General features: G+C 37.5%; 4 protein-coding genes and 1 long non-coding RNA gene across 6 annotated transcripts; 3 read left to right on the top strand and 2 right to left on the bottom strand.

Moving 5' to 3' along the window:
* Positions 1-7,419: 7,419 nt before the first annotated feature.
* Positions 7,420-8,709, bottom strand: LOC142544372 (uncharacterized). Its single transcript, XM_075651427.1, has one exon. The coding sequence runs from the start codon at positions 8,707-8,709 to the stop codon at positions 7,420-7,422; it is 1,290 nt and encodes a 429-aa protein (XP_075507542.1).
* Positions 8,710-33,534: 24,825 nt separating this feature from the next.
* On the top strand, positions 33,535-35,582 carry LOC142544371 (uncharacterized). Its single transcript, XM_075651426.1, has 2 exons — positions 33,535-34,627; positions 34,747-35,582. The coding sequence occupies exons 1-2, from the start codon at positions 33,535-33,537 to the stop codon at positions 35,580-35,582; spliced, it is 1,929 nt and encodes a 642-aa protein (XP_075507541.1).
* A 7,901-nt stretch (positions 35,583-43,483) lies between these two features.
* On the bottom strand, positions 43,484-44,158 carry LOC142544370 (uncharacterized). Its single transcript, XM_075651424.1, has one exon. The coding sequence runs from the start codon at positions 44,156-44,158 to the stop codon at positions 43,484-43,486; it is 675 nt and encodes a 224-aa protein (XP_075507539.1).
* Positions 44,159-47,810: 3,652 nt separating this feature from the next.
* Positions 47,811-53,434, top strand: LOC142547487 (biotin synthase, mitochondrial). Of its 2 annotated transcripts, none has more exons than XM_075655809.1 (6): positions 47,811-48,074; positions 49,241-49,420; positions 50,431-50,540; positions 51,465-51,670; positions 52,244-52,383; positions 52,996-53,434. In XM_075655809.1, the coding sequence occupies exons 1-6, from the start codon at positions 47,883-47,885 to the stop codon at positions 53,302-53,304; spliced, it is 1,137 nt and encodes a 378-aa protein (XP_075511924.1). In that variant the 5' UTR covers positions 47,811-47,882; the 3' UTR covers positions 53,305-53,434. The 2 variants fall into 2 exon arrangements, with proteins under 2 accessions (XP_075511924.1, XP_075511925.1); XM_075655810.1 differs by having other exon boundaries at positions 47,812-48,074; positions 50,431-50,537.
* Positions 53,435-55,679: 2,245 nt separating this feature from the next.
* Positions 55,680-59,608, top strand: LOC142544976 (uncharacterized). Its single transcript, XR_012820172.1, has 3 exons — positions 55,680-55,897; positions 57,955-58,047; positions 59,528-59,608. It is a non-coding gene; the product is annotated as an uncharacterized LOC142544976 (long non-coding RNA).
* The last annotated feature ends 12,481 nt before the right edge of the window (positions 59,609-72,089 follow it).

The raw sequence follows: 72,089 nt of genomic DNA, 5'->3' as shown, positions 1-72,089 counted from the left end.
ACAAAAATGTACAGAGGGTTAATAGGTTCTTTGCTATACTTGATTGCCAGTCGACCGGACATTATGATTGCGGTTTGTTTATGTGCACGATTTCAAGCTAAACCTATGCAATCTCATTTTATAGCCGCTAAACGCATTCTTAAATATCTTAAAGGAACTGCTAATGTGGGTCTTTGGTATCCCAAAGATTCAAGTCTTAATCTTGTATGGTACTCAGATGCGGATTATGCGGGGTGCAAAGTTGACAGAAAGAGTACAAGCGGTTCATGTCAGTTTTTAGGAGAACGGTTGATATCATGGCTTAGTAAGAAACAAACATCAATTGCTACTTCAACCGCTGAAGCAGAATACCTTGTGGCTGGAAGTTTTTGTGCTCAGATGCTTTGGATACAACAACAATTAAAAGATTACGTCATCCAAGCTACCGAATCACCTATTTTTTGCGATAACACCAACGCAATAGCAATCACATACAACCCAGTTATGCACTCTCGGACAAATCATATTGATATCAGACATCACTTCATCTGAGAACACGTCATGAAGAAAGAAATACGGCTTGAATATGTTCATACAGATCAACAAACGACCGATATTTTCACAAAATCATTACCAGAGGCTAAGTTCTCTCATTTTCGCAATATGCTTGGATTAATTGATTTTTCTTGACATATTTAGTTCTTGTGTGTGTTTAGTTTGTATTGCAGGAAATAAAAAGAGACAGTAGGTAATATAAAATAAAAATATTTCATTAAAACAACTTGCATCTTACATCCCTTATTTCATCCTCTACCGCCATCGACCATTTGCGCAACCAAGAGGTCAGCACGCCGATGGAGGTACGTAAAAAGTCATTTGAGGAAGCAATCTTCCTCAGAGTCCTTTGCTCTTCTAAGAGCATGAGGAGGTAAACGCTATCATCAGAGAAGGCGTATGATGCTTCAGCAACATAATGGAGTCGCTGATATTTCTTCAGGAGTGACATCTCCTTATCAGTAAGGCCCAGTCCTCCATCAATGGAGGACCGAAGCTCTTCAATCTTTGACCTGACTGCCAGCATCTTCTCAAAAACATTGTCTTCATAAGCATCCTTGCGAGAAGCTATCACTGACTCCATAAACTCTTTCACTAGATCTGGCTCATTTGAACTGCCTACTTTTGCCATGTTGATATTTGCTGTGTGTAAAACTAACCTCTCTACCTGTTTTTATAGATAAAGTGATTGAAGGGTCTCTCTCTCTCATGTTGACAGACACTAGAATTTAAAGAGGCTTTCTGACTAAGCCATCGACGGTTCATTCTCCAGGATTAGTCCTCAATCCACATGCTTAGGGTGAAAAATTGTTAAGTCATTAATTACATAGACTTCTCAACCGTTTTTTTCTAACTACATTATTCATGCGGTTCATCTTACTTGGGCACGAGACTTCCACGTCATCTCGTAAAATTTACGCAAAACCTTTTTACTGCCTCTGATTGACGTGACAGCTTTCACTTTTTGAAAATTCAAATAAATTCTTTTACCGCCGCCCAAGTTGTTCAAAATTTACAAAACACTCTCCACTTATAGTCCTCCACGTGGATTGACTAGTGATAATCTGAACCGCAAATACATACTCTTCATTTGCAACCGTGCTGAGCTTACCTTGCTATTGCAAACTGTATCGCGTATTCATCTAACCTACAGGTACTAAGTTCGAACACTCGTGATAAATCAAGAAAATGGCTGCCTCAATTGCTTAGAATACAGTCGCTGTTAACTTCGCGTCCATATTTGCCATGCCCAACAAAGCAATGAAAGCCATGTTTCGCACAATTGAACAATCTGGGCTTCGCTCTTTTCTGGCCTGCCGCTTCAACTACTCAGACACACTACTGAAGGAATTCTTCGAATCTGCGCACATGAAGAACGGCGAAATTATTTGTGTCGTCCAAAACAAAAAACTTCTGTTTACACAGAAGATATTTGCTGAATTGTTCAGCCTACCAATGGAAGGAGTGACTGATTTCTCTACACTACCTAATGGTAATATTGGTATCTGGCGTACTGCCTTCTCAGACACCGACTTTCCAATCTCCCATCCAACTTGTCAAAAACGAGATTTAAAGATTGAATTCAGACTGCTGGCAGATATTGTTGCCAAAGGATTGCTTGCAAAAGCTGGTGCTTATGATAAAATCACTTTGGAGAAATTTCTGGTTATGGCCACTATCTCATCCAAATTGCAGCTTAACTGGTCTGATGTTCTCTTTAGAATATTGGTGGCCATGATCAACAAAGAAAACCAATCACAAGGGTTTGCGGTTCCAATCTGCCACATGCTGATCGACGCCGGGTTTCAACCGGTTGATATGATAGATGTTGGCAATACTAAGCTCTTCAACTGGATATCGGTTGAAAAATTTATCCAAAAAAATCGACCGGCTGAGGAGATAATCTTCATAAAGACTGAAACCGGGAAAGAGTTTGTCAAACAAAAGAAATCATCCACAAACGTTTCAACCGCCAAGGAAACAAAGAGGAAGCTAGTTCTGAAAACAAGCTCAGATGATGAATCCAAAGATGATGTTCCTGTTGCCCAAGTCTTTAAAAAGAAGAGAACTGCACAACCAGTAAAGATCAAATTGGTCAAGCATCTTTCTGCTCCTCTCGTCCCTGCTCCAATCCCTGCAATCTTTGCCACTAAGTTGAAAGGGATTGAAATTACAGAGACATAAATTGAGTCCTATTATTCTGGAGTTCCCATCATTCTATCATCAGATAAAGGCAAACAGGTGATGATTGAAAACCCACCTCGAAACAACGCAGTTCATACGGCCATCGTACTCGCAAGCGAACGTGTGAATGAGGCTGTTCAGAAAAAGATCAAGATGTTTGATAAATGGGTTCAGTATCGGACGGCTGTAACTTTTGATTCACTACTTGAAACCAGAAAAATAAAAGCAGCTGCTAAGCTGGAGCGGTCCATTTTGGAATGGGCAGAAACGGCTGATATTCAAACCGCTCTTCAACGACAAGACTTTCTGGAACTTCAAATGAAGGAAAGCACTCTCCGAATCATCATACAGTTGAAGAGAAATAATTTTGATCCTTTTTGTCCTACTTCCAAGGATGATTCGGCAGTTATCTATCAACTCGAGATGGACGCATTGTCGCTGGCTATGAGAGTCGCTCAAATGCGATAGGATCTCATTCTTCCAGCTGCTACTGAACAGGGCAAGTTCGATTCTCTGATGGATATTAATGAAAATTTGAGTTCAGAACAGTTCCACACCATCTCTACTAAAAAGGACTCCTCATCTATCTCTCCCGATACAAGCACTAAACCTCCTTCACTAGTATTCACTGTACCGACTCAATCGGGTGATGCAGAAACACAGAGTCATCAGATTGCCACCGATATTCCATCCGAGTCTCCATCAATCTCTGCAATGGATAAGTCTACCCAACCGCTTACACGTGATCCCTCAGCTGATCAAAAGGTTTCTGTTGATGAGGTAGAAAAATTTTTATCCGACTTTGATAAAGTTGTCACCTTTTGGGATGATCCAATGATCTCTTCACCAGTTTCTCCCAACAAAGATGATCCAAAATCTCCCTCAGAACAACTATTGTCATCGCCCAAGAAAGCACATATAACTCAGATGAATGATCCTTTGGTGCATGAAAATTCTCCTCCATCAAGTTATTCGCCAACAAAGCATGAGGCACCAACTGAAACCGGTTCTAAAAGCTCTGCCTCAGCTGAGGATATTGATCAGATCATTGAGAATATTACAGCTGAACTACATGAGCCAGAACCGTTACAAATTATTGAGAAGCTGCCCTCTTCTCAATTGATCTCTCTCGAGCATAGCTTACTATCTGGAGAAGACAAACTTGAAGAACAGATATCACAAGAAGACGCTCTAGAAGAAAGCTATCAGCAGCGAATTCTAGCAAGATTGATCACTATGGATCAATCAATTCTGGCGCTAAATCACAGACAATCTGATCTACAAAAGGCTTTTCAATCAGTAAAGTCGGCTGTTCGCGCTGATATTTCCTCCATAGAAACAAGTTTCTCTATCAAGCAATCCAAACACAACTCTAAACATATCAACATGTGCCTTGGTCTTTCGGAGCAAATGACTCGACTGCAAACAAATATTGAACAACACCTCGATGCCCAAGGTGCTCAGCTTGCGGAAATTATGACTTTCCTCGTACACGGTGATGTCAAAAAGAAGGAAAGAGATCGGCAAAAGGCAATTCAAGAAGCAGAACTATCTGTACTGAAGGAATTACATGAGTCAAGAGAAAAGGAAGGCAAAGCTAAAGATGTGGGACAAAGCTCTGGTTCAAAGAAGGGAAATTAGTCATCTCGAACAGTTGTGAAATATTTTGAACATTCTAATTTCATTCACTTAATGAAATACAATTCTTTCGCTCAGATTAAATCTTATGCTGAATAAATCTTCCAGCTAGGTTTTGTCATCACCAAAAAGGGGGAAATTGTTGAAGAAAATATTATTCCCAAGAGTTTTGGCGTATGACAAAAACAAGACAACACTGCGGTTCATATATGTGACATATATCAGTTCAACCGTCCATCTCAAATAATGATGTATCTTTCTAACCGGCCAAAGCTAAAAAGAGTCTCAACCGCTTAACAGAACCGGATCACTTAAAGGACCATTTATTACTCAAAGACATTCTCTGACCGGTTTAATACATTCGAAGTATTACTCCATTTTGAAGTCAACGTATACACACCTGCTCCAAGATTGATCCGCATTTATGATCTTTTCCCAAAGAAGAGAGACCAAGTATAGACTGCATGTTCTGATGCTAAATACAGTTACTATAAAAGGAACTCCTCAGGAAAAGCCCTTCAGAACAGTGCTGAGCAAAAGGAAGATTAAATGCGTTCATTAAAGAACATTTAATGCTCATAAAGACGACATCTACTCATCTGTTCAGAGATTCAGGTTAACGTTGCTATGTCCTTCCCGACCGTTAAGAAAATCGTATATATTAACGGAAGAGTGTGCCAAGCAGTTGCAGTTCTTTTCAGCTCACAATTGAATCATAACAGCTTGCTTGAATACTTGAAAAGATCTCCGAGCGCTCCTAAAAGTTTACATACTTCTTCGCTCAAATCAGCACGCTTTCAACAAAAAATCATTTGATCATTTTAGGATCATTTTCGTGCTACTCACACCAAACCGTTTATTCTCATCAGTAACCTGTTGGTTATTAGATCAAGTCTTGTTATCTGGTGAACTGAGTGTTCTTAATATCCAGAAGTGTAAAGTGATCACTAAGAGTTCCAATACAGGCAGTGTGATAAGTCCTGATTGGAGTGGGCTGTTGCAAATACGTTGTAAAGCCAAAATCTTTTAGTGGAATCCTTCCTGGAAAAGGAAGAATGGGTGACGTAGGAGTATTCAATCTCCGAACATCCATAAAAATCTTGTGTTATTTACCTATCGCAAGCTCTTACATTTTTAACCGTAATTTGTTAAGTCTGCTAAAAGTGTTTGAACCGTCATTGGAAATTGTGAACCGTTTTCCGCACTCATCAGTGGTTCAACTTTCCAACCGTTTTAGAAAGAATTTTCAACCGCCTAAAAACGTTTGAAAAACTAATTTTAAATAAGAAAATTTGAAAGAGTTCATTCACTCCCCCTCTAAATTCTTTCTTGATCCCAACAGATTTCGCTAAATACATGGACAATAAAGTAGAAATTGACAAACTTCTTTTATTGGCCTAAAAAATCAAGATATTTTAAGTAGATTAGTTCACAAAGATGAACAATAGAAATTCTTTCAATAGGAGTAGAATTAAATCATTTCCGGAAGAAATATATTATGTTTTGATTAAGTTGAAATATAAATCAATAATTTATGCAGATAGAACAATGAAAATAATAAGTTTGTAAATACATGCTAAGGTCAAGTTTATTGTTGTAATACTAAGAATTTTAAAAACCTAAGGCGTTGGCTATTTACGGAGACTATTGGTTAGATTTCTGCCTCCATCATTCGCGTTTTCCATGTATGAATCGTCAGGTTTAAATACATATGCAGCAAATATTCAAATATTCCAGATCAGTAAAGATGCAAATGTGCCATATAAAAGTTCATATTTTGAGATCGGAACTCTGCTAGATCTTGAAACATTTTAGTTTAATCTACCAACTAAAATGTAAATTTGTATATAAATATTATAATAAAACAATATTTAAGAAATATTAAGATAATGATTTAATGACTATATGGAAAATATGTGAGAGATTAGATCATAAGACCGTGAATCTCGTAATAAATACATTATCACCTGCAATATCAAAACAAAAAAAAAAAAAACGAATTTGATATGATTACTAATATAAAGCAACATAATAAATCATAGACCATAAACTTATTCATTGTTAAAAACAAAACAGATGAAGATGGGGGCGGGCAGATCAGATCTATTGAATTGAGTATGCAATTTCTATAAATAATTTGTTTGCAACCAGTATCCTTTATTTTTGAGAAAAAATAACAAAGTCAAAAAAAAATTAAACTTAAACCAACAAACAGAAAATCATAAATAATATGTTTATCCATGAGACACTAACCAAGTAATTATTAAAAATGATTCAATAAATATAGAAATTGTAATATCCATGCCAAAAACGGTTATTTGGGAGACGTGATAAGATAGATTATGAGAAATGTATAGACATGGCTAGAGATAAAAGCATGGATAGAGATAAATTGAATTTATTAGCATCCCCCAAATTCTAACATTGAAGCATATATCATGTATATAACGATTATGGTAAATATGTGTACATAATTTATTTTTAAAAAATATACAATAAAGAGAGTTGACTTACTTGCACCTTATAATTCTCTATTAGGTAGCAATACCTATTTGAAAACCACGTTTCTTGTGAATACACCATATCGACGCTCTAAATTTCCGTCTTTTACCAAAATTTTTGTAGAATTTTTTGAGACTCCTCTCGAAAGTGCCACATATAGCTGACCGTGGCTGAACACATGGTTACACAAAAATATGCCAATATTTGGGATTGTTTGACCTTGTGCTTTGTTTATTGTCAAAGCAAAACTAAGCCTTATGGGAAACTGTCGACGTGTCAACTCAAATGGTAATCCAGAATTATCTTCACTTTTCAAGGGCATTCTATGTAGAAAGAATCTGGTACCCTTATGAGGACCCGTTATGATCTCAGCATCTATAAAATTTCTACCAAGACTGCGACATATTAATCTTGTTCCATTGCATATACCAAGTTCAGGCGCAACATTTCTCAAGAGCATGACGGGACTTCCTACTTTCAATATGATTTTATGCGGAGGCAAACCACTTGGACTAAGGGAATTCAAAAATTCTTCTTGAAAAAGGTTGTGATTGTCATCTTCTACACTATCCCAAGAGGTATACTCTTTTTTTTTTCTCGAGGAAAGTTGAGAATGAGCATTTGAATAATATTGTCCACGTCAAAATTTTTTGGTGTGATGATTGCTCTTTCAACCATATAGTTTTCATCATTAACATGATTTATCATATTAGGAAAAACAGAATCAATCAACATCTGAATTGATTGTTCACCTTCCCATGGTATGATAATTGAATCTGGTAATTTTATGAAATCACGATTTACAGTATGCTGCAATCCATCACCTATGCGCAAGAGAAATTGCGAGAACTCAATATCTTGAGCAGATCTCATATTTTGTTGAAGGTGTATTATCTTTACGCAATTCCAGAACGTTGACCTTGAAATACTTGCAGCAATTTGTTCTGCCTTTGACCCTCGTTTAACAACCGTTAACACTTGTCGAAAATCGCCACCAAAAACCATTGTCTTCCCTCCAAATGCTATTTGATTTTCCATAATATCTTGGAAACTCTTACTGACAGATTCAAAAGCATAGCGATTTGCAATTGGAGCCTCGTCGCATACTATAACTAATGCACGCCTTATTATATCTGCAAGTTCTGTCTGTTTTTTTATTTTGCAAAGTGTTGATGCGGTTGGTCTAAGTGGAATTTGAAAATGTGAATGTGCAGTTTTTCCAACTGCCAACAATGTCGCGGCTATTCCAGATGTTGCTACTGCAATTATTATTTTACCCATTTTTCTTAAATGTGCCAACATTGAGTGGTATAAAAAAGTCTTACCAGTGCCTCCAGGACCATCAATGAAGAAAAGTTTTGATTGGTTGTACATAATACTTTCTATGATTGTGTCAAACGTAATCCTCTGTTGAGTATTCAAACATTCAATAGATCTCAAATCATCATTAGAAATATGATAAGAAAGCTCATCCTCAATTATTCTTAGAAATGGTGCGTCTTCTAAAAACTTAGCACTTATAGATGGCAAATCAAAATCATCAAGTTTCATTTTGTACTGATGCAACAACCTTCGTATCTCAAGCAATAACTTATTGATGATTAAGTTACTTGATGAAATTTCTCTACCATAATCTTCACACATGCTAGGATGGAACTCATCCCAGAGTTCTCGAACTATTGTTGGTTGAAAGAACACCAGTATGGATACAAATAACATTCTCAATGAAGATGGCTTTCTAACAGAGCGTGCTTCTTGCAGACATTGTTTTACGTAATCATCCTGTTGGAGAAGTCCTCTCATTTGAGCAGACTCCTTAAATGTTGAATATGTTACCCCATTCACAGTCATCGAATTTTCAAAAGATGTCGGGCCCTGACATGATTTAAAAGGATACGAAGATAAAACCTCTCACCTTCAGATGGCGACACAACGTATACTCTTCCAACCACTTTATTGTTGCTTCTTCGACGAATACATTTTTTTCCAGATTTTATCCATGTGTAATATTGTGGAAATTCTCGATATAAATATTTTCCAGTCAAGTCAGGATCACAATTTATTTTGAAAAATTCTTTAAGCATAGTCTTTGTGTTGTCATCATCTCATCTGCAAGTAGATCACTTACGCGTTGTTGGGGGTCAAAATAAATCAAATGTTGGTTTGGTTTATGTAGTTGTAACCTAATGACTGAAAGATACATCTTACTGAACTCAAATGAGAAAATTCACCACAATGCTTCAGGCGCACAAATCCACCTTCCATCCACTTAGTGTTGTATTTCATCACAATTTTTCCCATTTCGTAACTCTAGTGCGACCCAATCAGGACCTTTATGGATGTACTTGTATATGTACTTGACACATTTAATCCCTCCACATACTTCAACATTAATATGACAATTATACTTTAATAAAAGCCAGGGATTGTAGGGGACAACCCAACCATTATCAATGAAAACATCGTCATTGTTGGGAATTGATACTTGGCCACCTTCACGTCTTTGATACGAAGGGTATGAATCATTTCCTCGAGATATATATTCCACAAATGGCTTTGGAAAGTTCTTCTTGCATTTACCATTCACCATGCATGGACAATTAGGAATGATTGATCTACAAGGCCCATGTATCATATGGTGGACAACTGCTTTGTTTAGGTTGGGTTCTTCTGTTTGTAAAGGTATTTAAGCACGCACAATTGAGTCAAAGTGGTCGGGAGTACACAAATTGTCATTATTTTCAAATATGATCAACATATGAACATGAGAAAGCCCTCTTTTCTGATACTCAATGACGTACGAATAAGAGCAGACCTTAACTAAAACCCCTCTATCCAAAATGTCTTTCTTAAACTCCTCAAATTTTGACCGAAATATCCTTGTAATTAAATCGGGACGGTCTTGAGGTGATTGCTCAGGGAGTAGTTGATTTTGTATCTTATTCCAATTCGGATTGCATGTCATTGTAAGCATTATATCTGATTTTCCATATGTTTGAACCAAAGTCATGGCATCTTGATGACGTTGGTACATATCACGTGGGCTACCACCAAAAGATGATGGCAAAACGATTCTGGTACGAACATTTCTTGTATAATGCATTTGATAGATATGTATAAGATGTGAGTTGTAACATATATTGTGAATATTAATATTCAAATCATTAAATTATTGTACAATTTTCAAATCATTAAGTTATCGTACCTGCATTATTTTCACCTCCATGTAAACAATCTTGCAATCCTTGGTAAAGTTCTGAACGTATATCACGTTGATTTGAACATATCCATCGTAGTCTTTTTGTTTCAATCTTTACGTAATTGTCAACTTCATATTGATGAAGTAGACGACCTCCTCTAATTAGCAAAGATGGCGAATTACAAGCCACAAAACTAGTTAAATCTATCATTAGAAATTGTGAATCGTTTTCCACACTTTTCAAGTGGTTCATATTTCTAAGCGTTAAAGAAAAAATTTCAAGCGCTTAAAAAGTTTGAAAGCCAATTTTAAAAGCAAATATTTTTAAAGAGTTTATTCACCAACTCTAAATTCTTTTCCGATCCTAACAGCAAATCAGTTATAGCTTTATGTAATCTGAAATGACATATCTTTGAAGATAAATTTTTAAAATTATTATGAATTAATCTTTACAAAAATTATTCATTTGCATTACTCAATATTTCTCCTTATGATTGATAATAAGAAAAGTCAAAATTATTTGGTTTTTATTTGCTTGTAGATGAAGTGAACACATATTTTTCACAAAATATTAAATTGAATATGTTTTGTTTTATTTTGTAAATCTATAATCTTTTGAATGAGTGCAAGAAGTTTCTCAAGAAAAAAATTAATATATAAAAATTTAATACTTCCAATAATATAGTATGAAGTATATAAAAAAATGTTGATCGTAATTTTTAATTTTTGTATTTAAATAATATATTGCATAAATATGTTATATCACTATGAGTTGAACACTTTTTGATAAATATAATATAATATTAATTAAATCATATTTTTCAATTGTCTAGAAGATGGAATAACCAAAATTCATTGGTTTTATTTGCTTGTTGATTAAGTTAAAATATTTTTTAAAAAAAGAAACATAATTTGTAGAAGACTGAAATAACAAAATTCTTAGGTTTTATTTGCTTGTAGATGAAACGAAAAAAAAATTCCACAAAAAACTTAATTTGTGTGGAGATCAGTAAATGCATCAAATAGAGAAGAATATACATTTCTTCTCAAAATAGACAAAATAATTTAAATAATTTATAATTGAAGACATTCAAAATATAAGAAAAAATTTCAATAACGAAAATATTGAATGCAAAAAGATATTAGTAGATTCCGAACAACAAGAAATTAAAAAGAAAAAAGACCATCATCAATTGCCTCAATTGTAATGATATTGAAATATAAGTTGTTGGGATCGAAAAAGAGTTTAGAGGAGAGAGAATAAACTCTTTAAAAATATTTGCTTTTAAAATTTTTTTGTTACGATTTTTAGGCGGTTGAAAGATTTTCTCAAATAGTTAGAAATATGAACCACTTGAAAAGTGCGGAAGACGGTTCAATATTTTTAATGATAGTTTCAACTGGTTGAAAACCTAATCAACAAGATATGGTTAGAAATATGAACCACTTGAAAATTGCGGAAGACGGTTCAATATTTTTAATGATAATTTCAACCGGTTGACAATCTAATCAACAAGATATGGTTTGAAACGTAAAGGCTTTGCGAAAAGTAAGGACACGGGTATTTTATGGATGTTCGGAGGAAACACTCATACATCACCCCTTCTTCCTTTGTAGGAAGGATTCCACTAAAAATTTTGACTTTACAAAACTCTTTGCAACAACCCACTCCAATCAGGACTTATCACACTGTCTGTTTTGGAACTCTTACTGATAACTTTACACTTCTGAATTTAAGAACCCTCAGTTCACCAAACACCACTATTAATCAAATAACCAAAAGGTTATTGATGTAAGTAAAACAATCTATTTTAGTAGCACGAAATGATCCTTGAATGATCAAATAACTTTTTGTTGAGTGCGTGCTTAATGAGCGATGAGATAAGTGATCTTTGATTGCGCTCAAATTCTTTAAGTATTCATGCTTGAAGTTAATCACACTGTTGAAAGCTTGATGATTATGTATCGCATTGTTGTATATATCTTGCATACTTCCAGCTCTTCTTATATAAGCTGTCATTCCAACGGTCTAAAAGAGACGATTAAAGTTAACATGTAACCTTTGAATGATGTATCACTATCAGCTGTAAATACATTAAATGTTATTCATCAAATCATTTAATATTCTCTTTGCAAGCACAGTCGTTCCTTGATGAGTTACTGCTGAGTATTCTTTTATGGCAACTGTTTTTACCATCAGAACTTTGTAAGATATATGTAATATTTCTTATCTGGGATAGTGACATAAATGCAGATCAATATCGGGACTAGTGCACAACATGGTTGACTAGTAGCGGTGCAAAACCATTTGAATGTTCTGAACCGGTCAGAGAATGTCTTCACTAAGTGAGCAATAAATAGCTCTTCAATGACTCGACATAAAGTCTTCGAACAGCCGGTTGGGAAGATTGAACTTCTTCTGCTTCAAACGATTGAAAGGTATGCGGTCTGAAATTCAACCGGCTGAAGACTAGGCGATTGAAAGATAAGACGGTTGAGCTAGTTCCTGTCATACACAAAAGATTGCAGCTGTTTCTTGAAACAGTTAAGTGTTGTTTTGATTTTGTCGATCACCAAAACTCTTAGGTAATTTCCTTAACATAAGTAACAGAAGACGATTACAACACAAACCTTGAACAGACTGCCGGTGATAAGCCGGAGGAAGGAATTGACGGGGGCCTGCACAAGCGGTGGCCAATTCGATATTTTCCTTAGGAGGTATCGGGCTGAGGATAATGAAATTATCGCAGGGAAAGATTTTCAGCATCAAATTTATTATAAAAAAAGTCGTCCAACAAAAGAAACAAAAAATACAAATATGAAATGTAAATGATTGATGTCGACAACATCATAAGATTTGCTAATGAAGATGACGATAATATTGTTTTTTTCACAAAGAAGAAAAAATCGATGACAAAAAAAAATCATGAAAGTAATAAAATTGAAAATTTAAAGAAAGAAAACATTTGACGCAATAATTTAATTTAAGATTTAGAATATATTTATTTGTATTTTTATTTTTCATAAATCGGTAGCATGTGGTAAAATAAGTGGCTAACGCTATGTATTATACTTTTTTCTTCTCTCAAATTTAATTTTAGTAACTATTATGATATCAATTCTATATTATATTTTCTCCAATGTCTAATTTATACAAAGTTATAAGATTTATTACTACTATTTTTTTCAATGATTATTAGTTTATTTAGACGCTGGGATGAATTGATTTCAAATTCATGGATTAGAATTATAATTTTATTGTTAATAATGAAACAATATATCAAATCTTAAGTCTACACATGATTTATTTACATATTGTTGGATCGGGAAAATCCTTTAAAAACGTTTTTGAGCTGCAATAGCTCGTGTTCTAAGAAAATATACACCGATGAATTAGATCGAGTTTGGTATTAAACCAAGCGAAAAACACTCAAAATAATCCTTCGTTGAGAAACACTGATATATTTTGTATCTTGTGTAACTGAATGACTAGAAATAGTTAGAGATCAGTTAGTTATGGCTTATATCAATTCAGTTATGGACATAACTGAACTGATATCAGCTGAACTGATCAAATCAGTTAAGAACAAAAACAAGCAGTTAAACAGAAATAACACAATATATGTTTATGGATGTTCGGAGACTTCAACTGCTCCTACGTCACCCCTTCTACCACCTCGGGTATGATCCACTAGAAGACTTTGATTAATTACATCAACTGTAATAACCCACCCAGCTTAGGACTTATCCACTGCCTAACTGAACTCCTAGTCTAGACTGAAGGCATCACCTTCCAACCAACACTTCTTTAATGTCTATGTGAGAAAGACTACATACACATGTTTTACGTCATTGTGCAAGACGGAATTTGAGTGGTGGTGTGTGCGTGTGTGAGAAATGATCTCTCTGAACTACCCGAAAGTGTTCTCACACACTGAGAGAAATATGCTTCTAATTTAAGCTGATAACACGTTGAAGTGTTCCCTCAGAAAACATGGCTGATTGCTTCTTTAAAGCTGATATGCAATAAGCGTGCCCTCTCTGTATTTTTCATCAACTCTCATCATCGTCTTCACTGAACTTCGGCTTCTATTTATAGACGTTTGGCTGAACGTACAGTGAGACTCATTGAATGAATCCGTTGCAGTTTGAATTTGTTCCCCCAAATAGATATCTGGAACATTTGGCTTTAAGTGCTGCTGCAACGTCTCTTATTGTATTATGATCGTAAAATAGCTTTTGTACCTTTGTGCACAGCTGGATTAAGCTTGTCGTATCTGTAAACTGGTTCGCTCCTAACTGATGTTCTGAACTGGTCAGTTGAACTGGTCTTGAATTGGTGAGGTGAAATCAGTTGACTTGTCTGCTGAACTGATTTCACTGATTCAGTTGAACTTTTCAGTTGGGTTCTTCATCAGCTGGCTGGGCTTTCGAAGGTCTTCTTCTGAACCACCTATCAACTGGACAATCAGTTGAACTGCTCTTGATACTTCAGTTGTGCTGGTTTAGTTCGATCAATCAGTTGACATTTTTCAGTTTACGTCTTCGATAGCTTCAGTTTAAGCTCGGTAACTGATCAGTTCGATCAGTTACAACATCTGCACACTCGGTAAATCATTAGAAACATAATAACAAGTTTTGTTAACATCAAAAACAAGATTGCGAACATGAAATGTTCCAACACATATTATTATTTATATAAAGTAGAATGAATTTCAAATGACATCATTATTGAGTGGACTCGAAATATGTCATAATTAACATGAAATAATACTATATAAACATGAAATTAGTGGATTTGAAGTTTAGGACATTATTTATCTAAATAACAAATATAAATTTGAATGTATTGAAATCCATAGATTTGAAATCCTTCCATCCAATAATAACCTTATATTTATAACACATAAAATTATTAAACAAATATCTTTGCACTCATTTCATAATACATGTTGTATAAATTATATTACATTGAATCTCCCACGGATAATGCCAAAGGTATAACTAATATATCGTACTGCGATATTTACAACAATTATATCGTGAGATTTTATTATTATCTAATGAGATTTTATATTTAATTTATCATAAGATTTTGATAAATGAAATTTTGTAATGATTTTTTTTGTTTTGTAAGAATTATTATACAAATTTGATTCTACATGTAGCATTACTCATTTTCTATTAACCAATATAGCATAAAAATCATTAATATATAATTTTCTGTAAATTAATTTCTTCTGATCCTATTTCTTTAACAACAATTATTGATAATAGAAGTGTATTTTCACGTGCGACTAGTATAAAAAATCACAAATAAAAAAAAACTCATTCGGACAAAATTTTAAATGGCTATTGAATCTCATCGATTTTTAGTACATTTTTGGGAAAAAAAATTCAAATCTTCAAATATTTTCAAATCCAGCATCTAAGCTAGTTGATTATATCAGAATGCTTTAGGCTTAATGAATATAAATTAAGCATAATAAAAAAACAAAGAAAAGTAGAAAAAGATATGTGTCTTCAAAGCTGTCTGAGAACGTCGTGGCCCTAAATAGGGAGCCCATATGTAGCCTGGAAATTAAGTAGAATAAAAGACAAATAAAACATGGAGAAAATATGTGCTTTCAAAGTTGTCTGAGAATGATGAGGCGCCTAAAAGAAAGCTGGGACGCCCCATGTGCCGCCTGGAGATTTCCAGGCCGCATGGGAGGTGCCTAAGCGCATTCTTGTGCGCAACCCAGGCGAGAGTGAGGCGCCCAGACGCCCAAAAAGTGACGTTTAGGCACCTGAAGTGTTGTTTAACATAATTCATGGATCAATTCTTCCAAATGGTGTTTATTGTCATTATTGATCATATTTTGGACCAAAAGACAATGTGAAACAATATTTCCATATAGATTGATAACATTAAATAGAGAATCAAAGAACAACATAAATCTTTAAAATTCCGAACTTTTTGAATATACATTTGCATACATTTTTTTTACACTTTTTCCTTCCAAAAACAAAGAAAGTTTTTATCAATTTCTTTTTTAGAACTTGTAATTTTATCTGTTGATATCACACGAGAAGTTGTTGTATCTTGGTAGAATATTGCCAACTACCGATGTATTAAAACGAAACAAATTCTTCTTAAGGACATAGTATTCAACGCTAACCTTAACCTCCTGCAGGTTTTCTGTCATCTTCAAGATTCACCCCCAACATATTCTGATGTAGTTCTAATTTTTCTTGTGCTTCCAAATCATGATCCATTCAAAAAGCCACAAAATTTCCCGATATTTCTTTTTTCAAGCACTATAAATTCAACATTATTAATCAACCAATTTATTCAAATACCATTCACCCCAAATTTTGGTTAAAAAAAGAAAGAACTAAGGAATTCAATAACAATTTTAAGAAATAGTTAAGATAAACTAATAGATTTAAGAAATGAATTAAATCAATTACTATAAAATTAAGTTTTTAAACAAAGTTTCGTACCACTTGACTCGTGAGATGAAATGATTAAATGTTATGAATTTGTAATATGCGAATATTTAAAAAGTTTATGTAGTTATAATCACAACAAATAATACCTTTGTATATGTTATACTTTTCATATTTAACAAATCGGTCTGGTTTGGATTTTTTTAATCTAAACTATGAACCAAATGAATTATTTCAATTAAGTTGATTTCAAACTCGATTCAGACGATGATCGACTAAAAATCAATCCAAAAAATCGATTTTGTTTTTTTTTTTTTTTTGATTCAATTTATGCTCACCCATATATGTATTTTTGTGTGATAGTGCATGTGATGTTTAAAAGTATTGAAAGTGTATAAATTTTTATAAAATTCAACTATTATAGTATATAAAAAACATTATTTAGTTAAAAAAAATAAAATGCACATTATCAATTGATGATATCCGTGTGAATCAAGTACGAGACACGTGGGCAATCCATTGGATAATGAGGATAATTTTATGTTTAGGAAATTTGAGCAAGGATAATGGCTTTAGCTGTGACTTGCAAACAGGAAATGAACTCGTGAATGGGTGCCGGAGGGGTGTCCGACGTGGCCACTCCGATGCTTAAGTCAGCAGGTTGAAGACAAAGAACACAAACGATGTATGTGAGGATATATGTGAGTGCTTGATAATTCAAGATTTCAAGATCAGTAAATAACAAGTATACCTGCTATTTATAGGAGGAAATCTCATCATTATCTTGTTTTCCGTGCCCACCTGCTAAGTATGGCAAGTCGGCTGCCCATACTTTCTGATAACTTATCTAACATGTCAAATCCCTATAGTTATGACAGATAAGATATCACATGCTTACACACTCGAGTGTGGCACTGTTTTCAAGGTGGCCCGAATAGAATAGTTTCCCGGAGAATTTGTATGAGAGCCCGTGCTCTTGATTGCCCTGGAATAAAATATCCCGGGCGTTCACTTACCTGGTTGCTGAAGAAAATAGCCTGCATATTGACTCTGATTTGGGCTATCTATATAATGTCTCGGGTCATCCATGACCCGCGCTCTTATGGGAGTATCACCACTCATCCTTAAATAGTCGGGCTATAGTCTTACTCGCTGTCTCGATCAGTCATGCTTGGTCTTCAATATAAAGATAATCAACTCCATATTTATAAAAGCATCGGGGGCTTCAAATGTCCCAGAGATGGGATGAAACGCCGAGAGCTTCAATTTACCAGGCTTTGAATTATATGCCGGTGCCTCATGTCTCTCGGACTTTGAAAATGTTTTTGGTACCCTCGGGCAACAGGGCTAATGTGAGGCTGATATGTACCCTAACTGAAAGGGGATCGGTTACGGTGACCGAAAGCGCAACGGAAGTTAAAAATTTTGGTCTTTATGGAATATTTTCGGCCACCAAGAGGATATTGTGTAGCAAATACAACAAACACCAAATATCATACATATGGTGTTGAGAAAATCGTTACCTATCAACCTCTTGAGGTTGGTGATGGCACCAACTAAAGTGTAAACACTTTAGCTCTTGAGTGGATGACAAATCTTCAAGCTTCCAACCTCCAAAATTACGCCCACCACCAACTAGGTAAATCCCCTCTTAATTTGCACTAGAAAATTAAGAGGATTTTTCAAGGAGAAGAATATTTCTTCCTCAACACTTGAAGAAGAAAAGAAGAGAAAAAACTTGGAGAGAAATTCCCTAAAATTTCGGTCAACATAGTGTAGAATGAGGGAGGGAAGAGTTGTCTTGGTAGTGCAAAAAGTTGATCCAAAAAGATTGCATGCCATGCATTATTTTAGTCAAAAATATTCCCCAACTCTTCACCTCCCAAGCATGCAATGTGACTTGGGCTTGTAACTATTACAAGGCCCATGGACTATTTAAATTGTCTCAAACATATTTAAGCCCAATTAAACTTTACTTGATTTTACTCAAGCCCACTAGTTAAATAATTATTTCCAATTTGGCTCTACAAGGCCCAATGTTATTTAATTAATTCAACACTTGAATTAATTTAATTATTTGGACTCTACTAGGCCCAATAGTGTTTTATTAATTCAACACTTGAATTAATTTAATTTAGTCCATAATAATGTTTATGAAAATCACAATTTTCAAATACATTATTTACTTGGCCTATTTTTAATTTAGGAACACATTCATAAATTAAAAATTACATTTCTCTCATAGAAGTCATACTTCTATTTTTCTCAACGCTTATAAACTCATTTATAAGCCGTTCAACACATTGAACTATTTTTACTTCTCAACGGGATCTAGAAAGCTAGTACTTGTGTGGCCCTCAATGATTCATTGATACAACTAGCCGTGGGTTCACATCTCCATGTGATTCGGACAAAACATGTCTTTATATGAGCATACCCCAATTGCTCCATTCTTACTTATCAACTCCTTGATAACAAGAACGTCAGAACTCAAGTCTGATAGTACCCAACCAATCATGTTAAACGCCTAGCAGAATCGCTTACATGATTCCCTAGGTATCAAATGATAGTGCCTGCAAAAACCATTCAATTATGGTTAGCGTACAGTACGGTCCCTTCAACTCATATATCCCGATCGATTCGACAACCATTGGTTTATCGAGAGTTGTCAATGAATCGATACTATGTGTCATGTCGTAGTTGCATCGATGGTGTAATCTATGAAACCCCTTTCATAATTACCACCATACTCTGATCAGAGATTTCAACCTACATACACATGAGAACACATAGGATATCCATACCCGAAGGTAAGCGGTGAATCCCCGACTACAATGCATCGACTCCTATATGTTTCGACAGAACACCCAACCTTGCCACCTGATGACCCCATGAGAGTCGGTAAACAAGTCAAAGTGTAATTCTAGAACATAGAGTCTCAATGTTGTCCCGGGTCATAAGGACTAATGGTGTACAACCATAAACTAGGACTTTTCCACTCGATAAGTGAGAACCACTTGTAAAGTCCTTTTATGGAGGGTTGTTCAGTGCACTCTACAAGGAGCACCTATCTGTATGCTTGGACATCACAATGTCCCCTACCAATGAAACATGGTACTCACATCGCAGATACTAGTCTCGAACTCGAGCGGCCTATATCCTTCTTAGTGGCGGCTGAATCGACTTGAACTGTTTAGAATATACAGTATTCCAAATATGAGTTTCATGATACTCATCATATGAGCATCTCATATTCTTTCTACCATTTGTATATTCAAGAACTTTATCTATGCAACTAGCATGTGTATACAGATAAAGAAATGCCAAAATGATAAATTCAAATATTATTAAAATAAAAACTGTTCATACATAGAGTTTAATCATGAACCCTCGGCCAACACTTGGCTCGACGGGCACCTACTCTAACACTAACATTTAATCCCGTCGGAAAGCGTTCCGTATTCCGAGAACACGATAAGTCTGACACACCTTGATATCCGTATACGTCCTTTCCTCTTCCTAGTACAACTTTTGAGGTGCATCTTGTCCGTCCATGTGTCCTTAGATTAATGGATGAGATCATCCACTCCCGCCTAAATATAGTAGCAAACCAGATTTATTAAATTACTTCACAAATTCAAAATCTTGCCCAAACTCTTGTCAATTTTTCTCTCGACTCTCCGACGTGCAAGCTCCTTCCTACTCCGGCGATTTCCAGATTCCAGCTCTCTCCTCCATTTTAAACTTTTAAGTACCTCATTCTTTCTCTTAAAACATGTCTAATTCCACCACCTCCACCTCAGGGGCCAATGCGCGAGGCTCATCTGGTTATGAGTCCACCGCGCTGCGCTCTGATTCATCTCATTCTCCTCCCCCCTCGTCTTCCCGTCCATACTTCCAAAAAACCCAAAGCCCACCAGTCAAAACCTTCTTTTTATGGCCCTTCCCGAGCTCTGAAAAAGAGCAAAGGTAAGAGCAAAGCCTGAGTTTCTTCCCCTCCTCAATCGGAAACCCCAGGAGTCCCTTGGTTCACCTCAATGAGCTGCACACTACGCTCGGGTGTGGACGATGAACTTAGGACTCTTGGCTCTATCCCCTCAACTTTTTGCAATTTTAATACCCGGACCCATTGATAGGGCAGACAACCCTCCTCCCGGTTATACCACTTTTTTCCGGGATCAAATTAGAAATGGTCTCCGGTTCCCCATCCCTCCTTTTTATATCGAGGTCGCCAAGTTCTTTGGTGTGCCTATTAACCAACTCCACCCCAACTCCTTCCGCATCATGGCCTCGGCCTATGTTCTCTTTAAAATGCATAACCTCCTTATCAAACCCCTTATTCTACACTATTTTTTTGTTTGCAGACTGAGAGACAATGCATTCTCCCTGTCTGTCCGGCTAAATGCCAGGTTCCTTGATGATATCCTTTCTTTCCAGAAGGGATGGAAAGGACGATTCTTCTTTATTCAACTCCCGGCTCCCCTTTCTTGTTTAACCGCGTTTCTTCCTTCTCTCCCCCCACAACCTGCCCTTCCCCGGGCCTACAAATTTGAGGAACCCTTCCTTCAAAGCCAAAAATGGGCAGAGGATCAAAAATATTCTTCCTCCACCCTGATTTCAAATGAAAATTTTATCGCCTATGGGTTGGGTGCCCGGGATGAAGACCCGGCTGATCGGATAATTGACCAAGTGGCTGGCTCGAGTTCTCAACTCGATAATTCTCTTCCTCTCTGTACCTTATATAGTACCCGAAAAAAAACCAATATGCGTAGATATGTGCATAATTTCTATTTTTTATTTTTAAATGGTTATTATTTTAAGAAATTGTTGATTTAATTGAATTTAAATCATTTACGTAATTTTTAAGGATTTTTAAATCGCGTATTTCAAATTTTAGCTTTTTAGATATATACGCGAGACCGGACCGGAGATAGAAAATCGGAGATGAATTTTATGATCCAAAAATATTCCTAAATTTATTCCGAGCTAAGAAATAATTTATTTTAATGAAATCAAGTGGATTTAAGTCTACTTTAATTAATTAATCACCAATTTAATTGTAGGCTTCTTAATTCATCAAGATTATGCTTAATTAACCTTTTAATCAAGTTTATCTAACCTAGGATTCTGCTTAGCAAAACTTAAACAAATCCTACACCAATTGGAAATACAACTCTCAGTCAATTCCACTCTGCACAATCCCAACTTGACACCATTTAACTCCCCCAACAACAAAACAAAGGCCACCCATTCATCATGCATGTTTCCCCCCAACTTGACATCATTTTCTCCTCCATGCACCACCTTATTTGACCACAAGCCTTCACCACCTTCTTCACTCCACCTAGCACGAAATTATAGAGATTTAGGAGCTCCCATTCTTGGCCATGACAACAACAATAACAAGGTTTCTTCATTTCCGTTCCCGTGTCTCCCGGTCCGACGTATCGTGTTGTTTATTGTAAAAACAACTTAAGGCATGTTTCTATCATTCTTTTCTCTTCAATCAAGTCATATTATTATTTTAAAACATCATATGTGCATGAAACTTGAAGCAAAAACCGAAATCATGTTAGCATTTTCGAAATAACATAGTGCAGATTTTCGGCTTCCACCTATGCCCTCACGGTTTGGTTGTTTTTGTTGATGTACAGGGTGGCTCGATTCATAGGCTCCCAAGGCTGCTTATTGTCATGTCCTAGGGTGTGTTAGGGTCAAGTTTGATCAAGGGTTTAAGCCCCAAAACCGTAAGTTAGGTACCCAACTCGGTACGCAAGAAACAAGTGTCATATTCGTATGTCATTTGCTGTCATTGGCTTTCGTAGGATGATGTTCAAGCCATGGCTGGCCTAGGGCCAGTAGCCATGGCTAGGACCCTCCCCTAGAAAGCATAGGACGTGGTCAAGTCGGCCCTAAGTGGCTTGAGCCATGTCCCAAATCGTTCGGACAGAAACAAGACAAGCAGCCCCTTCGGTTTCTATTTCCTTTCGTGTGAGTTGGTTCGGTTCTTTGAGGTTGGTGTGGATCTTGGTTGGCTTTTTAGCCCTTAGCCATGGTTCACACAATGCCTCATGATGTCTAGATCATGCTATGGTTGATCACATGGCCACTGGAATGATCCATGACTGCAAAAACAAGCAACACCCCCACGCGTGCCATGTGTGTTCTCGGATGAAGCTTGGAATCGTCGTAGGTGTTGGCTTGGATTGTGGTTGGCCTAGGGCCCTTAGCCATGGTTAAAACCATACCTTAGGATGTTGTGAAGAGGCTATGGTTGGTGGTTCAAGCCCCAATGGCCAATAGCCTCGTAAACAAAGCGATACAAGCACAGTTGCTGCTGCTGGAATTTTTGGACAGCAGCTTTGAGCTTCGGTTCAGAGGTGTGTTTCGAGTTCTTGGTTGGCTTTCAGCCTAAGGTATTGGACTGGACAGTACCTCATTGAGTTAGGAAGGTTATGTTTTTATCCGTTTGTGAATTGGTTAAGTTTAGAGGTCGTACGAAAATTTACGGTGCGATGTGCCAAAGTGACTCTCGAAAGAGCGTTTCATGATTTTGGCCTCCATGCACAAATTTTCGTGTATTACAGCCCTTGGTATTTATTTTCCTGTATTTTAGGCGTATTTTAATCATGACTAAACGATGGTTTGGGTTGGTACGGAGTCATTGTTAGATACTAAGTTGTTGGGCGTAATTGTCTCGTTTTCGGTTCGGTTATGATATGTTGGTCAAGTTAAGTTTATTTTCATGGTTCTCATGTTAGAATTAGATCGCAGCGAGCCTGGGAACGATCCAACCCAATTGGTAAAATAACACGGAAATTTAATTATATTACGTGCATAAAAATATAAAAGTTTATATTTGAAATATATGCGATATGTCTTGTGGCCACTTCACGCTTATGGGATTGCAGCTTATGGGATTATTACTTCACCTGGTGACCTACGACCAGTTTATGTTTATGTAAGGGTACGGGTATCCAGTCCAAGGGATGTGATGATCTCTACCGCCCAGTATACTGTGGTTTAGTCTGATCAGACGAGCATGTTATGTTATGTTACGTTATGGGCCACTTGCGTAGAACATTATCTCAACAGAAAATTATGATATGCTATTTTATGACATGGCTCTATCGAACAAACATTTTACGTATGATTTTTCAGTTATGCACGTATTTATAATTATTCATGACACGATTTTTCACGTTATGCTTTACGATATGATATCTTTACATGGCATGAGATTTTATGATATATTTACTTGTTATTCACGATATATGCATGCTGAGTCTTTAGACTCACTAGACTTGATTGATGTTGGTACTGACGATTCAGAGGCTGAGGACGGGGACCAGTGAGTTAGCTCGGATCGGCGGTAGTACGAACCCGAGGACCTCACGTTTAGTTATTCAGTTTTATGTTCAAACTCTTGTTCTAACTTTTATATATTTTAAGTTATTGTTTAAAACATTATTCAGTTTCCGCTGCTATGTTTATGTTAAACCGTTGGGTTATTTTACGAAATTTTTTATACGTTGCAAGTTTATTTATTTAAAGAGAAAATTTTTAATAATTCCGTAAAATTATGAATACGAAATACGGGTCATCACAGTTAGAATTATTAATACGAAATACGGGTCATCACACCTTATTTCAATTCGCACACTTAACTTTTAATAACTGTGTTTGTTCCTTATGCAGATAAGATGCAAGAGGCATTCCTCAAGAAGTGGGAGGCTGAGAGGGTAGCCAAAGAAAAGAAAATGGCAGCCCGAAAAGTGGCTGCCGAGAAGAAAAGACTGGCCAAAGAGGAGGCGGCCCGGCTAAAGGAGTTAGCCAAGGCAAACACTGAACAAAAACGAGAGGGGTCATGGATAGAAATCTCAAACTCCGAAGACCACGTTCCTCTCCTCCAAAGGAAGCGAAAGGCTGTTACGAGCCCCGAGCTGATCCTGGTTGAGGGTAACCAGGAAGGAGATCAAGGATCCTCCCGAGCAAACCAATCGACCACCCCTCCCCGCCAACAGCCTACACAAGAGCCCTCCCAGGGGCCTCTCACTTCTACTTAGCCCACTCAGGCTAACATCTTTTGGAAGGAGGTACTCCTACTGGGCTCAAGATTTTCAAACAAAACCTCATCCCGCATGAGGAGGAGCACCTAAGGAGCTCCCGAGCCACACCAAAACTTTTCGATGGTTCCAACAAGATCCTGGCAGTAAGTTGTTTTGCCTCGTCTCTTCTCTTTTCCATCTTTTTTTTTACTAACTTATTTTGCACAGGGCATCCAGCTGATGATCTCGGCCTTTGAAGAAGTAGCCACCGCAGCCACCTTTTCCAATAACCGAGCCCGGCAATTCCAGGATATCCAAGAGCGAATTCAAGAGGAATTGTCTCGGGTTTGAGCACTTCATACAGACGAAGTGGCCGGCTTGCGTGCTGACTTGGATAAGGTCAACCAAGAGCTGGAGAAGGCCCGGGAAGATATCAACGAAGGCCTCATCGGGGAGGAGACCCTTCAGGGACACTTCTCCATCCTTGAAGGCAAGAGCGAATCTTTGATGGAGGGCATGGAAGAGAAAATGTCCCATGCAGAAGCTGCTGAAAGGGCCCTGGCTGAAGCCGAACAGAACAGGGAGCAATTACAAACCTCCTTCCTCCTCTCCCCAGAATTTAAGGTCGCTGTAGAAGATCGGGCTTATCCTCTATTCAAGACCGATTTTAATAAATGTCGGGAACAATTTGAAGAGGCCGGGCTCCTGCCCAAGGATAAGACAAATTTTCCTGACTTCGGACATGCCATTGTATCGCTCCCAAAGGATGGGGAAGAGGAGAAGAAAGACTCCCAAGACGAAAAAGAATAGCCAGGGTCCGAGAAAATGGACTTAGAGTAGGATTGTTGTAATTGTTTCTTTTTTTTTATTTTTGCAATTTTCATTGTAATTCCTGCCTCCGGGCTATTTTAATGAAATTCTACTATTTTCACCTTGACTTTTTTTACCTTTTGTGCTTCAAATAATGCATTAGTAACTTTTCAATACCCGGTTAATAGAACTAATCGTGTGGTGCCTTGAGCCAGGGTGTAGTGTCATGGGCTTATTAATAACCAAGGTACAGAGCCTTGGACAGGGGATCATGTCCCGGGACTTTGGAATGGTCGAGGTGTGGTGCCCCGAGCCAGGGTATGGTGCCCTGGGCTTATTAATAACCAAGGTATGGAGCCTTGGGACGGGGATCATGTCCCACGACTTGGGAATGGTCGAGGTGTGGTGCCCCGAGCCAGGGTGTGGTGCCCTGGGCTTATTAATAACCAAGGTACGGAGCCTTGGGCCGGGGATCATGTCTCGGGACTTGGGAATGGTCAAATGTGGTGCCCCGAGCCAGGGTGTGGTGCCCTGGGCTTATTAATAACCAAGGTACAGAGCCTTATGCCGGGGATCATGTCTTGGGACTTGGGAATGGTCGAGGTGCGGTGCCCCAAGCCAGGGTGTGGTGCCCTGGGCTGATTAATAACCAAGGTACGGAGCCTTGGACCAGGGATCATGTCCCGGGACTTGGGTTTAACCGGGGCTTTGTACCTCTCGGACTTAATTATAACAATCATATTCAAACACTTATTGAGAAGATCAGAACTTTCATTATATCGTCAAACAAATAATTACATCCGTCAAGCATAGTATTTCTTTAAATGAAATACATTTCAGGGTCTTTTGAGAAAACGTCCTTGAGCATCTTCAAGATAAAACGCTCATGAGCTAACCTTCCGGGTTATTTTGTAAGGCCCTGAGCTTCCAGTTTTCCCACATCCCCAGCTGGTTGACTTTCTTCATGACTAGATCCTCTTCTTGAAAGTCTCGGATTCGGACTTTCCTGTTGTATGATTTCATAACCCGACCTCGGTAAGCTTCAATTTGAATCAGAGCCCGCTCTCTCTTTTCTTCTACTAAATCCAATTCCATTGCCTGTCTTTGATCATTATCACCCGGGTAAGATTCTACTCGGGCAGAAGTTTGTCCGATTTCAACTGGAAGAACTGCTTCAGAACCATACACCAGATTAAAAGAGTATGTTTAGTAGGTGCCCGAGGAGTAGTTTTATATGCCCAGAGAATACTAGGCAATTCCTCCACCCAGTCTTTTTCCTTACCCTATAGCCTTGTTTTTAATGCTTCCACAATAATCATGTTCACTACTTCTGTTTGACCATTGGCCTGAGGATAAGCAACAGAGGTGAATGACTGGGTGATTTTCATTTCCTGGCACCAAATTGTGATCTCCTTTCCCGAAAATTGTCTCTCATTATCTGAGATTAGTCTCATGGGGACTCCAAATCGGAACACAATATTCTTCCATAGAAACTTTAAAACTTCATGCTCAGTGATCTTGGCCAAGGGCTCGGCTTATACCCATTTAGAAAAATAATCCACAGCCACCAAAAGAAACTTCTTCTGAGCCCGAGCAATCGGAAAATGAACCACAATGTCCATACCCCATTGATCATAGGGGCAAGAGGCCCAGATAGGCTTCATGGGAGTGGCCGGGCTGTGCTGAAAATTTGAATGATGTTGACAACCGTCACAAGCCTGGACCACTCGGGCAGAATCCTGGCTTATAGTTGGCCACCAGAATCTAGCAAGCATTACTTTCCGGGCAAATGCTATTCCTCCAAGATGCTCTCCGCAACACCCTTCATGAATTTCCAGGAGGACATATTCCACCTCCCCCGAAGATAAGCACTTCAATAGAGGTCCCTGAAATGATCTCCTATACAATACATTATTTAAGAGGACAAACCTGGGAGCTTGTCTCTTGATTTTCTGAGCTCGAGCTTTGTCTTCAGGCAATTCATTGCTTACAATGAATTTGATCAGGGGTGTCATTCAGGAATCCTCTAGTGCTGTCAATGTTTCTTCTTCCGTGGAGAGGACTATCCGGGAAACATGCAATACATCCCGGGTGCTGACTTCTGATAAAGAAGCGGCCATTTTTGCCAAAGCATCTGCTTCCCCATTCTCTTCCCGGGGTATCTGTTTAATGCTCCAATCCACAAAAATTTCTGCATGGGCTTTTATGATCTGTAGATATTTAAGCATCCTGTCATCTTTAGCTTCATAAATGCCCTTTATCTGTTGAGTGATCAGTTGTGAATCAGAGTACAAAAAAATCTGAGAAGCTCCAATCTCCCGGGCAGCTCAGATGCCGGCAAGAACAGCTTCGTACTCTGCCTCGTTATTAGTCACCTGAGAATCAATTCTTAGGGCCAGCTTAATCTTCTCTAACGAGAGAGCTATTATTACCATTCCTACCCCACATTCAGAAAATCTAGACGCCCCATCCACAAAAACTCTCCATACTCCATCTTCATCTGGTTGAACCATCTCGGATAAAAATCTGATAGAGCATGTGCTTTGATGACAACCCGGGGTTTATACTCAATGTCATATTCCCCCAACTCCACTGTCCATTTGATCATCTGCCCGGATACTTCTGAATGAGTCATGATCCTCCCGAAATGACTATTAATGAGCACAATGATCTGATGCTACAGGAAATAAGGCCGCATCTTTCTGGCAGTCATAATCAAAGCCAGTGCTATCTTCTCTACCTCACTATACCGGAGCTCGGGGCCTCTTAAAGCATGGCTGACGTAATAAACAGGCTTCTGATCAGAGCCTTCTGCCTTTATTAGTACTGAACTGACAGCATACTGTGTAGTAGAGAGATAAACAAATAATTTTTCCCCGGGCTCTGGCTTTACCAGCACAGGGAGCTCTGCTAAGTGATTCTTAAGATCCCGGAAGGCTTGTTCACACTTCTCGTCCCATCCGAACTGTTGGGCCTTCCGCAAGACCTGGAAAAAAAGATAGCTCCTATGTGCTGATTGGGATATAAATCGAAAAGGAGAAGCAATCCTCCCGGTCAGTTTCTGCACTTCTTTGATAGATCGAGGAGATGACATACTCAGCACAGACTTGACCTTCTCCTGATTCACCTCGATCCCCCAGGTCTGTCACTACAAAACATAAAAATTTTCCACTCTTTACTCCAAAAATACACTTGGCCGGATTAAACTTGATTCCATAATGAGTAAGGGTGGCAAAAGTTTCATCCAAATCAGGAATAAAATACGCAACCTCCTTGGACTTGCCCAAGATATCATCCACGTACACCTCTACATTCCTGCCCAATTGCTTCTCAAACACTTTGTTCATGAGACGTTGATAGGTGGCCCCGGCATTCTTTAACCTGAAAGGCATAACAACGTAGCAAAATGTGCCCCCCGAGGTGATGAAACAGGCTTTATCTTGATCACTTTTGGCCAGGGGATTTGATGATACCCTTGGTAAGCATCCATGAAGATCAGCAGTCCATAGCTCGAGGTGGAGTCCACCAATTGATTAATCCTAGGCAGGGGATAGTGGTCCTTAGGGCAAGCTTTGTTGAGGTCCCGAAAATCCACGCACATTCTCCACTTCCCGGTGGACTTTGGCACAACACCACATTGGAGAGCCAAGTAGGAAATTGCCGAATGTGGCCGGCTTGCAGCAGATCTTTCACCTGTACATCAATAACTTTGTCCTTCTCAGAACCATATTGCCTCTTCTTTTGCTTCATCGGGTGAGATCCCGGGAGGATATTCAAGTGATGCTCAGCTATCAAGGGTGAGATCCCTGTCAATTCCTGCTGGGACCAGGCAAAAACATGAATATTAGTTCTTAAACAATTAATCAGACTGACCCGGGTGGATGCATTGAGGTCCCGAGCCACCCTGATCTGCTTGCCTGACCCAATCTCTACCACCTCTTGCTCTTCCTTAGCTAAAAATGTATTTCACCTTCTTCTACTTTTTTTCCCACTTCCTCACTAGTTCTCAACTTCTTTCCCTCCCTTCTAGCCTTACTCTGGTCCCCCCGGAATGCCTCCACATAACACTTCTGGGAAGAAGGTTGATCTCCGGACTTCACCCACTCGGCTCCCCACGGGAAACTTAATCTTCTGGTGGTAGGTGGATGCTACAGCCCTTAGCTCGTTCATGGCAGGCCGCCCCAAAATGATGTTATATGATGATGGAAAATCCACCACAGTGAAAGTGGTCATCACGGTTTTCTTAAGTTCCCGGGTGCCTAAAGTCGAAGGCAGGACAATTTCCCCCTCTGGATAAACAACATGCCCAGCAAAGCCGAAAAACATAGTCTCCACATTCTCAAACTGATATCCCTGCAGATCCATTTGTACCAGGGCATCCTTAAAAATTACATTAACAGAACTGCCCGAGTCCACAAACACCCTTAGAATATCATAATTGGCTACTCTGGCTTGGATCACCAGGGCGTCATTGTGGGGAAGATTGACACCCTTCAGATCTTCAGGGCCAAAGCTAATCAATGTCTTACTCCTTCTCACCCCTTCCACCTCCATGCAATCTCGCCTGCTTCTCGACTTCCTTGCCCGATTAGAATCTCCATCAGTGGAGCCTCCAGAGATAATCTGGATTACCACCATGACAGGTGGTGAAGTCCTTTTCCTCTTAGGCTCTGGATCGCTTCTTCTACTAGGATCACCCCGCGAGGAATTTCTTGAATCTCCCCTGGCACTGGATCCTGGCTGCCGAGACGTCTGATAAGCACGAATTCTATAGCATTTTCGGGACTTTATTTTGTCATATTCACGCTTATCTGGCGTTGTTAATCTGAGTTTTGCGCTTAATTCGTTGTATCATTGCTATTTGCAGGTTTGACCAAAAAGTGATAAAAGCCAACGAAAGGGAAAGAAAGCCAAGCTTCGCAATGCTATGTCAGAAACATCCGGAAAATATGGAATAGCACAAAGAACTGACACAGACCTCTACACGGACCCCGTGTAAGGGTCTGCGTCATAGAAGCCCAAAGAAGAGAAATAAAGAGTCTACACGGACCCCACTCCGGAACTGTACCCGGGACCCGTGTCCATTACCTTCCGAGAATGAAAATTACAGAGTCTACACGGACCCCACTCTGGATTCTTACACGGGGTCTGTGTCCATGGTTTCTCGGGCGGATTTTACACGAAGAGGCATGGACCCTGATCCTGAGGTATACACGGGGTCCGTGCCCTATGATATCAGCTTAAGATTTGGCACAGATTTTCGGAAATTTTGGAATATAATTATTTATGGGCTCAAAAATAACATGTTTTTGGAGGCTTTTTGGCAGGAGATATAAAAAAGAGGAAAACCTAAACGAGAAAAGAGCTTTTGACACTTTAAAGCGGCGGCTAGAGCTTGGAGAAAACGAGAGGGAAACGCACTTCACAAGCAAGATTCGCGCATCATCGCTGAGATTTTATCTTCTTTTATGTTCTTATTTTTATTATTGAATTCGAATATTAGATTTTCTTCTAGTTTTGAATTTATGGAGTAATTTTTCTTGTGATCGGGATCACGATAGGGTCAAACTATTGAATTTGTTCATTTATTGGATTAATTGATTTATGAATTTATTTTATGTTATTGATTTATGTTTGCATAAATTCCTTGCACTTAATTTGGCCAATTATTTGTATGTTTGTTGTTTGATCTTGACTCGAAAGAGAATAGGTTGAATTTAGCTTCAAAAATATTAATCAACACACGGTTAAACCGACTAAAAATAGTATTCGGTTTCAATGTGCAATTTTAGGCGACAGCTGTGATTCCATCATTGATAAATGCGTTTTTGTTTAATTAAATTCAATTAAAAATAATTGGACTGTTAAATGAAAATGGGCTTATAAAGTCTAGAAATAGATTTGTAATTGAATTAGGGAATTACATTGTGACGTTGAATAATCCGTAGTTAGATAATTCCAATATATGGTAATAATCAAAGTTTGATACCGTTGTATGTTCGTCATTTTGTTGAAATTGAAAATCTTTCAACCTGTTCTGCAAATTTGATCTTAGTTATTAATTTAGCATAATCTAGTTTAATTTAATTAGTTTAAATTAGCTCCAAATCGTTTGTTATTGTTTGCTTAGATTAAATTGAATAATTTAAATCTTAGTGCTTAAATAATAGTCTCTGTGGGATCGATACTTGGACGCATAGTCCATTTACTATAACTTGACCTAGTCCGCATGCTAGATGTATTCCCAACTGAATTAACCGGTCAAGTTTTTGGCGCCGTTGCCGGGGGACTATCTGTTTAATATTAGGATAAATTATTTATTTGAAACTAGGCAATTATTCTTAGTTTTTTTTTAGTTTTATTTTTAAATCTTTGGTATTTTAATTAATTTTGTTTCATATTTTTACACTCCTTAGGAGCTTGAATTGTGCACTTGAATTTTGATTGCAGGAGTTTAGCTCGTGAGCCGTGCTCAAGGTTTCAAAAATCTAGTGCCACTCGATCTAGAGATTGAAAGCACTCTCCGCCGCATCCGTAGAGCTCGAAGGAACAACAACTTGGCTCTTGAATTCGAATCTGAAGAGGAATCTGAAATAGACCTTAAACCAGAATTTGAAGACATGGCCGGAGAAGAGGATGATCGTACTTTAATGGAGCTTCATCGACCAGCGTTTGGAGGTTATGGCTCTAGTATTGTCCACCTTAAAATTCAAGAAAATACATTCGAACTTAAGCCGGCCATCATCCAGATGATTCAATTCCAAGTCAAATTCGGAGGATCACCCTCTGAAGATCCCAATGCACATCTGGAGAATTTTCTGACGATCTGTGATACAATCAAGTGCAATGGGGTGGGTACTGATGCCATTCGACTCAGACTATTCCCATTCTCCCTGCAAGGAGAAGCTATGGAGTGGCTTCGAGACCTTACAGCTGGTTCTATCACTACATGGGATGGATTAGTCGAGGTCTTCATGCACAGGTATTTTCCCCCAACTAAGACTACACAATTGCGAAATGAAATCACATCGTTTAGACAGAGAGATGAAAAATCATTGAATTCAGCATGGGCAAGGTTTAAGAAGATGTTGAGAATGTGCCCGAGACATGTTTTCTCGATAGGCCAGCTGGTTGAGATGTTCTACTACGGGGTGGATCCATCTGTGAGATCTATGATTGATACAGCAGCGAACAGTAGCTTATACAGGAAAACACCAATCGCAGCACTTGAAATCATATCTAATATGGCAGAAAGCAATGGAGGCTGGCAAGACAACAGAAGGGAGAAGAAAGTCGGATTCCTTGAAATGGATGCTTTGACAACAATCACATCAAAGCTTGATGGATTGACACATCAGATGGCACAGTTACAAACAAATAGATCAATACCAGTCAAGCCAGTAAATCAAATTCAAGGAAACGCTGAGATAGTTAGTGGATCATCTAGTGACATGCAATTCATGCCAGATATGTCTTGTGAGGGAATACAGTGCTTTGGAGGGGACTCAGTGAATTATGTGGGAAAGCAAGGTCGGCAACAATATAATCCATACAGTTTCTCATATAACCCGGGCTGGAGGAGTCATCCGAATTTTGGGTGGAGGCCATCAGATAATCCTGTTGAGCAACCATATTTCAACCATCCACAACATCCTACACAACAAAAGCCTCCTCAGCAACCACCTAAACCTCCGCAAGGTATTGGACCTTCTATGCCACCCCGTTTCAATCCACAAGATATCAAGTCAAATCTTGAGGATATGCTCGCCAAGTACATAGCCGGGAATGAGATGAGATGGCAAAATCATGATGTCATGATGCAAATGTTAGAGACTCAACTACGGCAGTTGACGACACAAATGGCCACACGAGCTCCAGGTTCACTACCTAGTGACACGTAAAAGAATCCGAAGGGTGTCAATGCAGTCACGGTGACGTCTCCCATGAAGCAAGAAATAGTTGATGTTGGAGATGATTTGAAAGAAAAGGGTTCATCCAAGCAAAGGTCCGAGGACGCAAATGAGAAAAATAAGTCTCTAAACTCAAACCCACTATTGATATTAATTCACTTCGTTTCCCCAAAGAGCAAAGCAACTGCAACTGCAACTGGATACTCAATTTTCAAAATTCCTTGAGATTTTAAAAAAATTTTACATAAATATCCCGTTTGCATAGGCTTTAGCTCAAATGCCTTCCTATGCAAAATTTCTTAAGGAGATTCTATCAAACAAGAGGAAACTGGTGGATTATGAGACAGTGAAACTTTCAGAGGAATGTTCTGCAATTTTACAAAATAAGTTGCCTCCAAAAGCTAAGGACCCAGGTAGCTTATCTATTCCTTGTACCATAGGAACTTCATTTTTTAGTAAAGCTTTATTTGACCTAGTTGCAAGCATTAACTTGATGCTGTACTCATGCTTTGAGAAGCTGAAAATAGGTGAAGTGAAGCCAACTACAATTTCTCTACAATTGGTTGATAGATCAATTAAATATCCAAGGGGAGTTGTAGAGGATGTGTTAGTAAAAGTTGACAAGTTCATTTTTCCGGTCGATTTTGTTGTGTTAGATATGGAAGAGGATCGAGAGATTCCTCTTATTTTAGGGAGATCATTCTTAGCCACCGGAAGGGCCTTGATAGTTGTGCATAAGGGTGAGCTAGTTTTAAGACTGAATGATGAGAGTATGATATTTAATGTTTTTCAATCCATCAAATACACCAATGATACATCTGATTGCTTTAGAATTGATGCTACTGACGAGTTCGTTGAGTGTGGTTTGCAGGGATTAATGTGTGAGGATCCTTTGGCGGTTTGTTTGACTCATTCATGCCCACAAGAATTGGGAAGTCGAGAGCTGGACGAATGTATTCATTATCTGGAAGCAGGCAGATCGATTTCAAAAACGGTAAACTCTAGGATTGGGGAGCTTGGCCATGTCCCAAGACCTTTAAAATCATCCATCGAAGAAGTCCCAATCCTAGAGATGAAACACCTTCCTTGGCACTTGAAATATCTATTTTTTCTTGATAACGATAAACTGCCAGTGATAGTTTCCTCTACTTTGACAGAGACGGAAGAAGAAAAGCTGTTGCGAGTTCTAAGGAAACATATCAAAGCCATAGTTTGGAGTATTGCAGACATCAAGGGGATCAGTTCATCCATGTGCATGCACAAAATTCTGATGGAGGCCGACCACAAGACATATACCCAACCTCAAAGGCGTCTAAACCCAGCTATGCAAGAAGTGGCCAAGAAAGAGGTGATAAAGCTACTGGACGCAGGTATTATTTACCCGATTTTTGATAGTGGGTGAGTCCACTACAACTTGTTCCAAAGAAGGGTGAGATCACTGTCGTAAAAAATGATAACAATGAGTTAATTCCCACTAGAACTGTTACAGGGTGGCGTGTTTGCATTGATTATAGAAAACTTAATGACTCCACCCGTAAATACCACATCCCCCTCCTTTTTATTGATCAAATGTTGGAAAGGTTAGCTGTGCATTCTTTTTACTGTTTCCTGGATGGTTATTCGGGTTATATGCAAATTCCCATTAACCTTGAAGATCAGGAGAAAACCACATTTACCTGTCCTTACGGGACATTTACATATAAACAAATGTCATTTGGTCTATGTAATGCACCAACAACTTTCCAACGATGCATGATGGCAATTTTTCACGACATGATTGGGGATTTTATTGAAATATTCATGGATGATTTTGCTGTCTTTGGCTCTTCATTTGATACTTGTTTGATCAACCTGTCTAAAGTCTTGGAGATATGTGAGGAGTCAAATTTGATTTTAAATTGGGAAAAATGTCATTTCATGGTGAGAGAGAGAATTGTGTTAGGGCACAAAATTTCAGAAACAAGAATTGAAGTTGATAAGGCCAAAATTGAAGTAATTGAGAAACTCCCAGCCCCAAAAAACATCAAAGGAGTGCGTAGTTTTCTAGGACATGCAGGGTTCTATAGACGCTTTATAAAAGATTTTTCTTGTATTGCTAAGCCACTAACCAATTTGCTGATAAAAAATGTGCGCTTTGATTTTTCTGATGAGTGTGTGCAGGCATTTCCGGTTTTGAAGGAGAAATTGATCACCGCACCTATGATGATAGCGCCTGACTGGGGGTCACCATTTGAGGTGATGTGTGATGCAAGCGACCCAGCTCTGGGGGCAGTTCTGGGTCGAAAGAGGGAAAATGCATCCATGTCATCTACTATGCTAGTATGACACTGTCAGCTGCCCAACTGAACTATGCCAGTACCGAGAAAGAGCTTCTTGCTGTGGTTTTTGCTCTAGATAAATTTAGATCATATTTGATAGGGAGCAACGTTGTAGTGCACACTGACCATTCATCCTTGAAATACTTGATGGCAAAAAGGGTGCAAAGCCGAGGCTGATTCGCTGGATTCTTCTGTTGCAAGAATTTGACCTGGAGATAATCGATAGGAAGGAGACAGAGAACCAAGTTGCAGACCATCTCTCACATTTGGAGAATCCAAGTCAAGACAATGAAATTATTCGCGATGATTTTCCGGATGAACAAATTTTTGAGGTCAATAGTTTACCGTGGTATGCCGATTTTGTTAATTATCTATCTAGTAAGTTCATTCCTCCCCACTTTATTTATCAGCAAAATAAGAAATTTTTCTCAAATTTGAATTATTATTTGTGGGAGGATCCTTATTTTTTTAGAATATGTGCAGACGGTATAATCCGGAGATGTGTTTTCCCAGGAAGAGGTAAGTGAAATTTTGTTTCATTGTCATGCCGGTCCGGCTGGAGGCCATTTTAGGGCAACTAGAACTGCGTCAAAAGTCCTCCAATCTTGTTTTTATTGGCCTACTCTGTTTAAGGATGCACATGAATATGTTATAAAATGTCCAAATTGTCAGCACACAGGTAATATCTCTAGGAGACATGAATTGCCTCTCAATAGTATTTTGGTGTGTGAGATATTTGATGTGTGGGGTATAGATTTCATGGATCTGTTCCCAGTTTCTTATGGGAACAAGTATATTTTGGTGGCTGTAGATTACGTGTCTAAATGGGTGGAGGCACTTGCATGCAAAACTAATGATTCTAGGGTTGTCATTCAATTTCTCAAGAAAAATATTTTCTCATGTTTTGGCACACCTAGAGCCATTATTAGCGATGGGGGTACTCATTTTTGTAATCGTCAATTTGACAGTCTGTTAGCTAAGTATGGGGTCCGACATAAGGTAGCCACACCTTATCACCCTCAAACTAGTGGCTAAGTCGAGGTATCAAACAGAGAACTTAAACGCTTTCTTGAGAAGACTGTCAGTGCTTCAAGGAAAGAATAGTCTAGAAAACTCAACGATGCACTTTGGGCTTACCGCACTGCTTTTAAAACCCCCATTGGCATGTCTTCTTTTAGATTATTGTATGGGAAGTCGTGTCACCTACCCATAGAACTTGAACATAAGGCTTATTAGGCTACTAAATTTTTGAATTTTGATGCTAAAGCCACATGTGATGAGAGAGTGATGTAACTGAATGAATTGGATGAGTTTAGATTGGATGCTTATGAGAACGCCAAGCTTTACAAAGAGAAAACCAAACGTTGGCATGATCAGAACATCGTCCATTGTGGTGGGACATGTAACGACCATGGGCTATCCCGATCTTGGGCTCCCTCGGGGGCCTTGTCCCATCTTGGGTTCCCTCTGAGGCCTTTTCCCTCACGGGCTTTCCACATGCGTCATTACTCATAGGACTCTCCACACCAGGTTGGTGGAGTGATACCTCCCCAAGTCTCGAACCCATGACCTCCTGGCATAAGTACATAGTTCAAAGAGACTTGGTACCAGTTGGGCTAGTAGCTATGAGTAATGACGCATGTGGAAAGCCCTTGAGGGAAAAGACCCTAGAGGTAACCCAAGATAGGACAAGGCCCCCGAGGGAGCCCAAGATCGGGATAGCCCATAGTCGTTACAATAAAAGAAGCTTTTTATTATAACGACCAGGAGCTATCCCGATCTTGGGCTCCCTCGGGGGCCTTGTCCCATCTTGGGTACTCACTGGGGTCTTTTCCCTCACGGGCTTTCCCATGCATCATTACTCATAGGACTCAACGGGTACCAAGTCTCTTTGAACTATGTACTTATGCCAAGAGGTCATGGGTTCGAGACTTGGGGAGGTATCACTCCACCAACCTGATGTGGAGAGTCCTATGAGTAATGATGCATGGGAAAGCCCGTGAGGGAAAAGGCCCCAGTGGGAACCCAAGATGGGACAAGGCCCCCGAGGGAGCCCAAGATCGGGATAGCACATTGTCATTACAGGACAACTGGTACTATTATACAATTCTCGACTGAAGTTGATGCCAGGCAAGTTGCGTTCACGATGGTCAGGACCATACACCATCACGCAAGTTTTCCCTTACGGGACAGTGGATATCACTAGTGAAGCAACTGGAGCATTCAAGGTGAATGGGCATATGCTGGAGGTTTATCATGGTGGTACTATACCCAATGAACCGAATACCGTGGATCTGCAGGATCCAAATTTAATAAGAGAATACATTAGGGCTATAGACTATAAATTTAGTGCTTGCTGGGAGGCAACCCAGTGTTTGGTTTTATTTTTCTTTCATCTTTAATTTGGTTTTCTTTCATTTTGTTTTATGTATATCTCTCGAGCTAATCTCAGTGAGTGGTGGTGCATGTAGGTTATTCACTAGCGGTGAGATTTCTCAAGTGTGGGGGGATTCTATTGTGACCAGCGGACTGAGAACGTCAAATAGGCCAGGGAAGTTTCTATACAATTCTTGCATCTTGTGTGCTTGATCGAGTTTCAATTTGGATATGTATATTTATAGAATTGTTAATTCCTGGCTTCGAAGTATGTGTCTGGTTCGAAGTGTGTGTAAGGTACCCTTAAAAATAAAAATTAAAAAAAATTTGGTGTCCGGACCACTAGACGGATCTCCACACGGGGTCCGTTTTCGTCAATCTTGAGACTGCTTTTTCCAGTGTCTCCACGGACCCATATCCAGACCCCTACACGGGGTCCGTGTCAAAGTATTTCCGACATGCCGATTTCCAGAGCCTACACGGACCAGTATCTGGACCCCTACATTGGGTCCGTGTTCACCACTTCCATATTTTTCCTTTTCACGCATACACCCGGACCTGTAAACGGACCCTTATACGGGGTCCGTATCTCTTATTTTTGACAGATTCAGAATAAGAACCCGACTGCCGCCTCCCAAAATCTGAAAATCCCTCAATCCCTAAATCAATAATTCTGGTTCCTTCTCCTCCACCACTCAATATCATCGCCTACCACCACCGCTCACCACCATCACCGTCGACCACCACCACTCTGTGTCATCGCCATTTCCCGCCATTTTCCACCGCACACCATCATCACCGGGACACCTACCACCGTGTGCCACCACCCTCACATTTTCCTTCCGGTAAGCGTGGCTACACCTTCATTCCAATATCCGATTATCATTATTGGTGATTTTGTGCCACGCGTATGATTCTTGCTTGTTATTTCGGTTTTTGATTGGGTTTTGTTTTTCGGTTGTTGGGTTGTTGGACTTTGATTGTTCTTAGGTTGAATTGTTACCACTATTAGTGCTGTTTTCGGGATAATTTATTGTTTGAGCATATTTCCTATCGATTGATTCCCATTGGATGTTGGTTTATTATCGGTGCATAGGGATAAGCTCGTTAATTGGTTTGGTCTACTTGTCCGAAATTGACAGGGTTGTTGTGACTAAGATTGGTTGTGTGCTTGGATCTATTTGATTGAGTCGGAATGCCTCCTCGAAAACTGAGTAATAATCGCGCGCGAGGCAGTGCCTCATCCTCTTCTGGTTCCGCCATGTTAGCATTTGATGCCTCTCGATTTACCAGCCGTGAAAATTTTGAGTTGTGCTCGGCGGTTAATGACAACTTCGTGATTGTTGAACGTTAAATTCATCCACGGATCGATCACGAGGTGCCACTTAGGGCGGAATTTGATAAATTCGGTTGGAGACCCCTCTTGGACATCACTGGCCCTTATTACCCTGAGTTGGTCTAGTAGTTCTATGCGAATTTCGAGGACAAGGACAAGACCGGGATGCAACATATTCGCACTTATGTCAAAGGGGTCATGATTGAGTTAACCAGCAGAGCTCTAGCCGTTATATTGAATGTCCCCAATGACGGGTCTCTGGTGGTTTTCAATCAGTTAGATATTTTCCTGTCGGACATCACATTCTGGATCCCTCAGACACGGAGCCGTCTTACATTATTTACCATCCCAAACCGGTTCCCGCTCCAGCGTCCTTCCGACGTCCCTCCCACTTCTTGATCGCCTTATCAGTTAGTTCACGGGAGCAAACATTATTCCGAGGAAGGCCGAGAACAATGAGGTCTGCCATATGGATCTGTATATCATCGACAAGATGTTGAATGGTTGGGGGCCATTCCTGCAATTCTGGTGGCTTCGATCATGATCTCTCATATGCGTTCGGTCGCCCATATTGATCCCACCAAGAATAAGACACCATATGCCCCCTTTCCTATCATCATCTCCCGGATTTTGGTGGCCCACGGTGTCGACCTCACTGGTGAGACTTCCTTCCTCCCCACATCCACATAGATGCTCACACCCCAGGCCATGCAAGGCATGTATTTTATTTTCTCGTGAGGTGCTTGGTACCGTAATCCCGGGAGTCGTCATATTAGTCCCCATCCCCGTGACCCACCAGTGCCTCCCCCTTCAGCCGATGAGCGAGTTTGGGAAGATCGAGTGGCAGAAGAAGAAGCATTGGATGCCCGAGCAACACCCTCAGTTGGTTTGCCCCTGAGACAGCGTGCCCCGAGAGGTACTCGTCAAGTCTTCTCAGCCATATTTGACTGCATGAATGACTTGAGCACCCGATTGGCTCGACTCGAGCACCATGCCTGGACGCAATCCTATTCAGATGATATATACGCACCACCCTTTGACAGATCCACCCTGGATGGCCTTGAGGATTTGGATGTGGGTTCCGACAACGAGTAGTTTAGCTTGATGGTTTTAGGACTTGTGGAGGATCTTATTAGTTTTCTCATTTTGATCATTTCGTTCATATTTTGATGTTGACTTCATGGGACTTATTCAGTGACTACATTATTTTATGGTATTTGGACCATTTTATTCTTCATGCTTATCCTATTTTTGATTTATTCGTGTGCTTGTGTGGCTTTCCTATTCTTTTTCGTTTCTTTGTGTTTACGATGTCGTTATTTTCAGGAGTTGATGATGTCTACCACATTTTGGCCACTTACTCGACTTTTTTTCAGGGAAGTGTTTTTGTTTTAATTGTCTTGCTAGTTTTCGTTTTTTCATCGCTTTACACTAAGGGCAGTGTCGATTTCAAAGTGTGGGGGTGGGCCAGTTTTGTTACACATCGTTGCACAGTTCTTAACAACACTTTTCACATAGGATGCGACTTTATCTAGAGAAAGAACCCTTGTTGTACATGATAACCAGATTAATTTGTTAGATTTTTTATCACCCAGGAAATCGTTTCATGACTAGTATTGAATGAGAGGAGTCGTAGTTTCAAGGAGAGAGTCAGACATGAACCAGATTTGTATTGACATTTCATTCCATGCACGTGGTCAGACTTTTGCTCATTGATGGTACATTGGTGCAAGGTGAAAAAAAATGACAGAGAAACAACCTAGAACTCGTCTGATTAGCCCTCGAAGTGAAAATACGAACGATGGTGACTTAGGGATGATTTAGACGATTTTTGGACCGTTTGAGCCTTTCAAGCCTACCCGATACATCATTTACTGTCTCTAATAACCCTTCTTGAGCATGTAAAAATCGAATGGTGTGTGTCAATGACACACAATTAGACCACATTCATAATTTATTCAATGTCCCACATCAACCACCTGAATTTTAGCCTATAAACTTTTTTCTACCTACTTTTGAGAGAAATAAACCTTCTGCATATGTTGAAATATTTAAGATACTCCAATGAGTTGAAGGTGTCGATGAATAAAAAAAATGTATGGTATTGAAGACACCCGAGAAATCTGTGGGTGAAATTGGAGGACAATGAAAAAGAAAGGAGATGATAGAGCTCTAAAGATGATAAAAATACAATAATTGGTGGCAAGTTAAAGGTTGAATGAATGCGCTGTAGGAATATGTTTATTTTCTCTCACTTTTGATTCTCATGCCTTTTATTGTAGCCGTGAACCTTGGACTTACGTTATAAGCTTGAAAATACCTATTAACCAAGTCATAATCGTTCAACATTTAGTAGAGAGGGATATTAAAGTCAAGCATATGGGGCGTTTCAGAAATAATGAATAGAAGTGAGCCTGAAACCAAGTAGTGGTTGATGAGTATGAGTTCCGACTTGCAAACTACACACTTCTCATCCTGTTGATCTTCACTGGGTAATGTTTGAATCTTAAATTGCAATGAAAATGAATCTTGTGCTATTCGAAGCATGATCTTTTGACCGGGGGTGATAGAATTTGACAAATTGAGAAGTTTTGATTGCATTACTTGAGTTCTGAATCTAAGATATTTTTCATCTTTATTTCATGTCTGATTTGTTCGAGGGCGAACAAAGGTTAAGTATGGGGGAGTTGATAATCACGAATTCTATAGCATTTTAGGGACTTTATTTTATCGTATTCGCGCTTATCTAGTGTTTTTAATCCGAGTTTTGCGCTTAATTCGTTGTATTCTTGCTATTTGCAGGTTTGACAAAAAAGTGATAAAAGCCAACGAAAGGGAAAGAAAGTCAAGCTTCGCAATTTCATGTCAGAAACACCCGAAAAAATGGGGAATAGCACAAAGAACTGACACAGACCCCTACACGGACCCCGTGTAAGGCTCCGCATCATAGAATCCCAAAGAACAGAAATACAGAGTCTACACGGACCCCACTCCGAACCTGTACCCGGGGCCCGTGTCCATTACTTTCCGAGAATGAAAATTATGGAGTCTACATAGACCCCACTCCGGATCCTTACACATGGTCCGTGTCCATGGTTTCCCGGAAGGAATTTTACACGAAAAGGCACGGACCCTGACCCCGAGTTATACACGGGGTCCGTGCCCTATGATATCAGCTTAAGATTTGGCGCAGATTTTCGGAAATTTTGGAAGATAATTATTTATGGGCTCGAAAATAACATGTTTTTGGAGGCTTTTTGGAAGGAGATATAAAAAAGAGGAAAACCTAAACGAGAAAAGAAATTTTGACACTTTGAAGCGGCAGCTAGAGCTTGGAGAAAACGAGAGGGAAACACACTTCACAAGCAAGATCCGCGCATCATCGTTGATATTTTCTCTTTTTTATGTTTTTATTTTTATTCATGAATTCGAATATTAGATTTTCTTCTAGTTTTGAATTTATGGAGTAGTCTTTCTTGTGATCGGGACCACGATAGGGTCAAACTATTGAATTTGTTCATTTATTGGATTAATTGATTTATGAATTTATTTTATGTTATTGATTTATGTTTGCATAAATTTCTTGCACTTAATTTGGCCAATTATTTGTATGTTTGTTGTTTGATCTTGACTCGAAAGAGTATAGGTTGAATTTAGCTTCAAAAATATTAATCAACACACGGTTAAATCGACTAGAAATAGTATTCGGTTTCAATGTACAATTTTTGGCGACAGCTGTGATTCCATCATTGATAAATGCGTTTTTGTTTAATTAAATTCAATTAGAAATAATTGGACTGTTAAATGAAAATAGGATTATAAAGTCTAGAAATAGATTTGTAGTTGAATTAGGGAATTACTTTGTGACATTGAACAATCAATAGTTAGATAATTCCAATACGTGGCAATAATCAAAGTTTTGTACCGTTTTGTGTTCCCGGTCATTTTGTTGAATTTGAAAATCTCCAACTTCCAACATGTTTTGCAAATTTGATCTTGGTTAATAATTTAGCATAATCTAGTTTAATTTAATTAGTTTAAATTATCTCCAAATCGCTTGTTATTGTTTGCCTAGATTAAATTGAATAATTTAAATCTAGTACTTAAATAATAGCTCTGTGGGATCGATACTTGGAAGCATCGTCCATTTACTATAACTTGACCTAGTCCGCTTGCTAGATGTATTCCCAACCGAATTAACCGGTCAACGTCCAAGGTGGCAATATTGGCTTCTTATTGGATTTATTATTCCTCTGGACAGAGGGTGAGACATAATCTCTTTTCAGCGTTTTGAAATCTTCGGTGTTGTGGTAGCATATTTTATGGAGGGTGCAAAATCCCCTCTTCTTGGGCTTGATAAGCTGATGATCCGGGGGCAAATCCCTGCTGCATTCCTGAACTTCCATATCCCGGGTAATTTTCAAGGGCACATGATGTGAAAAATGCCCCTGATTACCACTTCTCTGCCCCTTCTCCTCGGGTTTAGGTACCCGGTCTCCTCTCTCCCTTCTTACAACCTCTCTCTTCTGCTTTTGTGCCTCCTCCATGTTGATATACTTCTCTACCCGGGACAATAAATCTTCAAAATCCCTGGGCACCTTCTTTGTCAATGATCGAAAAAACTCACCCTTCCTCAGCCCCTGGGTGAATGTCGTTGTTTTTGTCTCAGTGGCACAGGTGGGAACATCCAGAGCAACTCTGTTAAATCTTCTAATATAAGCCCTCAAACTCTCCTTCGGGCTTTGCTTGACTTCAAAAATACTAAACACAGTCTTTTTGTACTTTTTGCTGCTGCTGAAATGGTGTAGAAACACCTTCTGAAAGTCCTTAAAAGAATGAATGCTATGAGGGGCCAACCCTTCAAACCACATCTAAGCAGAATCTATCAGGGTTGTCAAAAATACATTGTACTTAATTCGATCAGTGTAACAGTGCAACATGGCCATATTCTCAAACCTGGCTAGATGTTCCTCAGGGTCTGCATGCTAGAGTAGGTGCACGTCGAGCCAAGTGTTGGCCGAGTGTTCACAATGAAACTCTATGTATAAACAGTCTTTATTTTAATAATATTTGAAATTCTTGTTTTGGCACTTCTTTATCTGTATACCCATGCTAGTTGCATAGATAAAGTCCTTGAATGTACAAATAGTAGAAAGAATATGAGATGCTCATATGATGAGTATCATGAAACTCATATTTGGAATACTGTATATTCTAAACAGTTCCTAGTCGATTCAGCCGCCGCTAAGAAGGATATAGGCCGCTCGAGTTCGAGACTAGTATCTGCGATGTGAGTACCATGTTTCATTGGTAGGGGACATTATGATGTTCGAGCATGCAGATAGGTGCTCCTGGTAGAGTGCACTGAACAACCCTCCATAAAGGACTTTCCAAGTGGTTCTCACTTATTGAGTGGAAACGTCCTAGTTTATGGTTGTACACCATTAGTCCTTATGACCCAGGACAACATTGAGACTCTATGTGCTAGCATTACACTTTGACTTGTTTACCGACTCTTTAGGGGTCATCAGGTGGCAAGGTTGGGTGTCTTGTCGAAACATATAGGAGTCGATGCATTGTAGTCAGGGATTCATCGCTTACCTTCGGGTATGGATATCCTATGTGTATGTAGTATGAAATCTCTGATCAGAGTATGGTGATAATTATGAAATGGGTTTCATAGATTACACCATCGATGCAACTACGACATGACACATAGTATCGATTCATTGACAACTCTCGATATACCAATGGTTGTCGAATCAGTCGGGATATATGAGTTGAAGGGACCGTACTGTACGCTAACCATAATTGAATGGTTCTTGCAGGCACTATCATTTGATACCTAGGGAATCATGTAAGCGATGCTGCTAGGCGTTTAACATGATTGGTTGGGTACTATCAGACTTGAGTTCTGACGTTCTTATTATCAAGGAGTTGATAAGTAAGAATGGAGCAATTGGGGTATGCTCGTATAAGGACATGTTTAGTCCGAATCACATGGAGATGTGAACTCACGGCTAGTTGTATCAATGAACCATTGAGGGCCACACAAGTGCCAGCTTTCTAGATCCCGTTGAGAAGTTAAAATAGTTCAATGTGTTGAACGGCTTATAAAGGAGTTTATAAGCGTAAATAAAAATAGAAGTATGACTTCTATAAAGAGAATATAACTTTTAATTTGAGGATGTGTTCCTAAATTAAAAGTTGGCCAAATAAATAATGTATTTGAAAATTGTGATTTTCATAAACATTATTATGGACTAAATTAAATTAATTCAAGTGTTGAATTAATTTAACACTTGTGGGCCTAGTAGAGTCCAAATAATTAAATTAATTCAAGTGTTGAATTAATTAAACTACATTGGGCCTTGTAGAGCCCAATTAAAAATAATTATTAAACTAGTGGGCTTGAGTAAAATCAAGTAAAGTTTTAAATGGACTCAAATGTGTTTGAGACATTTAAAATAAAAGTCCATGGGCCTTGTAATTGTTACAAGCCCAAGTAGAAAAGCATGCAAGGGAGGTGAAGAGTTGGGAGGCTACTTTTTCAATATCCAAGGCATGACATGCACATGCTTACTTTTAACTTTTCACACAACCAAGAAAAACTTCCCCTTCTCTCCCATGATGAATAGTGGCCGAAAATTACAACCAAAAATTTCTCCCAATTTTTCTTTCTTCAATTGTTGAGGAAATCCTACACTTCTCTTTGAAAAATCCCCTTATTTTTCTAGTGCAAAATAAGAGGGGTTCTAGCTTGTTGGTGGTGGACCTAATTTTGGAGCAAGGAGGGCTTGAAGATTGTCTTGCCATCAAGAGCTTAGTTGTATATCAACTAAGTTGGAGCCAACATCAATCCATTGTGATTGATAGGTATATCTTCTAAACACACTATGAATGTCATATTTTGTGTTTTTGTATTTGCTACACATCTTAGTAGAGGTGTTCGGTTTTCTCTTCTTGAAAATAAAATTTTGAACTTCCGTTGCGTATTTGAACACCTAAAATCGATCCTCTTTCACTGCATTGCCATCGCAATCCTTAACTCTGGCAGATTTAAAATTACCGGGAAGAGGTTCCCAGACTATAGCTTTGGAAAATGGGCATCCCTTAATAACTGCCCGGGAATGACTCCTGCCCTCCATCTGTCATTCCAATACCCTCATCTTCTGCCTCAACTCTTGTAACTCCTCTACCATAGTCGAGGATTTGGACCCGGCACTCGGTTCTCTCTCTTCCATCCTTGCTTCCTTCTCCCATACTTCCTCCTGCCTCTCCTGCTCTCCTCCCGGATGCGTAGCGTGATGAGAGGAGTCTTTCTGAGCCATAGCTTTCTTCACCGCCTCAGACACAATCCGAGCCAACTCTTCTGGGGACAGAGTAATGACATTTGGTGGCCCTGAGGAAGGAAGACCACCTTGTCCAGAGGTAAACAAATCATCTCCTGGAACCCGGGAAGTATCTTGGTTGGTTCTTCTGGTAGGAGCTATATCAACGTCTTAGACTCAATTTCCTACAGACGGAACCAATGATGATATCCGTGTGAATCAAGTACGAGACAAGTGGGAAATCCACCGGATAATGAGGATAATTTTATGTTTAGGAAATTTGAGCAAGGATAATGCCTTCAGCTGTGACCTGCAAACATGAAATGAACTCGTGAATGGGCGCCGGAGAGGTGTCCGGCGTAGCCACTTCGATGCTTAAGTCAGCAGGTTGAAGACGAAGAATACAAACGATATATGTGAGGATATATGTGAGTTCTTGATCATTTAAGATTCCAAGATCAGTAAATGAGAAGTATACCTGCTGTTTATAAGAGGAAATCTCATCATTACCTTGTTTTCACTGCCCACCTGCTAAGTATGGCAAGTCGGCTGCCCATACTTTCTGATGACTTATCTAACACGTCAAATCCCTGTAGTTCTGCCAGATAAGATATCTCATGCTTACACACTCGAGTGTGGCACTGTTTTCAAGATGGCCCGGGTAGAATAGTTTCCCGGGGACTTTGTATGAGGGCCCGAGCTCTTGATTGCCCAAGAATAAAATATCCCGGGCGTTCAATTACGCGGCTGCTGAAGTAAATAGCATGCATATTGACTCTGATTTAGGCTATCCATATAATGTCCGGGTCATCCATGACCCGAGTTCTTATGGAAATATCATCAATTATTAAGTAATAAAGAGTACTGTTTAAATTATAATTATAATTTATGTAATTTTTTGTAATTGATTAATTATATTATGTTAATAAATATGTCCAATGCGAGTTTAACAATTGATATTCAATACTCATCTCATCGACTATATCAAACAATGCTGAACGCGAACATATTTTATTTTAAATTAAAAAAAAATAGACATGAGCTATTTATATTATATATTTATTAATAATTAAATTGTCAACATTCAAATATAATTTATTTAAAAATAAAAGTACATTAACTTGTGCGAAAGTGTGAAAAGCAACATTCTCTATTTTTGTAATAATAATAATAATAATAATAATATTCCCAACTTCCAACTATTTTGTAGCAGTACACTTCACTCGGAGCTCTCCACTTTCGGATTCCCCGAGGAGCGGCTAGTATGATTTGGCTAACGCGTTCAATTCGTCGCCCGCTGATCCGATTTCACTTCCAATCAGCGTCGAGCTACTCGACGTCTGCGGCGGCGGTGGAGGCGGAGAGGTGTATTAGAGAAGGCGTGAGAAATGATTGGAAAAGGGAGGAGATTAAGTCTATCTATGATTCACCTGTTCTCGATCTCCTCTTTCGTGCTGTAATTTACCTGCTTTTTTCTTTTCTTTTACTGCCGTTCGTTCTCTCTGTGATGGGTTGTTGTATATCGTGCTAACTGGTAATGTGGTTGTGTTTGGCATCTGTCTGAATTTTTTGGGGCCTAGAAAGCTGATCAATGGAGTGATGGGTATAAGAAACCGGTATGAGTGAAAGTGTAAAGTACATTGTTAGATCGTAGTATCAATCGATTACGTACAATCAACAACGCATCAAATCAAATATATTTATAATTAAAAAAAAAACTACAGGTGGATACTAAATCAGTAAAAGTGCGGTCTTTTGGCAGGATGTGAACTTAAACCTCTTTAATTATTTGGGCTCAGCTATTAAAACTAGAAGTAGCTAAATAACTTCATTTGATTGTGATGTTAGGGAGTAGGATTGAACTGCTGTTTATTTATTCTAATAATTTAGGAAAAGTAAATTGTTACCCCTGATCTATAATTGGATGTATTGTCATATCTTTTTTGCTGCAGTCGCCCTTCCATGCATTTAAACTAGTCGCAACTTTTCTTGTTTATCAGCAGATCACTTAATCCAATTTGACGTGCATATAGGAAACAAGTAAACTGTAAACCTTGAGGTTGCGTTTGGATCGACGGATTTCGAATCCACTGAATCCAAATTTCTTTAATTGTTTGGATTGACTAAATTCAAGTGAATTTTGTATATCATGTTAAGCATCATGTTAAGCATTTTCAACGGTAATTTTGATGAATTCAATTACACTCAGATCTTTGTCCAAATCAAAATTCTTTCTCCTAATCAAATTTCTTTCCAAATGCGACCTAAAAGTTCCAAATGTTGTTTATGTTCCGATGCCATACGTTTCTGTTCCACGGTACAACTTATCCATTCTCCTCTATATCGTCTGGTTAAAACCTTTTTACTTTTTAATAGTTTTCTTGTTTAGAATGAGCTTGTCATTGATGCATCTGGGGGCCTTTCTTGCTATCACACACAGCCATGCGTTTCTGTTTCATAGTGCAATTTATTTTTTTCCCTCTGTGTTATGTGGTCAAGGCTTTTTGTCTTTTCAATTGTTCTCTTGAATGGGCCTGTCATAGGTAGGACGTTTCTTGTTATTAATTATTAGGCATTGGATGATGATTTATTGATTTTATTAGGACTGTAATGATTTTTCAGGCTCAAGTTCATAGGCATGCCCACAACTTCAGGGAAGTGCAGCAGTGTACACTTCTATCAATTAAGACTGGTGGATGCAGTGAGGATTGTTCTTATTGTCCCCAATCTTCCAGATACAGCACTGGCGTGAAAGCACAAAAGCTTATGGGTGAAGATGAGGTTTTGAAGGCAGCAAAAAAGGTGAAAGAATTTTGTTGGTCTAAATTTGATTGAATAGTTCTATAATTAATTTTCTTGCTTATCAGGAACCGCTAATTACGAAGATATTCTCCAATAAGATAACAGTGAGGGGGTTAGATTGAGAAGTAGCTGTAAGGATTCCCTTATGCCACATCTTAGCCTGCAAAAACATCTGATATTCTTCCTTTGAATGCATTTATTAATCTGCACATCAACAGATTATTTTTTGTTCATGCTCCTGTTTATTTCCCTTTTCTTTCTACGTACCCTTTGTTATATTGTCCTAGCTACAACCTGTTAAGGGTAGGGTTGGGCATGAGTTTCATGGGGGGATTTTCCAAGTAGTGCCCCGGTACTTTAATAGGTGTTGGGCATCTAATTGGCGTCACTCAAGGAGTTGAGGACCATCCTATATTAGATGGATGGGAAATCTGTCATTATTGTGGGGGGAGTTTAGAAGTTTCTATTCATTGAGATGCATCAAATAATAAAGATTGAGCCTCTGAATTAATTTGTCTTGCCATCTGTATAATCTGATATCTTTCCAAAAGCAATTGCCTTTTGGTTCTTCTGTAGTTTCAATTCAAGGGATACCTTGATTTTGAGGACTAGAAGATATCGTGGTCCTGTCCGATTGCTTATTCGCCAGTAATCTTGTCATCTTTTGTACGAAATCTGCAGAGCGATACATCTTGGTACCATATAAATTGTTATAAAATCAAACAAAGAGAATTCACATAGCAATCAAGTATCCGCTTTGAAACTTATATACGCCATTATAATGTACTTTCTCTGTCAATTGCACAAACTAAGGTTTCATTCTTAAAATGACATTTTTCTCCAAAATATTTGCCTTACGTTAGAATTAATGGTATGTACAACCGTGGGTTTCAAAATTTAAGAGATTCAAATTTCTCATTTGAAAATCTCATCCAAAACTGCGTAAATATTTATAAATTCAGTATGGCGTGCCTTAACCTTACCTCATGATTGTCTTGGACAACTAACAGGCAAAAGAGGCTGGTAGCACCCGGTTTTGCATGGGTGCTGCATGGAGAGACACGGTAGGAAGGAAAACCAATTTCAACAAAATCCTTGAATATGTGCAAGAGATAAGGTGGTGCACATGATATTCGTAAATTTTGATTCTCTGTGTCATTATCCTGCTAATTATTATTTCTCATGGTGTCAAACTTGTAACTCCTTGCATAAATATTTTTTTTTTACCAAACCATATGCTTACACAGAGAGTCTATAGTTGAGAAATCTTCTAAATAGTCTCACTGTTTTTTTCCCGTGGCAGAGTTCCTGGTTCCATGTAGTTTGTATAATTATTTTTTTAGTTTCTCAAATAGTTTCCACCTGTAATATCTTTTTTATGAGATATTAAAATATCAACCTAGTAATATTATGTTTGGTTGAGTCATTGTATGGATTCATATATAGAAGTGAAATGCATTGCTTTTGAAGAATTTAAATGAGTTTTGTCAAATTATGATAAAGAGACGTACAAATCTTAATAGAAAGTGGGGTGAGACATTGGTTCTTGTGAATCATTATCGTCATGTAGTTAGGATGCATCTTTTAGAAACTATTCATCCATTGTAGACTACTGTTTGGTTGTGCAAGACAATCCTTTGAAGCTTCATGTTCAAAAACTGTAAATAAATCTTGTGCGGAGTTGGGGCAGTGGGATGAGGATGATTTTGTCTATTTAACTTGGTAGTATATCATTATGTCTGTGTTTGGATTTTCTGTAAGAGACATTATGTACTAATAGCTTGGTTTGTTGCCATTCCAGTTGAATGGGGAACTGGTCCTGAATACTTTCCACTGTTTATATAATATAACCTCGAAAAATCTCTTGTTGGTTCAGAAAACAAGTAATAGAAAATTTTCTATGTACCATTAATTAGTGATTCACCTTTATGGTTATTTTAGATTCTTCTTGGAATCGTGTTATTTTCACTCTGTAAATCACTGTTAGCAATATTTTCCCATTCGCATGTTTTCTAAAATTGTCAGAAACAATTTCCATGGTAAGGGGCATGGGAATGGAGGTCTGCTGCACTTTAGGGATGCTGGAGAAGCAGCAAGCGTTAGAACTGAAAAAGGCTGGTCTTACGGCATACAACCACAATCTTGACACTTCAAGGGAGTACTACCCTAATATTATAAGTACAAGAACCTATGATGAACGTCTGCAAACACTCGAGTATGTCCGTGATGCTGGCATCAATGTCTGTTCAGGTAATTGGAATTATGTTTGTACGATCCTCCCTCTTCGATCCATGTGCGTCAGCATTCTATTCGTATAGGTATAAGCTTTTTGTTGTCGGCATACTTCTCTACAACAAATTACTTGGGGGAAATTACTTCTACATCCCTCAAGATTAGATTAAATGAAAACATATCCTATGATATTTGAATAATTCAATTTAAGTTTTTAGTAAAACATCCTATAAAAATTCAATTCTTCACACTTCATGCGTTAAGTGAATATGTACACCTTTGAGGTTGTTAATATTGCACTGGTTGAGGTTCTAAACAATCCCATTAATATGATGGAGCCTGGAGGTTTTGAATACTTGCAACATCTCACAACAGCAACCTTTCACGAAATGAAATGGGAAAAATATAACTTGAGGAGTGTTGGAGTTTTTCAAATGTTTGTGGAAGATTTTGAATTTCTATCTCACCTCCTTGGCGTTAATGAAATTGACCGAACTGAAAGGAGGTCAATCATATCTTCAATTTTGAGTTAATATAATCTAAATAATAAATCTTTTTAAAAATACAAATAACTTTGGCTTTCTGTATCAGGAGGAATAATTGGACTTGGAGAAGCAGAGGAGGATAGGGTTGGTCTGTTGCATACATTGGCAACTCTACCTACCCACCCTGAGAGTGTTCCTATTAATGCACTGCTCGCGGTAAAAGGCACTCCCTTGGAGGATCAAAAGGTAACTCTTATCAAATTTGCATCACTGAATCTCTAGAAAATATTTTATGCTAGTGACTTTAATTTTGTGTTAAAATCGAGTACATTAAATTAAAGAAAAGGTCGTAATTGAAATGACTGAGCTATAAGCCTACGGCTGCATGAGATGGTTCAGCTAGTTGAATATGAACCAGCAGAGCACCTATACTAAAGTTGTAAGAGGTGGTATATGTTGTACAAGATGAAATTGATTTCGCACAGAGAAAGTGCCGAAGGTAAAAATTAACTCGGCATAAAATTATTAAGTGTGACTTTTGTTATTTGTTTGGGTGAGAGTCTAATTTCAGATAGGCCTAAATGGATAAGAGAGATTTTCTACCCATACCCAACTTGTTTATGGAATTCTCTGGTGATTATGAGAACCTTTAAACGTGAACGTCAACTATTAACAGTTCTTCTCTAAATACGCTGAGACAGGGATGGAAAGTGAAATAAATAAGACATGCTCTATAGTTTGTTTCTCTGGTCTGTTAGCTTTCTTGTCTTGAAATGCCACATGAAATTTCCATCTATGAATGATTCTATTGAAATTAGAAGAATTATTTCCATCTCACTTCCTTACTGGTTCTTTCAGCCCGTTGAAATATGGGAGATGATCAAGATGATTGCAACGGCACGTATTGTAATGCCAAAATCAATGGTCAGGCTTTCAGCTGGCAGAGTTCGGTTCTCCATACCCGAGCAGGCGCTCTGCTTTCTTGCCGGTGCAAATTCCATCTTCACAGGGGAGAAGCTTTTGACGACTCCCAACAATGATTATGATGCTGATCAGATGATGTTCAAATTGCTCGGACTTGTTCCAAAAGCTCCAGATTTCTCATCGAATTCAACCAATGATTTTGAAGCAGAAAATATTGTAGTGGCTGCTTCAAGTTCTGGCTAATAATGTATGCAGTTCTCTCATGCTATCTAATAATAGAATTTTGGTTGCTGATATTCACTGTAGTGATTCAGAAGGTGCAATTTGACTCCTCCTTGTGCATTTTGTGTGTATGGTCATACTTTGCATTTCAGCGTGTGTTCGTGAATGTAGCGGTACTGAACCATGTATGCTACCATGGATCTCGGCATGGTTGTAGCCATAAATCGACCATGGACCACGGACCACGGACCTGTGCTCCTGTTTTTAGCACTGAATATACTAGCATGGTCTGACCACGAATTCGACCATGGACCCGTGGTCTGTTCGATTAGATCTATGTATTTGGTCGAAAAAAGTTTTAAAGGTGATTTAATTAAAGGGTGGTTAGTTGCTTCAAAAATTTAATAGTTTTTAAGGTGATTTCAACCACGCAAAAAAAACTTTATTCATCGAAATATTCATTTCTTCGAAAATATCTTGTGTGTGTTTTGGAGAAAAAGATATTAAATTTTATTGATAATTTCGGTTTTTTTATTATGAAAATCGGTTGATTGGTTTTTTTTTTAAAAAAAAAAAATTGAAATCCAAATATAATGAAATTAGGCTTGATCATGGTTCTAAAGCCAACGGTTCCGGTTAGACCTTGATGAAAGGTGGAGTTGAAATTGAACCACTAGGGTATGGTTTGGCGGTATTGAAACAAATTTGTACAAAACTTATTTGAGTATGTCTCGTGAGACATGTCGACTGGTCCACATTTGTAGTAAAAAATAATATTTTTAACTTAAAAATAATATTTTTAACTCAAATAAATATATATTACTAATATTTTTCATAACATAATTAATATAAAAATGATATTTTTGCAATGAAAAATAATATTATGGACACAAAAATAATAGTTTTCATGAGTCGGGTCGAATATTTAACTCACAAATTTGATTCATGTTATTTTCTGAAATTACAATTTGTGTGTAATGAAACTAATTAAAGTCAAATATTTAATAATCACAAATAAAAAGGGTTACATTTTACGGAAAATTTAGAAAAATAGACCTTCTAATGATCCCATTTAAGAAAATAGCTCTTGTTTGTCAAATTCTCAATTTACCCCTTTCTTGACTAATTTAAAACCATTATTTAAGTAATAGAAAATATTAAATGCTTAAACAGAATATTTCTCTCTCTCTTCCTTCAACAGCTCACGTTCCCTCCAACAACTCACATTCCAGTTTTATTAGTTTTTTCTTAGACTCTCCTTCCTTCTCAAAAGCGCATAAGCTGATGGATTGTGCAGATTGATTTCTCGATTACATGTGAATTCCTCGGTCATAGACCATATATTTGAATGATAAACCCTAGGTCAAACTCTCATTTTTGTTACAGAGTTGTGATCTTTTTGTGTTAGAAATCTGTTTAATATTTATTATTCTAATATCTTCTCATTTATCCTAAAAAAATATCATCACTTGAAAAAGAAGAAAAATAGTTGAGCTACTGGTTGTCGTTTTTGCAATGAATGTTTGCGTAAAATAATTTTAAAACATCTATTGGGCTAGTGAGTTAAAGTTGGAATTGTTTGAGAATTGAAAATTCTAGGTTTATGTATTTATTTTCCCATTTCTTTAGAAAGTCGAGAATTTAAAATGTTACATTTACAGATTTGTTTTCCTGCCTCACCATCATAATGCTTAAAAAGATTCTTGGAATTAAATGCATCCATTATTGGTCATATATAGAAGTTTGAACTTCGAAACACTTGATAGGTAATAGATGATTATTCGGTTTTCAATTTATTTGTTTATGGATGAATTAGAATCTTGCAGGAGATGAATGTCCTAATCCTTCAACTTGATCTGTTATATCAAATACTTCATTTCCTCCACCAATTTTGAAGTTGATTTTTTTTTTTTTTTGGATCAAGATCTCTTCTCTTTGAAATTTGTTGTTGATAGAAGAAAGAATATCAGAGATGGTTGCAAAAAAGATCTGGTCATATTCATTTATTTTATAAAATATATATATTTTTCATATTGCTCTATAAATTTCAAGAATTTGAACATAGTTGAGTATTTAATTAATTGATATAACTAGTTGACTTGATTTTTTTTTTCAAGTTAATTTTCAATCTCAACTATCAGAGGAGAATATTTTAGTTGCTAGTTTAGTGTACATTCCAGATATCAGGAAATAAGTGAAATTATATTAGATTGCTTGAATGAGCAGGACATGGACTTCATGGTTAAAAAAACACAATTCGGCAATCCTATTAAGTATGCTGCATATTATAATTTATCTAGTCAAATTTTATGGTTTATAGTGATGAGACAAGTCTATGTAACAGATGATGATGAAATATAGTTTCTTGTGAATGATAGACCAGTTAGGTTTTCTGATAATTTTCCTGAAGAAGAACCAGAAGTTTCAGACTTTTTTGGTAGATATTTTCAAGGCATTACTAAAGTATCTGTGAACGAAGTTGAAATGAAGTTGAAGGATTTGAAAAGTGGATGAATTGTTGAGTATAGAGAGAGTGAAGATGGCTTGTTTGTACTTCGTCTGTGGTGTATTGTGGCATATAGCACCAGTTAAGAATCCTCAAGTTGATAAAAAGGTTCTTAGCTTGATTGATAATTTTGATGTTTTTAATGAGTACCATTGGACACATGTGGGACACTTAACTCTTAATCGTTATTACAATGCAATTTGATTAGGAGTTAATTGATTACAGCGGAAAACGAGTTAAAATTTTCTTTATACTGAGCCCAAAATATCTTATTTGAATACTAAAAATAGTATTTCATCTCATATCATAAAATATGCCCAAACATAATCAAAACCAACCTCATACAAATAACTCATATCCTCGAAACATGCTCTGTTATATAGCTAGCTACATATATACACTGAGAAAAACATAAAACTTCATCTCAAACCGTGACTCCCTCTAGAAACGCCCTCTCCGGCCTCCTGATATCCTGGAGTACCTGTCATTGTCCACATACAAAGACAACAACAGCCCCCTCTGGGGTGAGCAAGCAAAGCTCGGTCTGAAACAACCAAAATATATACCACAAGTATCTAAACAATGATATATGCTATGCTATGCAATGCATGTATGTCGTCGAGGTATCAGGTTAAATGACCATCCACTGAGCACATGTCAGAATCAAATGAATCGCTATCAAATCAATGCTCGAGCTGGCACACCGGCCTCAATCAGGGATACTCGTATGATAACGTCGACAAAGAGCTATCAAATCCAAAATCTCAATCAATCAACGTGGCCACTAATGACTATGTTTTAAGGACCATATAATGCCAAACATAGCATTGTGTTCACACACCCCAGAATCAAATCCAATCATAATAGGTGTCCAAGGATCATAGCTCAATGTGTATGTCATGTATGTCACATCAACTCAACAACTAAGACATATAGGCATATATTCTCAATCAAATCATTCAAACATATATCATATGATACAGATACTTGTCGTATGTTACTCAGTCGCAACATACATCAATTCTTCGTTCCAGTCGATGTACCTTGAAGATATCAGTATAAAAATCTATCTACATCAATGATATATTCATTTCAATCAGTAACATCATTCAAAATCAATAATATAAGTTTCAAAAATCTTTTGAAACTTTGAAAATTCATATCAAATTGAAATCATAACATAATTCAATTCTGCCTTCGAATACGAGTTTCTTGTCAGTTATTCTACCGCATATATGAATCTTAACTTTAAATACATGTTATTTCAGCATTTTAATAATTAGAGCTGCTGAAACTAGAAGAAACTTACCTCAAAAGAAAGTTTTCTACGTGAGGATTCCGAATATATAACTTGTTTCACGTTCTAATAACGTTTCGGGATGATTTCGTACGATAGAAATCAAGTTATCTCATTTCTCTTTCGAAGTTGTTGAAATAAAATGAAGAAAACGTAGCAGCAACTTGTTCTTATCATCCCACCGCTCTCGCGCTCGAGCGCGAGGTGTTTTGTCCCCAAATGAAATTTGTGCCGTGCTCGGGCGGTAAAATATCGCGCTCGGGTACGGAGTGTTCTGTCCTCCGGATACTCATTCTACCGCACTCGGGTGCGGGATGTTCTGTCCAACATTCTCGGTTCCGAATTAAAAAAAGTGGCCAACATGATATTTGTATTTCTATGTCTTATCTTTCATTTGCCACCAACCTCACTCAATTTTAATATCGGACGCGAGAGCTATATTCATTCTACCAAAATGTGTCTGTGTAGGAGATACAAAGCACACGATACACTTCGGAATGATTTTGCCCCTATTTTCAAATAGATTTAGACAAAACTCAAAACATGAAAGTTTTAGTACTATGTATTAGATTTCTAATGAAATTGGTCTCATTTCATTTGGACTAATACTCAAATAAATATGCCGAAAACCGTAAATGTGTCACTTTTCTATTGCGGTTCAGCACATCATTCAACTACAAATCAATTACTATTCAAATATTTCATTATCACAAACACATTTCTTACTTTCAGTATCAATTATATACGTCATTTACGTAATCTCATAATAATTTCATGAATTATTGATAATCACAGTATGATTTACGATAATACGATACTAGGCCCTTACACTACAATAGCTTTGAAAGGAGTTGTTATTGATTTGAAGAAAAAAGAAGTTGTATTGAGCGAAAAAGTGGAAAAAGACAAGTGTTCGAACAGTGGAACTCATGATATGGTTGGGTTCATCTATCCGCTACAGGTAAATAAATATTTTTTGCATTTTTCCATATGTTTATAATATGGTTATTATATGTGTTTTTATAATATTTTAATTTATATTCTTGCATACGAATGTGTTCGTGGTATTGAAGAGCATTTTGCGAAACAATGAGAAGGAGACAATACATCTCTACCACACATGTGCCAATGGATAAACAAATGACCAAAAAAATGATCTCCTAGATATATTGATATTTTATATGCATCAAAGAGTGGTAAAAAGGTTAGTGTATTTAGCATATAATTTAGTTTTATTAATATATTTTCTATTTTTGTATTATTAATTTAAAATATATTAAATTTATATATTGTTAGAAGTATTTTGACACCTACAGATCAAGAATCTATCATTCCTTATGTTAGAAATATTATCATTGAAGATTCTTGTACAGATTCTCAATTGTCCTATATTAATTCATTGTTGTTGGAGGGAAAATCTGTGTATTGCACTAGGAGTCCGACTCTTTGTGAATCTAAAGAGATCATTCAATCCAAACAAGAAGTCCAAGAAAGCAACCTTTGTCTCATAAATAAGTCAAAAAGGCTTTCTAAAATTCATTCAGCCAAGAAAGCAACAGAAAAACAATCTCATCAAGTTGAACTAGATGATGTCCTCGACAAATCAAATACCAATAGACAAGTTAAAACTTTACAAGAGCGCGTGGACAAAAGTTTGTGGAGCTGGAAAATATGATTTCAAATTTGGATAGCAAGCTTGAACATATAATGAAAGTTTTGAACATTTCAATTCATCCAAAAGACGTTTGAATGAACCAACCACTGTCTTTGAACGATCCACAAAAAAAAAGACCCACAAATGTCAGCTATGTGAATTTTAAAATATTGGAGATAACTGTTATCTTATTATAATAATATATTTGTTTGAATTGTAGATGAGCCAAATACATATTTTTTCAATCAAGGAGTGACTCTTGAGCAAGAGGCGACTTTTGTCACTCGAGACTTGAATGGAGGAGTGAGTCGTGAGAAAGAGGTGGTCATTGAAGATGTTAATGAAGTAGTGACTAATGAGCGAGATGTTGTGTTTGATCCACCTAACAATACCATCCATCATCGTACGCTTGATTTTCAAATTTTAATTTATATGTTTACGTATTTTTTAACTTGATTAATTTGTTGAATCGTAGATGAGCCATCGTCCAACGAACGACAACGATTTGGAAAAAGATTATTTTCTACACACGGTCCAAGAAAAAGAATAGTAATATGTGTAAGTGTTTGTAAACTATATATTTGAAACAATCGTTTATTTGATTATGATACAATACTTGATTTTAGTTGTAGGTGAGCTACGAAAGACTTTTATTGCTGAATGTGGTGGTGAAAAAGTTGTATATGCTAGTCTAGTTGGTGCTGAGCAAAATTTGATCTCAGAACCTGACATGAACATAAGTGTGAATGAAGCAGTTAAGACTACTACGAAGATTTCATTTCCGTAGGACACTGCACCAGCCTTCACAGTTGTTGGTGATGTAGCAGCCATGTTTGCTAATGATAGGCAATTACCATGGGAAATCACAACATCCCTCGTAGTTCACAAATGTACGTGTTTTACTTCTTTTTTTTTGGGAATTATGATTTTACGATAGGCACTAGTATCTGAAACACATGTTTTCCATATGTAGATGCTCGAAAGAGTATGAAGACATACTCACATTTGGTAAAACAGGATATTACCATAATTAATCCATATTTTCTCAAGATATAAGCTTCGCATATCATAATTCTCCTGTTGATTTCAAAAATAGCAAGTGGAAGAATTTATTTAACTATGTGATGGTTATTGTCGTCGTTGGAGTTCAGTACTATGGGCAAATGCATCATCAATATTAATTCTATTAAATTTTCCTATACATGGGATAGCACTTGTAGTGAATGTCAAAGATGAAACCATTACTATATATGTTGCAACCATAGCTGTTACACAGATGCTGAAATGGATGTGTATATTCAGCCGGTAGAATATGTGGTTAAACATCTTGCAAAGTCAAGATTCACGATATTTGGATTATCACACGACCCAAAGATTTTCCGCGAAATGCCACCAGCTATGTTTTTGAATTTTGGATTTGTCTTTTTTAAAATTTTAAAAAAAAATCTACTATATATATTTGAATTCAATTCATTTTTATGAGTTTAAAATAATTTATTTTGTAGTTCTGATTGTGGTGCATGGATTATTGATAAGAACGAATCATATATCTCTTTTAAAATTTTATTTTGTTGTATTCGTACTTATCTGACATTTTTATTTCGAGTTTTACGCTTAAATCATCATATTTTTTTATTGTTTGTAGGCTAGACCAAAAGATGTAAAAAGTTTAATTTTGGAGATAAGGTCAAAGAGTTCAATGCCAAGTAGGAAAGATTTCCGAGAATGAAGGAATAATTGATGAAGAACTTTTTCTATCATCCAAGAATTCTTATGATAAGATCGAGGAAGTTTTGTGAGCTTGGAATAAATTTGGGCTAGAAATGTGACTTCTGTAACATTTGAAGTTGCTAATATGAAGTTATGGAAGAATGAGAAAAACAGAAGAGGTCATGGAACAATGCGTGACCACGCCTTATATCTTCTTCACTCCTGCCTTGACAAAACAGAAAAAGTCTTGGAATAAGACGTGATCACGCCTTATGTCTAATTCACTTCTGGCTTGTGATAACATGGAGCTCGAATTTAAGTCTTAAAATACCATAATTAAAATCTTATTGTGGTATTTGATTTGTTGAATATTTTGAGAAAAAATAAAGTTTTTAAATTTAAGATAAGGAAAGATTTGATGGGGTTTTATGCTTTAAAAACTCAATCTTCCTTATGGATAGAGGATCCTATGAAAGAAGTAAGAGAAATTATTTTGGAAGAAGATTATTCTCTATCATCCATCTCCCATATACACAAGAAAAAAAACTACAATCTAGGAAGAGACTTTTGGGATCATCAAGATGGGAAGAACAAAGAGAGAAGACGCATTGGACGAGAAGATTCACGCATCATCGCTAAGATTTCTTATTTTTTTATTTCTTTTATTTCATGAATTCAAACATTAGATTGTTGTCTAATTTTGATTTTATGGAGTAGTCGCCTTGTGATTGGTACCACGATAAGGCCAAACTTGTGATTGTTGTGTGCATATTTGATCGATCAGATTTTTTATTTATTTTCTGTTATTGATTTATATTTGCGTAGATCTATTGCATTTAGTCTGCTCAATTAATTGCATGTTTGTTGGTTGATCTTGACTCGAAAGAGAATAGATTTAAAATAGCTTTAAAAATATTGATCAACACATGGTTAAACCGACTAGAAATAGTATTCGGTTTCAGTGTGCGATTGTAGGCAAAAAGCTGGAATTTCATAGTTGTTGAATGTGTTTTTATTTAATTAAATTCGATTAGAAATAGTTAGACTGTTAAATAAAAACAGGATTATTAATTCTAGAAATAGATTAATAATTAAGATAGGGAATTTCATCATGATTTTAAAATAATTATTATTATATCAAATCCAATACGTGTCAATAATTGATGTTTGGTATCTTTGTGTGTTCCCGGTCATTATTTGGATTTGAATTTCTCCTAAACTTAATATGTTATTTAATCGAATTGTGTTATTTTCTTTAGAATATTTTAATTTATTTTAACTATTAACAAAAATCACTTCTTCTATTTAGCCTAAATTAAATTAAATAATTTATATCCTAGTAATCCGACAATAGTGTCTGTGGGAACTACTTGAACTCTATCCAACTATATTATAACTTGACCTACTGAACTTGCTAGCTTTCCCAACCGAAATCGTCCGTCAATCATCAAGACATTCGGGGTGGAGTTGTCTCAGCAGTCTCCATATTCTTTGAATGATAAGATTGCGAATTCATATAGAAAATATTTAGCAATCTCTGTATGGTATGGTGAATGGATTTTATAAAAATTTGCAATAATTTTGTGAATTGTGATGGTCTCTAGAATTGATGTTGATGTGATTGTCTCTCGAATGTATATTATAGATTTGAAATGATTTTGTCGATGTGATTGTATGGTTGAATGATGTTATTTTTTATGAATCATTTTGTGGATGTATTGGATCAGCTAAAATGTATGGTTACTTATCACACCGACTGAATTATATTGTATCACACACTAAATCGACTGATTGAACACGTGGGAATGTCACAAATAGTTTCCAGGAACTTTGTAATTTCAAAGCATTTTGTTTTTAAGAATGATGCATTGGGTTGGAGTGGATAAAATGAACATGTTGATAAAGATTTGACATGTTCATTAACCAACTGATTAAACACAATGAACCAACTGTATTTTCATTAACCGACTGATATATATGCATTTACTGACTGCTTAAACACATTGAACAAACTGAATTTTCATTAACCGAATGAAAATTAAGCATGTGTACTGGCTCCCAACCCACGTGAGTATCAGATAACCGACTGAAACATATGCTTTAACCGAACGATTAAACATGTTGAACCAACTGAAATATTTTTATAAAACGACATAAATATATACATTAACCGACTAATGAAACACGTTAATGAATATGATATATATGCATTAACATGATCATAACCGACTGAAATATATGCATTAACCAACTGTTGGTTTTGTTGACCGACTGGAACATATGCATTAACCGACCGATTACACATTGTACCATTTGAAATATTTGATTTAATTTAATGAATCGCTTGAAATTTTTTATTTTTTTGTTAAATAGTATGTTTTATAAAGTTAAATATAGTTATGATAATCGTCTATCATTCTGATAGACATGAATTAATTGTGGCGATGAAAATAAAAACCAGCAGACCAGCAGCACTCTTTAAGAAAACAGTAGATAAAAAGAAAATCAGAAGCTACTGGTCTAGTAAAACAAAAGCAGTAGAAAGGATAGAAAAACAGAATCAGTAGAAGATGTTGCCTAACGTGACTACTTTAAATGTTACCGTTAAAGTTACCAAGTACTAGTATTAATTGCAGCATTAAATAATATACAGAGTCATTTAATTCACTTTACCGAGTTTAGTATAAAACAGGACTGATTGTTTTATAGCTTTTCTGCTGGAACTTTTTTTTGGTAATAAAGCTGACTCTATCAGAAATCTGAAGACATCTTCTGATCATAAACGTTGAACTCAGTCGCTTATATATACATGGAACAAACCCTTACAAAAAGAGAACTCTACGCATAATATCTTTTCAAGGATCAACGCTATTTCACTCAACAAGACAACCTCGAAATTCCTTGATAACTTTGAGTTCAACACAAAGAAAAGTAGCACACGCTTCATAGCAAATATCTGATCTTTTGAAGATCATCTTGTGCTACTGATTCTTACACTCTTCACAATCTTTTACAACACTTATACTTTATCAGGAAGAGCTTGTAATCTGAAAAGAGTCTTTTCAGAACCTTTTGTATCACGTACTTTTTGAGTCGAGTAACTAAGAGTTTCAGTAGGCAAAGGTGTAAGTCCTTCTGAAGTGGGTGTGTACAAGAGTTGTACTGTAATATCCAAAGTCTTTTAGTTATACCTTCTGGAAACAGGAGAAGGGGAGACGTAGAATATTTTATCTTCGAACTTCCATAAACAACTACTGCCCACTGTTATTATTGTCTTTCACTTACTTCATCAGATTGTTTCCGCACCTATAATTGTAATCTAGGTGAAGGTATACGCAACAAGATAAACTATTATCTCTAACAGGATTTTAGTACCTCATCAAAAGAAAGGAAAAACGAGTAGAGTTTATTCACCCCCCCTCTAAACTCAACTTCGATCCTCAACAATTGGTATCAGAGCAGGTTATTCTTGTTCGTGAAAAACTACAACAGATGGCTCACTTTAGCAAGATCCTTATGTTCTCTAAGGAAGATGTTGATGATTGGAAGATTAGAATGCAAGCTCATCTTGCAGCACAAGATGATGACATGTGGTATGTTATCACAGATGGTCCATTGAAAATATTAAAGCCTAACACAGCTGTTGCTGTTACTGAGGGTGCACCGCAGATGGTTGAAAAATCAATAAGTGAATGGACCAGCGAAGATAAGAAGAAGGCCAACCTTGATAATGTTGCAAAGGATATATTATATAAAACTCTCGACAAGAATACCTTTAGCAAGATTAAAATGTGTTCTACTGCAAAAGATATTTGGGAAAAGCTCATCCAGATATGTGAGGGAAATGAGCAAACGAAAGAACACAAACTGTCTGTAGCAATGCAGAAGTTCGAAAATCTAAAAATGAAAGCTGGTGAAACTCTAAATGAATTCGATGAAAGATTCAGTAGCTTGGTAAATGAGCTAATAGCTCTGGGTAAAGAGCATAGCAACAGAGAAATAGCTCTCAAGGTGATGAGAGCCTTACCCAGAGAATGGGATGTAAAAACAACGGCTATGAGAGTGTCCAAAGATCTAAACAAGTTGGAACTGCACGACTTGTTTGCAGACCTGAAAGCATACGAGTTCGAACTGGAGGTAAGAAGTGGAGAAGAGCCCTCAAGTCTACCTACCAAGGCTCTTGCTGCTACTGCTACTGCTACTACCTCTTCTACTGCTGCTACAGCTGTACCTCAAGCATTACCTACTGTGATCATTGACAGTGCATTGGAGAAGACTGCTGAACAAATCAGTAGTGATGCTATGTCCTTGTTTGTAAAGAAATTCTCCAGGTTCATAAAAAAGAACCATCGAACTTATCAGGGTCCCAATCGCAACTTCAAGAAAGATTCACCATCTTGTGATACGGGATGCTTTAACTGCGGAAAAATAGGTCACTTCATTGTTGATTGTCCTAAACCAAATAAGGATGACCAGAAGAGAAAGGATCACAAGAGGAATGACAAAAAGTCCAGAAGAGATCGAAAAGCAATGATTGCTGAAGAAAGCAAATCCAAATGGGCGGACTCCAGTTCTGGGTCATCTGATTCAGAAAGTCATTCCAGTGACAGTGATGCAGAAGAAGTTAAATGTCTCATGGCAAACACTGATTCAACCTCGACATCTGGAGAGGTATTTGATTTTGATTCTAACGAATTCACACGAACTGATCTGGTTAATGCATTACATGACATGGTAGAAGAGTATTCTAGACTTTCTCAATCATTCGAAGAAGTTAAGATCGAAAATCAGAACTTAAAGGATCAGAACAGTAAGTTAACTTGCTTGCAAGTAGACAGCTGTAATGATTTACAAGTTGAGATGAGTAAATTAAAAACGGAGAATGAAAGAGCAAAAGCAGATTACCAGAAGATGCTTTCTGAAAACCAGAAGTTATCACTACTGGTAAATGCTTGGAACAAGTCTTCTATTTCACTGGAAAAGATGCAAGAGTTACAAAAACAATCTGGAGACAGGAGTGGTCTCGGATTTTGTAATAATGAAGGCACCTCTGAAACAAATACTAAGCCAAAACTGGATATGTGCAAAGGGAAGTATATTCACTTTGTGAAATCCAGCGTGGTACAGAAACCAGAAGTACCTACTGTTTCAGTAGAAAGGAATGTAAATCAGATGAACAGAAGAATGCACTATGGTCTGGGTTATGTTAAACCTATGGAAAAAGCTGACCAGAGTTCTAGAATCATGAGTGGATTCAACTCAGGAAGACAACCTCCTATGAAGGTTAAAAACTACCAGTACTATAATTCTAAACCTGTTCAGAAGAGATACAGGCTGGACAACAGAAACAGAAGGGAAGAACAGCATACTAGGATGCACAATGTTAAAAACGACAGACCCTTTGTTGCACACACTTCCATGGATACCCGAAGTACAAAAATTGTACAAATGTGGGTCTCCAAAGGACTGAAAAGGCTTGGACCCAAATAGATTTGGGTACCAGATACTAAAATTTGTGTTTGCAGGAACAGCAGAAGAAAACAGAAATCAGTAACTCTACATGGTATCTGGACAGTGGATGTTCCAGACACATGACTGGACAGAAAAACCTACTCTCCGAGATAATGAGTTGCACTGGACCAAAGATAACTTTTGGAGACAACTCAAAAGGTAAAATCGTGGGTAAAGGTAAGATTATCCATGGTAACATAACCATTAATGATGTGTTATTAGTTGACAACCTTTGTTACAATCTAATTAGCATTAGTCAACTATGTGATAATGGTTATTCTGTAGCTTTTCAGAAGCACTCATGTGTAGTTAGAGATTCTGGTGAAACTACTGTATTAACTGGAAAGAGAGAAGGCAACACCTACAGAGTCTCTTGGAACTCAAATCATGTCAACACTCCTACATGCTTAGTTGCCTCGCTTAGTAATAAACACTGGCTATGGCACAAGAAATTGAATCATCTGAATTTCAAGTCAATCAATCATCTCAAAAAGCAGAATATAGTTAATGACCTACCTGATATTAATTTTGTTAAAAATCATGTTTGTTCTGCTTGTCAGCTTGGGAAACAGATAAGATCTAGTTTCAAGAACAAAGATAGCAAGTCAACTTCAAGATGTCTGGAATTACTGCATATGGATCTATTTGGTCCAATCCCTATCATGAGCTCAGGGAGAATGAAATATACTCTTGTTGTTTTTGATGATTTTTCTAGATTCACTTGGGTAATATTTCTCGCAGGAAAAGATCAAACCAGTAGCCTCCTGATCAAGCTTCTGAAAAGGATTCAAAATGAAAAATCTTCTTCCATCATTAAAATCAGAAGTGATCGGGGTACTGAGTTCACTAACAAAAATCTTGAGTTATATTTTGATGAACAGGGGATTCATCATGAATATTCAGCTGCCAGAACACCTCAACAAAATGGAGTAGCTGAGAGGAGAAATAGAACTCTAAAAAAAGCAGCTAGAACAATGCTAGCAGATGCAGACATCTCTCAGCGCTTCTGGGCTGAAGCAATTAACACTGCTTGTTACACGCAAAACAGAACTATGGTCAACAAAAGGCACAATCAAACTCCGTATGAAATATGGAAAGGGAATAAACCCAACGTATCTTATTTTCATGTGTTTGGTTGCAAATGTTTTGTACTAAATAATGGCAAAAATCACTTAACTGCATTTGACTCAAAATCAGATGCTGGATTATTTCTTGGTTACTCTGCTGTAAGCAAAGCCTTTAGAATTTTCAACAATAGAACTCTTAATGTTGAAGATTCGATTCATGTTGTCTTCGATGAAGACAGCAGTGCTCCTGAAATATCTAACACGTCAGATTTAAGTAACAGGTTAGACAGGATCCACTTGGAACTGGACAGTGAAGATGATGTAGAAGCAAACATCAAGGATCTTCAAAATCCAGAACCAGACATTCCGATAGTGGAACCAGAAGTACAGACATTAGATCTGCCAATACCAGCAGAAGACACTCAAGAACCTACTACTGGTTCCGTCGAGAACAATCTCAACATATCAAATCAGGAAGATATCATTTTAAATCCTTTTATTTGGAGAAAATCTCATCCTCTATCATTGGTTATTGGTAATCCAGCAGCGCCTTTGAGAACCAGAAGGCAAATGATAAATGAATACATACATGCTGCGTTTATTTCTCAAGATGAACCAAAGAAGATTGAAGAAGCTCTTTTGGATCCCAGTTGGATAGAAGCTATGCAAGAAGAGCTGAATCAATTTGAGAGGAATAAAGTTTGGTTTCTAGTACCTAGACCTTCTCACCAAGCTGTCATTGGAACTCGGTGGGTATTCAGAAACAAACTAAATGAGGAAGGAACAGTTGTAAGAAACAAAGCAAGACTGGTTGCACAAGGATTCAGACAAGAAGAAAGAATAGACTATGATGAAACCTTTGCACCAGTAGCTAGGCTCGAAGCTATCAGAATATTCTTAGCCTTTGCTGCTTTCAAAAACTTCAAAGTATATCAAATGGATGTAAAGAGTGCGTTTCTTAATGGTCTACTACAAGAGGAAGTCTATGTTGAACAGCCTCCAGGTTTTTCTAATCATTTGTTACCAAATCATGTTTTTAAATTATATAAAGCATTGCATGGTCTGAAACAAGCACCTAGGGCTTGGTACGATACACTTTCACAATTTCTCATTAATCATAGTTTCATCATTGGTACTGTAGATAAAACCTTGTTTACCTTAGCCAAAAACACACACATATTATTAGTTCAGATTTATGTTGATGATATCATATTTAGGTCAACTAACCCCAAATTATGTGCAAAGTTTGCTAAGTTAATGCAGGACCAGTTCGAGATGAGCATGATGGGAGAATTAACATTCTTCTTAGGATTACAGATTAAACAACTTGATACTGAAATTTTTATAAATCAAGCCAAGTACACCAAGGAGCTTCTGAAAAAGTTCGGTATGGAAGCATGCTCTGCTGCTTCTACTCCAACGAGCTCATCTATTAAACTTGATAAAGATGAAAGTGGAATTCCAGTAGAGGTAACTCAGTATCGCGGTCTTATTGGTTCATTGTTATATCTGACTGCCAGTAGACCAGATATCATGTTTGCTGTTTGCATTTGTGCTAGATTTCAATCAAACCCTAAACAATCACATTACATTGCTGGTAAAAGGATTTTAAAATATCTTAAGGGTACTCAAAATGTAGGCCTCTGGTATCCCAAGGACTCGTCGTTTAATCTTAGTGGATATTCAGATGCTGATTATGCAGGATGTAAACTGGATAGGAAAAGCACAAGTGGTTTTTGTCAATTTCTTGGTGACATGCTGATATCCTGGTTTAGTAAAAAGCAGACCTCCATAGCCACATCTACTGCAGAAGCAGAATATCTGGCTGCTGGAAACTGTTGCTCTCAAATATTATAGATTCAGCAACAGTTAAAAGACTATGGAATTCAAGCCTCCGAATCACCTATTTTCTGTGACAATACCAGTGCCATTGCAATCACACAAAATCCAGTACTTCATTCCAGAACGAAGCACATAGACATCAGACATCATATCATCAGAGATCATGTGCAGAAGAAGAACATTCGTCTGGAATACATTCCTACTGATCAGCAAGCAGCAGACATCTTTACAAAACCTCTCCCTGAGAATAAGTTTTCTTACTTTCGAAATACACTTGGATTGATAGATTTAACTTAATTATTTATCATTATCTGATATTTTGGCTTAACTTTTCCTCTGTAATTATTCAGTTTCTAATTTTGCAGAAGGTAAAAGTGGAACGATGGAGACAATCAGTAGACATAATATTTCATTAAAGATAATAGAAACGGGGGCGTACATTTTTCACTTCTGTTTTAACGTAAACTCTCCAGGATGCCAACCAAGCGGTCAACTCTCCAGTAGAGGTACGTAAAAACTCATCTGAAAAAGCAATCTTTTTCAGAGTCTTAAGCTCCTTTAAGAGCATAAGAAGGTAGACGCCATCATCAGAGACAACGTCAGCACTATCAGCACTATGGAGACGTCGATAATACTTCGACATCATCATCAACTCCTTAGTAGAAGATGTTCGCCCACTCTCGAAGGAAGACCTAAGCTCCTGGATTTTAGTCCAAGTAGCAAGTGTCTTCTTCAGCACCTTGACCTCTATTGCCTCCTTTCTTGCAGCAGTCACCTCTCTCATGAGCTCATCAGCCAAATCAGGACTATTATCTCTTGCCATTTTTTTCTTAAGAATGAATATCTGGTTTAACCCATGTTCATATTTATAGATGAAAACCAGGGACCAAAGCTCGAGAAAGTCTTGACTACAGTAGATATATGAAACATCCCATATCTAGCTCTCATCGGATTTGTTACCATATATTGCACTAATTTAGGAAAAACTTTATTCTGATATTCTGTGATTCTGTGTCAGAAGCAAAAGGTATTTTGTCTCATTAACAAAACAAGGCTTATTTTATCTTCCAGTAGAAGCTATCAAGACGACTTCTCTTCTTCTGAATTTTATTCATCATTCATCAGTTATTTATCTTATTTAGCCAACAGTAAGTTATTTGCACGAAAGCAGAAGGGAATATCAAGTACTTAAACTGAAATTTTATTAGAAACCATTCCGGTACATTAAACGATGCAGAAGTAAAAGCAGTAGATCAACAAATGCTCTTTAACAAGAAGCTTTACATTAAACTTTTTGCATTCAGTAATATCAGCAGATCGTAGTATCTTCAGCAGGAAAAGGATGGTCTGCTTCGAAAAGATTCGAGCAAGCTTGGGTCTAGTAAGAATCTAGCAAGCTTGGGTCTTGTTAGCACTAATGTATAATCAGATACTTTACAGGGCATCAGTTTCATCGATCAACCAGCACTCTCTTATTGCATTAGAAAGCCTCTGGAAAAGATCGATGCTACATCTCCGACTAAATGGAAGCAACAAATCTTTTTGATTGTTGACATTACAACTCCAGGAGTTTGATCCAAGGATCATTACGTAAAGAATGACATCTCAAACTTCCTTCTGAACATTTTTGCTTCGGCTCCTGGATCAGACTCTAACTCTTCTTTAACTTGAGCTTTCATTTTAGATTATGAATGTTTAACTTCGTTTAAGTTGTGCAGGCATTTATAGTAATCTTCGGAAGACACAAAGACTCTTGCGACTGTTCATTTTCAACGGTTCAGATTGAAAGATTGCCAAAAGTCTTTTGTTGTTTAATATCCACTTATTAGTTGCATTTACCGAGGGGGAACAGTATCTTAGTCAGACTAAGATTTTTATACCTTGTTCAGAAAACAGATAGAGTAGTTGTCTTTTCGATAAGACAACAAGTCTGCTGGTTTTGTCACAGTGCTCAAATATTTCAGCACTCTGAAACTTCCAGCAGACGTTATCATAAAACGACAAATCTTCTTCTGATTATTTTTAGTAACCGTCTGGACAGCCCGCCTATTTCAAAATTTTAAATCATTCGCGTCTCTGACAAACTTTGCAAGTCTTTTCAAACATTCAACCATAAACATACTGACACGTGTCCTTATGTTTACTTGACGGCTGTACATTCATTTTAAAATATCACCTTCTCATTTTTCACTTTTACCGTTTCAAAACTGTTGATACTCAGCTACTGCTTTCTCTTAATCATCTTCTATCTACTGCAAATTTTATCTGATCCTTTCATCGTAGAGAAATGGCCGGAGCATACACTCTTAATGCATATCAAGTCAACTTTGCTTCAGTTCTCAATATCAAAGATAAGAATCTTGTTAAAATGTTTAAAGACCTTGAGAAATCAGGACTTCGAAACTTCTTGGAAGCACCAGTTGTGATATACAAAAATGCTCTTCTGGATTTCTACGCTAAGGCAACTGTGCATGAAGGAAAGATCATCCACTCTCAAGGAGATGCATCTATCTCCATTGATGCTGCACTATTGGGCGCAACTTTTCTCCTCCCACTTTCAGGTACTTCTGAACTATCTGATATTTCCAAGCTAGAAATGTCTATTGCTCTTAGCACTTTCTCAGTCACTGGAGAAGAATTGTCTCCTTCTTGCCACAAAAAGTTACTCAAAATGAAATATCAAATGCTGGCTGATATTGTGGCGAAGGCTATACTAGTCAAAGCTGGCACATTCGACAAGTTAACAAAGGAGAAAGTTCAAGTGATGGCTGCCATCACGAAGGAAACTATAGTGGATTGGAGTCATTTAGAATCATGAAAGACATGGTCATCAAGAAAAGTTCTGGATTTGCTGTTCAGATCAGCAAAATGCTCAAGGATGCTGGTTTCGCTTTTACATGTGAACAGGATGCTGTTTCGGTAACAATGATTGATGCTGAGAATGTACTCACTTTAAGGCCCAAGCCAACCGTGGCTGAATTTGTTGCCTTGAAAAAGGAGATTGGAGAGACTCTTTCTGAGACTCAGAAACCTCAACGAAAGATTAAAAGGAAAAGAGTGATCGTCTCTACTGATTCTGATAAAACAGTATCAGAAGAGTCTGCTGCTGATGTTCAACCATCCCTACCAACTCCAATCAAAAAGAAAGCACGGACTGTTCTTAAAATCAAGAAGACAGCGGCAATTTCTGAAATTGAGAAAGTGCCAATCAGACAGGTG

The sequence above is a fragment of the Primulina tabacum genome, chromosome 5, assembly GCF_025594145.1.
Source record: "Primulina tabacum isolate GXHZ01 chromosome 5, ASM2559414v2, whole genome shotgun sequence".
Lineage (NCBI taxonomy): Eukaryota > Viridiplantae > Streptophyta > Magnoliopsida > Lamiales > Gesneriaceae > Primulina > Primulina tabacum.
The sequence above is the reverse complement of the archived record's forward strand: the minus strand, read 5'-3'. Positions and strand labels throughout refer to the sequence as shown.

What these genes read in the sequence shown, in the direction of transcription:
- LOC142544372 (XM_075651427.1), bottom strand. Translation starts at nt 8,709, where the DNA reads ATGACTGTGAATGGGGTAACATATTCAACATTTAAGGAGTCTGCTCAA.
- LOC142544371 (XM_075651426.1), top strand. Translation starts at nt 33,535, where the DNA reads ATGCCTTCCTATGCAAAATTTCTTAAGGAGATTCTATCAAACAAGAGG. An exon ending in GATAAAGCTACTGGACGCAG is followed by an intron (nt 34,628 to 34,746) that starts GTATTATTTACC and finishes GAACTGTTACAG; the next exon opens with GGTGGCGTGTTTGCATTGAT.
- LOC142544370 (XM_075651424.1), bottom strand. Translation starts at nt 44,158, where the DNA reads ATGTGGTTTGAAGGGTTGGCCCCTCATAGCATTCATTCTTTTAAGGAC.
- LOC142547487 (XM_075655809.1), top strand. Translation starts at nt 47,883, where the DNA reads ATGATTTGGCTAACGCGTTCAATTCGTCGCCCGCTGATCCGATTTCAC. An exon ending in TATGTGCAAGAGATAAGGTG is followed by an intron (nt 50,541 to 51,464) that starts GTGCACATGATA and finishes TTCCATGGTAAG; the next exon opens with GGGCATGGGAATGGAGGTCT. An exon ending in CTCCCTTGGAGGATCAAAAG is followed by an intron (nt 52,384 to 52,995) that starts GTAACTCTTATC and finishes TGGTTCTTTCAG; the next exon opens with CCCGTTGAAATATGGGAGAT.